The sequence below is a fragment of the Bos javanicus genome, chromosome 7, assembly GCF_032452875.1.
Source record: "Bos javanicus breed banteng chromosome 7, ARS-OSU_banteng_1.0, whole genome shotgun sequence".
NCBI lineage: Eukaryota > Metazoa > Chordata > Mammalia > Artiodactyla > Bovidae > Bos > Bos javanicus.
In genome coordinates, this window is record NC_083874.1 from 101,772,251 (window position 1) to 101,844,339 (window position 72,089).

Below are 72,089 nucleotides of genomic sequence, written 5' to 3' on the forward strand. Positions count from 1 at the left end.
GAAGCCCTGGTAAGAAACCAAGCCCCGCCAAAACAACATAGTTTCAGTTCATGTGAATAACATTTTAGAATATAAAAACCAATCTAATGACAGATCAGTGGTTGCCTGGGGTGGGAGAGAAGACGACAGAAGCACAAGGCAACATTTGCAGCTGATGGGCGTCTCCATCACCCTGATCATTGGGATGGCTTCACAAGTGTGAATATGGATGAATACTTCCCAAATGGAACTTTTTAAGTCAGTGCAGTTTCTTGTATTTTAATTATACTTGAATAAATCTGTAAAAATGTATAATAGCAGACACAAAGTATTTGTTGTATATCAAGTACTGTTTTTTGGCTCTTTATAAAACATATAAAAGACATATAAAAGCATTTAGTGCTATAGTAGGCACTTAAAGTAGGCACTCAATATGTTACTTGAAAATAAATCTGATTTATGTAAATTTTTTCTATGAAAATGTTTGGCATAGAGTAAAAATGTTATCTCTAATTTCATGTAGAATCATAGTTTTTTAGATACATTTTTTAGACTAAACAGAAAAACAACATAAATATAAGGATAAACATTTTCTAGCCTGTGACACCCAATGAGAAAACAGCATGAACAGAGCCACAGTCATCTGCCTCAGGCTCTAAAAATAGATATAACATACATATATGTATACATGTGTGTAAATATATGTACTCATACAGACATGTAATACACAGAGATGTAAAATTAAAATTCATCCAGGGATTAAGTAGATTCTTTGGAATCTATTCATTGGTATCTGGATGTCAGAGATTACAAAGTCAATTTATTAATAAATTGCCTAAAGCATAGTTGGCGTTCAATGAATACTTTTTAAAAATGAATCAATGTGCAGTCTTCTTTCTCAAATTACTTTCATATTCATGTAAAAGCCTTTTAGTGAAAATGACTTCCAGTATTTAAAAAGCAAGTTAGTTTTGGTCCTATAGCCCTAAAAGTTGCTACTATTTATGAAAAACAACAGTTTTAAATAGCTCCTAGTCCAAGATGCTAAAGAAAATAAATGCTCTTTCCAAAATTGTTTTGGCATTGAAGTTAGCATTATTTGTGTAACACTAATTGGAAATAACTAAAAATGAAGAGAGTCATGCAATGGTTTAATATCAGGAAATAAAAAGTAATACTATAATATCTTTGTATCTAGCTTTTCATAATTTGAATATCTGCATGTTGTCTTTACTTAGGATCTCTGGTTTATTAAAGGAGAGAGCTCATTGTAGAATTAATACTTAAAAAAACAACAACAGTAAAGCTAAGTTGTGGAAAAAGGTGAAGAGGGAAGAAATATGAGAAAAAGAAGGTGGGAAGTTGAAGATTTCTGCTATTCAGTGTGCAAGATGACTAAACATGCATGCCAAATATGTAATTTCCAAAATCACTGTTGAGCCTTGAGCCGGTGTTTCACGGATTCATCAATCATTCAAAATTGATTAAGCTTCTATAGTTAAGGAACTATGAGAGACACTGTGATGCATGATCCCTAAATCTACAAGAAAGCTAGCACATATAAGAAAGGTAGCCCAAGGGTGGAAACTGAACCTGGGGAAACACATTTATAAGGGATATGGAAGAAGTAAATCCAGGGAAAAAAAGAGAAAAGAGAGAGCAAGAGAGATAAGTGGAGAATCTGAGCAGCATGCCATCTAGGAAATTGAGCTTATATTATTATTGAGAGTTATATAATTGACAGGGCATTTAGGACACGTGAGATACTACTGGTGGCCACTTGCGTCCTGTTCTCCTCTCCTTTCAGGGGTGTAGAGCACATTTTCCAGCCCCCTGGTAGGCAGACATGGAAATCTGACTGGCTGTGGCCAGCAGTGCAGGCGTCTGTGCAGGGCACAGGAAGATTTCACCCTCTTTCTCTGCCTGGTGTCCGGGGGGTGAAACATCCATCACCGTGTGTCCTCGAATGACTGACTGAAGCAGAGCACTTTCCTTCCACATGTAAAGTAAGAGAGAAATTAACTTGTGTGGTGTGAAAGGACTGAGATTTGAGGCTGTTTGTTTTTAAAAGTATACGTTTAGTTGTCTTGACTAAAAAGGAACCAAGGGGTTAACATTGCTATGTGTCAGAGACATCAAAGCAGATTTTTGCCAGCCAGATGTGCAAGAACCTGAGGTGGCTTAAAAATAGGTATGATATCTTACGGGGCTTTCTCTGTGTAAACTGGAAAACCAACATAATCTTGTGACTCAGAGAGACCAGATAAAGCAGATACATAGCAGCATCCTTTGGTGGTATGCATTAATCTACCCTGTCCAATTTCATATCCTTAGTATATTTAATCATGGAACACAGTTTACATATGTAAAGGTTTCACATGGCAATTATTGGCATATTGAAGTAGACATCTTACCACTGTGGGCTACATAAAATTTTAACAATTTCCATGAAGTATTTGGAACACTAAAAGATCATTTTCTGCAGAGTTCTAGTAAGGTAGTCTTTAATCGCCTCTTCCTACCAAGATGTACTCTTAAGTATCACAAAGTCATTCCTCCAAGATTAACTCCAGCAGAAATAGAAGCATCAAGAGAGACATGAAACTGTCAGAAATTCCTGGAGGAATGCAGGGCTGTTTTGAACTGTTGTGTGAGGGGTTAACAGTCCCAGTCTAAGGCATTTTGCTCTGGACATCAGTATTCTCTACCTTGCCTTGAGGCTATCAGTTGTGCCAGAATCCACGTAAAGCAACTGTCCTCAGGCATAAAAGCTTGGCAGCACAGATTCTGATTAGGAGCATCAAAAAGCTTGCCATGACTGATAAACCTTGGGTAGTCACGTCTCTTCCCCGCCCCCTCATGGAAACCTCCAGGATGCGTGATGCATACTAGGATGGTTTCGGTACTCAACCCACTTCACCTTCAGGCTCCCCCCTCCATTCTGCGCCCACAAGCATCAGGTCTGAGACAGACTGAAGTCTGACCCTTGACTTTCCCCCATCTATGTTACTGGACAGAGCAACGCACACCTCAAGAGGAATACTAACTGACAGGCTAAAAGAGGAAGATAGCTGGAAGCATAGTTCTTTCCAAGGCAAACAGCAGAGTGGATGGCTGAGTCCATCAAAAAAGAAACAAGCTTTAAATGGATGGGGAAAGATTAAAAACAATCAGCATTTAAAATATAGCAAAACAGGTAAGGAAAGACGTTAACAACATGAAACAATAAGGAAGTGTAAAAGAAAAGAACCAAGTAGAAATATAATGTGTTAAAAAAAAAAGCAATAGCTGAAATACAGGACACAATGTTGCTGTTACCGCTGTTCAGTTGCTAACTCATGTCCAGCTCTTTGCTGCCCCACAGACTGTAGCGCGCCAGGCTTCCCTGTCCTTCACTATCTCCCAGGGTTTGCTTGGAGTTTTGTCCATTGAGCTTGTGATGCTATCTAACCATCTTATCCTCTGCCACCCTCTTCTCCTTTTGCCTTCAATCTTTCCCAGCATCAGGGTCTTTTCCAATGAGTTTGCTCTTCACATCAGGTGGTCAAAGTTTTGGAGCTTCAGCTTCAGCATCATCGATGGGTATTCAGGGTTGATTTCCTTTAGGATGGACTGGTTGGATCTCCTTGCTGTCCAAGGGACTCTCAAGAGTCTTCTCCAACACCACAGTTTGAAAGCATCAGTTCTTCAGTGCTCAGCCTTCTTTATGGTTCAACTCTCACATCCATACATGACTACTGGAAAAACCATAGCATTGACTATACAGACCACAGAGCACAATAGATGAGGTAAAATGTAGAATTAATACACCTGAGGAATTGATTAATAGATTGGAAATTTTGATTGAGGTACTCTCCTAGAAGGAATCAGGAAAAGATAATGACATAGAAAATAGAAAAGTTATGCAATATGAAGGTGATATATTGTTCATAAGAAATTGTTACTTTTCTAAGCTATCAATTTGCCTGTTAATTGAACCAAATTGGTCTTGTTTAACAGGCTGATCATAAAGATAATCCAATCTGCTTTGAGGACATGAATAACTAATATAAGAGCAAAACCACTTATTCAGCAAGACCAGGGAAAATGTATTTTTTCCTTGGATAGATGCCATATTTCTTATTATTTTAAAGTCCTAAGCATATAACATTCTGAATGAACATATTATGCTATCTGATAACTATGAAGAATTATGTACAGATTAATATCTTAATGGGAGAAAATTAGAATAAACATAATCATATCCATTTAATAGTGTTTATCATCATTGTATTGCAAAGTAACCTTGCTTAGACAGGTTAGATAGGTAGCAGTTCCTGTAAATAAGTGTAAGTAACAATTTATAATCAATCAACATTTTTGTTCTCTTCTCACTTTTTGGTCCTCCAGCTAAAAATCAGTATTTCAGGTAAGAATTGCCATCATTGTCATCATTACCACCGTCGTCTTTATCATCATCACCCTCATGGATGTGAGCGTTCCCAGCCCTCTCCTTATCCTCAAACAGATACAAACCAGCAAAGGCTTGTTTCAGATTATATGAGCCTTGGCATTTCCTTGCCACCCATCTCCTTATACCATGCCTTAAAACATAAATGTCCAGTTTTTTGCATGTTTGATTTTGCTAAATCATTGGCAAAATGTTCCATCCTTCCTTTCTTCCTTCTTTCCTTTCCTCAGCATTTATTGAGTGCTCACTATGCACCAGTACTGAATGATGTTGGTGATAAAAGAGAGGAAAAAAAAAAAAGCTATAGCCCCTGACTTTTGCAAGGCCTCAAGGATCGGTGAGCAGTTGTTAGACACTGGGTTGTCCTTTGCTGAATGTCCTGGGAGCTGGGGGATTTGAGAAAGCAGAAATTCTGGACCATGAAGATATTGACTATGTGTCACAGATATGTTCTCAGGGTGTGGGAACAAAGAACATTTCTAGTCCAGGATACGCAACCATGGAAAAGCAAGGGGGGAAAATGTGACTACAGAGATATACTATCTCACAGAAGGTAAGCTGGGTTTTAGGGAATAAAGAATGATCAGCAACTCCTCCAGGAATGTAGGAATGTTTCTCCCTCATTCTCTTACTGACTTCACAGACATACACAAACACACCCCAGGTCTGAGCTAAGGACCAACCTTCAGCACACACACTGTGATTTTAAAAACCAGCTCTTTCCAACTCTGACGATTTAGCACTGAGAAACAAAGGCCTTCATTTGCCTGATGACTGTGATACAGTTAAAAGCGTAGTGTCTCTGAGATGGCCAGGTTGCTAAGTACCACAGGAACCAAAGTGCAGATTTATAATTTCTGGCCGATGAGTCATGAGGATGGGTTTATGTTTCAAAAATAATCAATAAAGTGATAGAGCAGAAATCACAGTGCCTTATAAGGAAGTCACAGTCATGCTACCATTTGCTAATGGTACTTCATGTGATAACATGTTGATTAAAGTCACTGAATTGATTGCAGTATATGTACCACTTCCTTGAAAGACTAGAAGCTGTCAGATGTTATAGAAGAGGTGAATACAGGGAGAATCTCTGTAAGACAGCCAGGGGTCTTTTTCCAGTAAGTAGTTAGATGTTCAAAGAACAGAAAGGGTAGCTTGAAGAAACGGACTCTAAGGCTCTTGTCTTCAGGGTTTCCCTGGACAGAGGCCTAAATAGGCCAACAAGACGACCTTGATAACCTATCTAAACCTATGGTGGTATGTGCACTTCTTACTCCAGTCCTAAATAAGCAGGTTTCAAATCTCAAATTGGTTTTCTCTGCTAGGAAAAAATATTTCCCTTCAAAAGTGATTAAGTAGACTTTCTACTACAAATTCATCTCATGTGACTTTGGGTAGTGATTTTTTCCAGGAAGTGGGTAAGTTGATCTTGATAGTTGGAAAATCACCAACAGCACCATAGTCTGAGAGAAAAAGAAACTGCACAATACTTTTTGAATCCCAGTTTATCCTCCATAGCTATATACCTTGCAGTAACCTTTCAAAGCCTGTGTCACACACAACTGAAGGGGAGGCCAGTCTTGTAATAAGCCAATCTTTTTTTATAAATGGAAAAAGTAGTGTCACTGAGATTATGAACATTTAGGTCTATACTATTCTGTCTCTGGGAGTCTTCTATTCATGAATTCTGCTGAATACTTAGGCAGAATGATAACTTCAATACTAAAATCTCCTCAGAGTTAAAAGAAGTCTAAGAAATGATAATGCCTTGTTTGGCACACATTAACACATCTGTTCACTTCAGTTCAGTTCAGTCGCTCAGTCATGTCTGCTCTTTGTGATCCCATGGACTGCAGCACACCAGGCCTCCCTGTCCATCACCAACTCCCGGAGTTTACTCAAATTCATATTCATCGAGTTGGTGATGCCATCCAACCATCTCATCCTCTGTTGTCCCCTTCTCCTCCTTCCCTCAATCTTTCCCAGCATCAGAGTCTTTTCCAATGAGTCTACTCTTCCCATCAGGTGGCCAAAGTATTGGAGCTTCAGCTTCAACATCAGTTCTTCCAATGAACACCCAGGACTGATTTCCTTTAGTTGGGTCTCCTTGCAGTCCAAGGGACTCTCAAGAGTCTTCTCCAAAACCACAATTCGAAAGCATCAAATCTTCAGTGCTCAGCTCTCTTTATAGTCCAACTCTCACATCCATACACGACTACTGGAAAAAGCATAGCTTTGACTAGATGGACCTTTGTTGGTAAAGTAATATCTCTGTTTTTTAACATGCTTTCTAGGTTGGTCATAACTTTCCTTCCAAGGAGGAAGCGTGGTTTAATTTCATGGCTGCAGTCACCATCTGCACCATCTTAACAAATCTGTACTATTATTGAAATGAGTATATGAAAGTTCTGTGATTTGACTGTCCTTTTGACCATAGTTTGACCTAAGAACTCAGTACATGCAAATTGTATTGTCAGTTGGGACTGAATACTTTGGGTAGTGAATGTTAGTGAAAGTGAAAATCTCTCAGTTGTGTCAGACTCTTTGCAACCCCGTGGACTGTAGTCCGCCAGTTTCCTCTGTGCATGGGATTCCCCAGGCAAGAAATACTAGAGTGGGTAGCCATTCCCTTCTCCAGGGGACCTTCCCCTCGGGGATGAACCTGGGTCTCCCACATTGCAGGCAGATTCTTTACTGTCTGAGCCACCAGGGATCTTAAATGCATGTGAAGTGTTACTTGTTATTGTAGGAACTTCAAAATGGCAACGGCAAACTTATTGTAAAAGGTGTGTCTTAAAAATGTATTCTTTACCTCCAACATTTCAAAAACTCATCTAACACATGTGCCTATGAAAACAATATGGAAATACAGAAACATAAAGAAATAGTCACTTATATATTCACAAATTTGATTTGATGCACACCAGCTTAATGTCTTACGGAATTGCAACTCTGTGGGTGCCACTCTCAATTAAGGTGGACGCTTACGTAGACGCAACTCATCACCAGTGCTGCTCTGCCGATTTAATAGGAATTAACCTGTTAAAATGGGCTCAGATTGATTTGCTGTCTTATTTGGTTACCTGACTACACATCTGACAATTCTCTGACATTAGAAGTTTACTTGTAATGAAAGAAAGCCCCAAGATTAAAAAGTGGAGAGGCAAGGTGTGGGAACTCAGGTTGCTTTTATTAAGGTTTTTTGTTGTTGTTGGTTTTTTTTTTTTTTTTTTAGCTGTGCCTTGGGACTTGCGTGATCTTAGTTCCCTGGCCAGGGATCAAACCTGTGTCCCCTGCAGTGGAAACAGAGTCGTAGTCACTGGATCACCAGGGACGTCCCAGGGGTGATTTTCCTGTCATGAGTAGGGGTACTTTGTGTCTACCCAGTGTGATCTATGTGGAAATCTCCTCCGATTTTTATATTCCACACCTTGTCTTAGTATCGAGTAGTCTAATTCTCCCAGAGCACCAGCAGTCAAGGCTGTATGGGTGAAACAGTTTTCCCTGAAGAATTGGGGGTAATTAAAGAAAATTAATTACAACAGAGGAAAAAACCTTTGAATATCATATCCTACATATGTCTGTTTCCCTAGTGCAAAGGAAGGAAAAAGACAAATTCATCCCCTTCACAAGGGGTCACTTAAGGGCACACACCAGTCCTGTCTTGCTCTCCCACCTTCTTTTTCTTTACCTTCAGCATGCACCCCTCTCCTTTTTAGTAAAACTCTTATTGTCCACCCCTACAGGGATTTGTTTGACTCTGGTTTCCATCTCCCTCCTCTAGGAGAGTAATCCAGAAAATGAAGTCATCTTCAATGATATATTCTCAATGACATATTTGATCTGGAACAGTATCAAGAGGACTTCAGCAGAACGTCCTGGCTGAGCTCACTGGCAAAGCAGAAATGTCTGCAGAGGCATCACAGGGAAAAGTGAAGACTGGATTTGGATTTGAGACTCCAAGGCCTAATCGCTGCACGGTCATTAAACTGGAAAAAGGAGTAATTTGTAATCCAAAGATGTAGAAGTGATTTTTTTTCATTGGACAAACTGAGTTAATGACTAAATGAAAGGCTGAAGACTCCAGAGGAACATCTCTGAAAGGAAATTTGAGAATAAATCTAGAGTTAATGTAATACATTGTAAGATATCTGAAAGACTGAGGTATATCTAAAACAACAAGGAAGGCTCTGTTTTACAGTGAGTAAGACATGGGGGGATTCGTTTTTCCACTCAACTAATATTTATCAGGTGCTTAATATGTGCCAGGAACATTTAAAGCGCTAGGAAATAGAGCAGTAAATAAAACAAATAAAAATATCTATGGCTCAGATGGTAAAGAATCTGCCTGCAATACGGAGACCTGGGTTCGGTCTCCCGAAGATCCCCTGGAGGAGGGCATGCAACCCACTCCGGTATTCTTGCCTGGAGAATTCCATGGACAGAGGAGCCTGGTGGGTTACAGTCCATGGGGTCACAAAGAGTCAGACACAACTGAGAGACTAACACTTTCACTTTCACCTTCATGGAGCTTACATTTTAGAGGTGGAAGCAGAAGCTAAAGATAATAATTAAATGATGGGTTGAATGCCATAATGCAAGGCAAACCAAACAAAAAGGGGGAGATGGATTTGGTGGAGATGTCAGAGAATAGTGGCTTTAAATCTTGTGCTCAAGCAAATTGTATGTTTATAGATACGGGTGAAAACTTTTCTGTAAAAGAGTCAGAAATGACTATAAACAGAAGCATGAGGATCTACAGAAAACAATATGAATCTGTCACATAAGAGAAAAATGTGATCTTACCTCCCGTCTCTATTCTAAAGACATCCTTTCACTGTAAGATGAGCGCCGTTACGTTGTTACTGAAACAGCGGCTTCAACAAGGTGAGCTTAGGCGCCCCTTCCACAGACTTCCGTAGTACCTGCTGCTTCCTTATTGAAGGAGACCCTTACCCCCAGTGTTGTTCTTGGAGGAGAAGTTGAATGTAACAAAGACACAGATAATGAAGCCTCTGATAGAAAGAAAAGACTTCTAAGCTCCTGTAACTTTTAAGCTTCCACAAGGCTGGCTGTACTTTTTGTTTCCTGGACTTATCTTCTGAGATATGTGTCCATAAAATGTTCCCGCCCTTACTTATTTTGGTGGGTCTCTGTTTCTTTGCAACTAAGCTTTTTGCTTTCAGGAATTATAGCCCTGAGTCACTACCCTGTATTAGGTACTGTATATAGGTTATATGTGAAAAGAAGAGAAGCGAAAAGCAAAGGAGAAAAGGAAAGATATAAGCATCTGAATGCAGAGTTCCAAAGAATAGCAAGAAGAGATAAGAAAGCCTTCCTCAGTGATCAATGCAAAGAAATAGAGGAAAACAACAGAATGGGAAAGACTAGGGATCTCTTCAAGAAAATCAGAGATACCAAAGGAACATTTCATGCAAAGATGGGCTCGATAAAGGACAGAAATGGTATGGACCTAACAGAAGCAGAAGATATTAAGAAGAGATGTTAATAATACACAGAAGAACTGTACAGAAAATATCTTCATGACCCAGATAATCACGATGGTGTGATCACTGACCTAGAGCCAGACATCCTGGAATGTGGAGTCAAGTGGGCCTTAGAAAGCATCACTATGAATAAAGCTAGTGGAGGTGATGGAATTCCAGTTGAGCTATTCCAAATCCTGAAAGATGATGCTGTGAAAGTGCTGCACTCAATATGCCAGCAAATTTGGAAAACTCAGCAGTGGCCACAGGACTGGAAAAGGTCAGTTTTCATTCCAATCCCAAAGAAAGGCAATGCCAAAGAATGCTCAAACTACCACACAATTGCACTCATCTTCACAGGCTAGTACGGAGAAGGCAATGGCACCCCACTCTAGTACTCTTGCCTGGAAAATCCCATGGATGGAGGAGCCTGGTAGGTTGCAGTCCATGGGGTTGCTAAGAGTCGGACATGACTGAGCAACTTCACTTTCACTTTTCACTTTCATGCAATGGAGAAGGAAATGGTGACCCACTCCAGTGTTCTTGCCTAGAGAATCCCAGGGATGGGGGAGCCTGATGGGCTGCCGTCTATGGGGTCCCACAGAGTCGGACACGAGTGAAGAGACCTAGCAGCAGCAGCAGCAGCAGCACACGCTAGTAAAGTAATGCTCAAAATTCTCCAAGCCAGGCTTCAGCAATCTGTGAACCGTGAACTTCCTGATGTTCAAGCTGGTTTTAGAAAAGGCAGAGGAACCAGAGATCAAATTGCCAACATCTGCTGGATCATGGAAAAAGCAAGAGAGTTCCAGAAAAGCATCTATTTCTGCTTTATTGACTATGCCAAAGCCTTTGACGTCCACAATAAACTGTGGAAAATTCTGAAAGAGATGGGAATACCAGACCACCTGACCTGCCTCTTGAGAAATTTGTATTCAGGTCAGGAAGCAACAGTTAGAACTGGACATGGAACAACAGACTGGTTCCAAATAGGAAAAGGAGTTCGTCAAGGCTGTATATTGTCACCCTGTTTATTTAACTTATATGCAGAGTACATCATGAGAAACGCTGGACTGGAGGAAGCACAAGCTGGAGTCAAGATTTCCAGGAGAAATATCAATAACCTCAGATATGCAGATGACACCATCCTTATGGCAGAAAGTGAAGAGGAACTAAAAAGCCTCCTGATGAAAGTGAAAGTGGAGAGTGAAAAAGTTGGCTTAAAGCTCAACATTCAGAAAACGAAGATCATGGCATCTGGTCCCATCGCTTCATGGGAAATAGATGGGGAAACAGTGGAAATAGTGTCAGACTTTATTTTTCTGGGCTCCAAAATCACTGTAGATGGTGACTGCAGCCATTAAATTAAAAGATGCTTCCTCCTTGGAAGGAAAGTTATGACCAACCTAGATAGCATATTCAAAAGCAGAGACATTACTTTGCCAACAAAGGTCCGTCTAGTCAAGGCTATGGTTTTTCCTGTGGTCATGTATGGATGTGAGAGTTGGACTGTAAAGAAGGCTGAGCACCGAAGAATTGATGCTTTTGAACTGTGGTGTTGGAGAAGGCTCTTGAGAGTCCCTAGGACTGCAAAGGAGATCCAACCAGTCCATTCTGAAGGAGATCAGCCCTGGGATTTCTTTGGAAGGAATGATGCTAAAGCTGAAACTCCAGTACTTTGGCCACCTCATGCAAAGAGTTGACTCATTGGAAAAGACTCTGATGCTGGGAGGGATTGGGGGCTAGAAGAGAAGAGGACGACAGAGGATGAGATGGCTGGATGGCATCACTGACTCCATGGACGTGAGTCTGAGTGAACTCCTGGAGTTGGTGATAGACAGGGAGGCCTGACGTGCTGCGATTCATGAGGTCGCAAAGAGTCGGACACGACTGAGCGACTGATCTGATCTGATAGGTTATATGAATACTCAAAATACTCAAAAGCAACCTGGAAAAAATGGATATTATTATGCTTGTTTTCTAGCTGAGGGAACAAATACAGGTTAAATAATTTTAACAAGGTCACATGACTAGAAAGCCTGGACTATATGATTTCAAACTCCAGGCTATCTTGATTTTATCACATTGAATCTTGTAAAGTAATTCGTTGACAAGGTAGGATGTCAATTGACCCATAAATGTAAATATAGTTCACAGCTGTTGTAACAAATAGGAAAAAGGATTTTTCCATAGATTCTTTTTATTCTGGAAAAGATTGCCTATACAAAAGTGAATCTTTGTAATTAAAAAAGAAGGCTTTTGGCTATTTGGGAATAATGAGAAATTGCAGTAATATAGTGGGCTTTTTTTTTTAACTTTTTATTTTGCATTGGGATATAGGCAGTTAACAATGTTGTAATAGTGCCAGGTGAACAGTGAAAGGACTTAGCCTTACATATATCGGTCCTGCCCCAAACTCCTCTCCCATCCAGGCTACCACATAACACTGATCAGAGTTCCATGTGTTATATAGTAGGTCCTTGAATACTATAGTAGGTTAATGATTAGAAAGGTTAAAAAAAAAAGCCCCTTTATGTAATTTCTGAATAGAAAGTAACAGTGTAATGTCTGTTAACATTCCAAAGCATCAAGTTTTGATGGAGGAATTTAAAAACTGATATCTGAAATTTTATTTTTTGACTAAGCATTAATTTTGCATGTCAAAATTCAAAATATACAAAAATACATATATAGGAAAAAGTTGACTTCCTACCTCTGTTCCCCAGCCATCAGCTTTTCCTTCCTAGGGGCAACTAATGTTTTTCACTTCCTGGCTATGCTTCTAGAGATATGTTCTAAATATGCAGATGTGTTGCTTTTAAACTCCTTTAGGTTTTAAAAACATATTATTTTGAGATGATTATGTGTTCACATGCAGTTATAGGAGAGGATACGGAGGGATCAATATGCGCCTCACCCAGTTTTCCCCATCGCTAATTTACAGTAGAGTACTAGATAGTACTGTACTATAGCTCAGTAGCACATCCAGGGTCCAGAACATTGACTGTCCACCAGGGTGGCCTCTGGGCTCCATAACCCTGCCTCTCCCTTTGTTTCTCCAATTAAGGGCTGCAGTTGCTAATTTCTGAACTACCTCATTAACCACCTTCAGCATCTTGAATTCTTGCATCAGTGGTCTTTGTAAAAATCTGGTAGCCTCTATTTTCCCTTTGAGCTTCTGCCTGAAACAAGGTGGCGATGTGGCATTTCTTGCGCACCTGGCTTTGCAGTCTCTGCGTTATATCCACTGTGCTGTTTTCAAATCTACCTCTCCTGATCTCTCAAACTCACTGTTTGCTAGGCAATGCTATTTACACCAATGTATACTCCTTCCCATTGGAGAAGGAAATGGCAACCCACTCCAGTGTTCTTGCCTGGAGAATCCCAGGGATGGGGAAGCCTGGTGGGCTGCCGTCTCTGGGGTGGCACAGAGTCGGACACAACTGAAGCGACTTAGCAGCAGCAGCAGCAGCATACTCCTTCCCAGATAACCATCATTTTTTTTTCCCTGTTTCACCCTGTACCTAATTGAATCTTAGTTCCTGGACTAGGGATCGAACCTGGGGAGTCCTAACCACTGGACCAGCCAGGGAATTCTTGACAACCATCATTTTAAAGTAATTTTTTGGGAAGGTGCCTTGAGGCAAAGATATAACTTACAAAACGGGCATTCGAGATGGAGTGTCTGACCCCGCAGCTTCAGAAGGCCTTTCAGAACACAAGGTCCATCTTCATTTGCACCTAATTTTTTATTAGCATCTCATTTTTCTTTATAGATTGAATAGATCGTCATAGAACATAGAAAAGCTCTGAGCATTACTCCCACCTCAGATCCCCCCTTCAGCCACAGCCCTCGGCAAGCCACAATTGATCTGAATTAAGACAGTACCCAGCCACAGTCTTAGGTGCCACAGACACATCAATGAGTGCGTGCCTGCGTGCTCAGTTCTGTCTGACTGACTGTGACCCTATGGGCTGTAGCCTGCCAGACTCCTTTGTCCATGGAATTTTCCAGGCAAGAATACTGGAGAGGATCTTCCCAACTCAGGGATCCTGCGTCTCCAGCATTGGCAGGCGTATTCTTTACCACTGTGCCCCCTGGGAAGCCCACATCAACAGGGAGCCACACATAAAAAGCTATGATCAGCCTTTAACTGCCTGGTGAATTGGTTTACTGGGTGTGTGACACTCAAGAGCCGACTGAAGTTTCGATTGAGTGAAGAGCCAGGGCTAGGGTGGGAGAACGAAGTGCCGCCAGGAAGGGAGGCAATGTGGACACCACGCCCTCTAATGCGGGCTGGCCTTGAGCCTAATAAATTTAAGGGCAAATCAGAACTTCACCGCTCTGGCCAAAGAACATTGCCAACCTTTCAGAGCAAAGGGCAAGAACAAGGCATTCTTCTGCAAAGGTTACAAGATTTCAGACAGAACAAAATGAAAGTAAGTTTCTGAATATAAAATATACTATGTTTTGGAGGTGATTTTATGAGAATGATCATGGAAACAATACACAACTGTGTCAAATATTATAATCTGAAATAATTTTTGGTATTCTCCTAAAGTACTGATGAAAGAAATGTCCATTCATTTATTTGTTTATTCAACGCACGTTATGTCATGCCAGGTTCTGTATTTGAGAAATTATACATAATTTGTATCAGAAAGAAAGAAATTTATGTTTTCCTAAAATTGTTCTATGATCTTCCCATACGTATTTTAGGGCACATAAACTAGTATAAGGGCTTCCCAGGTGGCACTAGTGGTAAAGATCCCACCTCCCAATGCAGGAAATGAAAGACGTCAGGGTTTGATCCCTGGGTCCAGAAGATCCCCTGGAGAGCATGGCAACCCCCTCCAGTATTCTTGCCTGGACAATCTCATGGACAGAGGAGCCTGGCAAGTTACAGTCCTTAGGGTCGCACAGAGTCGGACCCAACTGAAGTGACTTAGCACCAGCCCAGGCAAGGTAGTATAAAATGTCTTCTAGCTGAGCAGCCAGCTAGAGCTGGAGGGCTCTAGCTGCAGACATTACTGTTGAAATAAGGGTTTTCAGATTTGTCTTTATCATTCCAGGGGCACATACAGATTTTGGAACAAGTTAGAATCAACATTTGTTTAAGTTTGTATTAATTTACACCAAGATTATGCTTTTTATGTTCAGATAAGACATTTTGTTGGGGGGGGTGGAAATAAGAAAACAAAAACGACAACAAGCTCTCTTGGATTGAGACCGAAACGCAATTTAGCACCACTTACAAACAATTCTCGGGTTCTACGGCTTGGGTTCAAACCCAGCTCTGCAACGAACTCGTGTGTGTGTGACCTTGAGAAAGTTACTTACATTTTCTACATCTTTAAAATGCAGCTCATAATTGGTCACTTCTCTTACAGAATTGTTGTGGACTCTCAATCAGAAAATGCATGCAAAAAGGCCTGGCACGTAGTGAGAGCCAAATGAATGTCAGCAACTACTCTTATCTCTTAGTCTATTAACCAGTTTGATAGAGAAGATGCACATGCCTCGGGAATAGGACAGAAGGATCACAGGAGAGCATTTATTACAAGCATGGAGCACATCAAGCCTGAAGATGTGAAGAGCGGCTCATCAAATGAGAATCTGAATTTGCCCCTCCTTCCCACATTCACCAGATAGTCAGCATTTTTCCCAGGCTGACCCTATAGTCTGTGGTTCCACGGGTTTCTCCTAGTTCTTCTCGAGCTCTGCTCAGTGCCGCGTCTTCAAGGCGGAGACTCAGGACGAACACCGCCTAAAGTGGGGCGACTTGCGCCTCGCCAGGCCTGCGAGGGGGGAGCTCTTGCATCCTCTTGCCGGGTCTGGACCGGGCAGGGGGTGTGAGGACGCCCCCTCAGCCGCCCCCGCCCCCTCTTAGACCCCCTCAGCAGCACCCCCGCCCCCCTGAGCCCCCCTCCCAGACCCCCTCGGCCGCCCCTCGACCCCTTTGAGCCCCCCTCCCCCTTAGACTCCCTCAGCTGCCCCCCTCGCCCCTCCCCTTCTCAGCCTCTCCTCAGCCCCCTCCCCACCTCAGCCGTCCCCTCCCCCTGAGCCCCCTCCCCCTTAGACCCCCTCAGCCGTCCCCCGCCCCCCTGAGCCCCCCGCCCCCTCTCAGACCCCCTCAGCCGCCTCCCACCGCTCCTCAGCCGCCCCCTCAACCTCCCCTCAGACCCCGCATCCCCTCAGCCGCGCCCCCCACCCCGCCACGAGCGCCTCAGCGCCTTTCTCGCCCGGGTCCGCCCTTCCTCAGGGCGTGTGAGCCGGGCGCGGGAGGCGGGCTCGGCGCTGACGGGGCTGCGCCTCTGCGGCCTGAGGGAGGAGGGCGGGAAGGCGGCGGCGGCGGCGGGGAGGAGGCGGGGACTGCGCCGGGCGGCAGCTGGCGCCGAGCGCGCCGGGAGCGCGGAGAGGGCACCGGCAGGCTCGAACCGGCCGCCTCAGCGCCGCAGCCCGCGCCTGTGCCGCCCGCCTCTCGGTCTCCGCGGCCCGGGGCACGACGGAGACCGCGGAGCTGGGGCCGCTGGTAGGTTGCGCGGGGCCGGCGCCTCCTCCTGCAGCCTTTTGTGCTGCGGCAAAGGGAGCGGTGGGGACGGGTGGGTGACGGGGCGGGTGACGGCGGGGGAGGCTGCCTCAGCCCTGCCCGTGCCCGGGGCCGGGCGCCGAGGAGCGCGGGGCCGGGTGGCCTCCGCGGTGGGCGCCGCCCTGTCCTCGGCGGTCGGGTCCCCTCCCCGCTCCCCGGCGCCCCGGGGCAGGGGCCTGGGGGCTGCAGTGCGGGGCGCGGGGCCCCGGCGGGGTGCCGGGAGCTCGCCGTTCCTGGGCCCCGGGGTGGGGTCGGCGCCGCGGCGAGGGCGCCGCGCGTGTGAGGAGGGCGCGGCGGCGGCGTGCGTCCGGGTGCGCGCGGCGTGCGCCCGCGGGGAGGTGCGAGGGGCGGTGGGCGCCGCCGCCGTGCGGGCCCGGGGAGAAGCGGCGCCCTTCCCGGGCCTGCCGCACCTCTGGCCGCTCGCCCGGGCCGCGCGCCGGGTGCGACTGCCCGGGCCAGATAGCGCCTCGGGGCGAGCCGGGGCGGCCTTATCTCGCCTGCCCGCCTCGCCCGTTCGGCGGTCTGAAGGGGCGCGGGGTGGCGAGGCCGCCCGGGAGCCGGGACGGCGGGGGGTGCACGCGGCAGACGGCGCTGGGCATCGCTGCCCTCGCCCCACCTGTCGCCTTTGGGCCCGGCGGGAAGCGGAGGGAAGGGCTTCCCGGGCGGGCGGCGGTCAGACCTCGAGGAGGCGGGCCCCATTGTGAAGCTGCCAAACTCTCTAGTGGTGGAATCTGCGCGTCTCTGCCAGAGAGGAGATGGGGAGCGCGGCGGGGACGAGGGCCGCCGGCCCGGCCCCTTGCAGGTGTTCCGCATCCTCAGGGTCTCGGTGCTGCTCCAGCCGCGCCGGTTGGCACCCGGGTAGTTTACCGATTGATTTCTGTCGAGCCGAGATGCTCGAGTTGTGTCTGTGGTCCGACTGGGGCGCTCAGGTAGAACTGGGGCTGGGAACTTTCTCATCATTCGAGGAAAGAGGAAGAATGCAGGCATTTTATCGTGTGCTTGCTACTCGTAGCCGAAAGAGCAGTTTCTTGCACAACGTGTCTGACGTTTCTAGACCCTTCATTTTGTGTTGTTTTTCTCAGATAGCCACACTGCAGTTTAGAGTTGTAAGTTGCCTTATTTATTTATTTTTTTAACCCTGTGGAGCAGATTGGACGCTAGGGAAATAGAAATGACCTCTTCCCCAAGTTTATTTTCCCAGTCGTTTCAAAATACAGTATTGGTTATTATGGTGAAGCTTTTTGGTACTTTCTTAATTCAAGATCGTAATTTATGCTTACGCAATTACACTTAATGAATATTTGACAGATTTCTCAGTGTTTTCATTATGTAACTGTGTATGCATTATAAACTCAATAAAATGACCAGGGCATAATACAAGGATTAACAAGCCCAAAGACCTCTTGCTTTGATGAGAATTGCTGTTTAGAATATGCTTCTGCCTGCGTTTTAGGTTATTTAAGTGTAAATGAGACTGTTAAGTAGTAACTGTTCCAAGATGTAAGCTAGAAGGTGTTTATTGACCTTATATAATGGTCAGTGATTTTGTTTACTTTCTGTGTATCATTTTGTATACTTTGAAGAGCTAGTGGGCACATTAACCCTTCAAAGTATTTAGTGTCGTGGGAGTAACACAACGTTACATACGGGAATTTTTTTTTTTTTTTCCTTCCTGATTTATATTCTCTGGGGGGAAATCGGCTTTTCCTCCAGAGAAAGCTCTGATTTCCTCACATTCCTATCAAAATAAGTTCTTGGTTTTAAGCTTTTATTTGGAACGTCAGGCAGTTCCACAGTGTACACCTGTCCCAATTCAGTTGTGTTTCCTGAAGGGGAAATTTCTTGTAAAGACTGCATGAAGACCTATGGTTCGGTTACTGTCAGTCATATTTGTAGTGAAACAGTTCTAAAAGTAGAAAGATGATTTCACATAATGATAAGACACTGGTAATCTAGTTTTAATTTCTACTAGTAGAAATAAAATGAAAATGAATGCTGCCTTTGAAGGAATTTGCTATTAAAAGAACTGATATTAGAAAGAGAAACACATATTTTTCTTTCTGAACCAATTATGGGTTGTCTAGTTTTGTGTGGTTAATGATTTGTTTGTAAGGTCAAGGATGGTTTCAGAAAAGTCACACCCTACTATAACAACCCTTCTTAAAAATGATTGATGATTTAGTTTTTATAAGTTGCAAATAGAAAAGAAAGATTATTTTAAAGTAACCTTTTAAGATGAGCATATAGGTATAGCTAAGCATTTTACTTTCGTTGTGAGTATTGTGCTTAGGCAGTTAAACCATTTTATTTCTGCTCAGTGTTTTGTTACTTGAGAGATGTTTTAGTCATCTTTTTTATTATTAATTTTTGAGACCATTGGTAGCAAAATATTTTCATTAGTTTGAATAGAATTTTTAAAAGTTGCTCTTTTTTTTGGCCAAGTCCTTGTTCATTATTGATCTCTCTTCACATAGCCACTCTGAGGGAACTGCCTGCTTCCATTTTCTTTTTTTTTCTTCCTGTTTTGGGAGCCAGAATTAGAACCAATGACTTCTGCTCTGCCAGTTTTCTTTGCCTAAAATTTATCTTGCTTTTCATAATGTAATCTTTAATGATTTGTGAGATTTATTTACCAAAATTCTTGAGGTCTATATGTTGGCCTTGATATTTACAACCTTATGACTTTTGGAAGTTACATTTTGTTAAAATTTTTCATATTGCTATTTTGTTAATAGATTTATGGTGAAGTCGGAGATTTGTGGCTTTTCTGTGTGTAGGAATTTTGTGTGGCCTTGAAAATTTCCATTTGGAGCTTTTATATTTTTGGGAAAATCACTACCTTCTTTAGATTTACAATGCCATTCAAGTTTATTGTTACATGTATTAGATTTATAAATTTCCATGTTTGTGTGTCCTCCCCTCTTGTCTCAGGCTTCACTTTTTATTCTTTCACCAGTACCTGTACAATGCTGGGACACAGTAAGACCCAAGAAATATTGTTGAATGAGTAAATGAATAGTTGAATGGCTGAGTGGATACACCCAAAGAAATACTCTTTGGAACTATAAGGAAAGCCACTGTGTGAGCAGAAGGGTCTTTCTTTTGTAATTCATTGTCGTTCCATTGTTATATATTACTTTTGAGTAGGATAACAATATAGTTACCAAACTGGGACACATTTGACAGATAAAGGACAGTGCTGGGAATAGTTATCCCAGGGTACTGGCTCTGAACTGAGACATATGGTCAACCCTACTTCTGAAGAACATGCTTCTTTTTTTCTTGTGATGGTATCTGTCACCTTGCCTGAGAAAATGTGACACACTTGCTAGTTAATATTTGCAAACTTTTCTGTTTGTAGACGCTTCATTTGCAGTCATATTATGGGTGTCTTTTGCTTAGTCACCCTTGACCTAGAGGCCTATGGGTAGCTCTTGGCCAGGCTTACTTTATCCTATTTTCATTGCTTACAGGATAATGTCACAGGACTTTCTGTTTGTAGCAACTGCTTATAGCTTCAAGGTTTATATACTCTAACCTTTGCTCTGTTTACTTCCGTTCATTTTTTTATGCAGTATTTATTCCATCTTGTAAGAATTTCCCATGAGTTCATTTCCCTCTGTCTGTTTTTGAGAGAGGATCCATTGATACCTTGCCAAAGCTTCATGTTCAAACCATTGGCCAAAATCAATTGCAAGTGTTGAGATTTATAGATTTTAAGGTATTCTAAAGTGTTATTTTGGAGGTCTGTATTTTGGGGACTTTTGGATTATAGTTTTTTAGTTGTTTCTAATGGGAGATGATAGTAAAATCCTTGTTAAACTTTTACTAGGTTCCTTTATAGGTAATCTCTTTTCTAATTAAAAAAATTTTTTTTATTGGAGTGTAGTTGCTTATAGGCAATCTCTTAAAGAAGCTATCTTCTTATACTAGTTTCTGACCTTGTTCTATTTTAGATTCTTTTCCTCTTTTTCATCATCTTCATCGTCCTCTTAGCACCTGTGCGGAAAGCATGCAGTTACACCCCAAACAGTAAGCAGAGTCTGAAATGAGTAAAAAATGGAACAGAGTTCCTGCACCTTGGTTTTGCCCTGTGTTGCTCCTTGGACTCTGTTTGTATTCTATTTTTAGCTTGGCACTGGCTTAATAGGGATAATCAGTTACTACACTTTGTTTACTATGAAATTACCAACCATTTCCTAGACTTCCACATCAGCTCTAGTGCAAGAGTTGGATAATTACTTTAAAGCTCCTCTGCTTTCAAATCCAGAATTAAGTTTTAGGTTGGTTTTCCTTTTGGTATTGAAAAAATATTGGAAAATATATTTTTCTGAAGCATTTGAAAGCTTGAAAAGAAGAACCTATCACCAGAAATATGGTGCACATTATATGAAAGTTTGAAATTTTAGACTGTTGTCTAAAACTATTTTTACTTAAAATTTAAACAGTTTTTGATTTTTCTAATGTACCGATTTATGGGCTTTCAGTGAAGATTTCTAAAAGTCTAACTGAAATCTGTCTCACTTTGTGATAGATATAGTCCTGAAAAATTAAGGGGAGATAACGTTTCTGTATGTGGCATCCAGCCACATAACTAGCAAACATTGACTGATACATTTTTTCCTGCCTCGGAATTTTTGATTTAAAAAAAATATAAGCTCTGAGGAGGAAGGGTTCATGATTTAGAATGGTTTTGTATAAGACTGTCCTCTATATGCTTTAGAATTCTAACATTTTTCATGTTGAAAATAACCCTAGAGTTAGTAATTAGTTACCTCCCTCTAACCATGTCACAAATGTGGCAATACAGGTTTTAAATAAAATAACTCTCCACATATTTAAAATAGGATTCCACTTACAGAAATTAATGCACATTTTTCAGGAACACGAGTATTGTGTAAAAAGCTACACACCTGGTCTTATCGCTAAACAGAGCCATTATGTATATAAAGCTATGTCAGTGGGCTTTGGAGCCACACAAATTGGGGTTTGAATTTTTGCTCTGACTCCTAAATACTATTACTTGATTAAATATTTTAAAAACGGGTAATATTTTCCTGATAGGAGTATATAGTTGTTAAAGTGATATAAATGGCATATGGTTTTGACTTGTAGAAAGTGCTAAAAAAAATTTTTTTTAAGTTCTAAAAATTTCTCTTCTCCATTAAAAATCCATTTACTTAAATAAGAAATCAATTGGAACCTTGTAACATTAGGATGGGGGAGATTCTTTGGGGTAATTGTATTAAATAAAAAAATTATCACTAGGTAACAATTTTTGTTACATTGTAATTCATTTTATGTTAAAACCAGAGACTTCATTTGTGAAGCAGACTTAATTATCTAGGTTTCTTGGTTATCCAGTTTGAAAATAGTTTATGGCAAAAAATAAATGAAAGAGAAAGTGTCTGTAAATTAAAGAAGTTCCAAAGGTTGGTAACCATATTGTTTTCTGAGAATGATAGTTCTGGTAAATACTTTTGCTGATTCAGTAATAATCCATTTCCTTTGGGTCAAACTCTTCCCTGATGATAAGGAAAATAATAAAGTAACAAATGTTTTTGGGCAACAAGTTGCACTGTTGCCACTTCTTCAGGCTTTGTGCACCTAAGTAGGTAAAATGAATCTCTTCAGCAGATTTGAGCCACCAGGGCTCCTAACAAGTTCAACACCGCAGAAAGCCCAACAACCAAAGACATTTTACAGGTGGAAGAAACTTTTGAGTTTTCTTGATCTCAAGAAATTAACCCAGTTAACTGGGGAGTTGGAGATAAAGACAGATTTTCGTACACATTTCCTCCCCAGATAAGAGGTGAAAGGCACAGAAACCATGTTAGAAACTTGTCAGCACGGTAATAACTCTCAAGAAGCGTTTTTCAGGTTGCTTTCTTTTAAGTGTTTTCCATGAGTCTTCCAATCATGTTCCTCGAGCAGTCTTAGGGAGGATTGTTGCTGTTTTATGGGAAAAGGAGTAGACACCAAAAATTAATTGCATAATAATATCACACATTCCTAAGGGCTCTGCTCCATGAAAAACATGTTCACCTACCTCTCATTTCATCCACATAATAACTTTATGAGGGAGGAAGGATGGGCTTGTCCTCATTTTAAAAATTGCTATTTATGCAAAGTCAAGGGGCAGAGTTCATAGTAAGGCAAGGCCTAGGAGCTTTTCTTTTGACCCAGTCTCAGCATTATTTTTTCCCATGGTATACTGTGCATCTGTTGAGCACATGAATAGGATTTGGAACTCACTTTTAAACCCCTAATTTTTCTTGGCCCTTTATTTAACCTACTTAGCAACTATTAGTCTCCAGATAGAATTTAAGCAACAGAACACAGGGGAACAAGCGTGATACACTGTTTGAGGTTTAGCTGAACAAACTTGAAGTTAATATTCTGTTCTATGTACCTTGTACCTGGTATTGGTACCTCCTGCTGGTTTCATCCTGTTTTGCAGTTAGAATTGTTATAATTGCTATATAAGTTGTGTTACTTGTTAAATTAAAGGTTTATTTTTATATTTCATGTTTAGTATCTGGAGTAGAGCAGAAAAATTATTATGCCTGTGTTCCCTTGGGACTCACTGGAAATTGTACAGTGACATCTTCTGGGATTTAGGCTGGTGAGTTATATTTTGCTTTTTCTGTTCGTTAACCAGTTGTATGAACATAATATTATACTGTGTTTTAAAGACTGTATAAACCAGATGAATATGAAATGTCAGTATATTGTTATAAATGTGTATACTCTATAGGTTTGAAATTTTCAATGGTGAGAACTGAAATTATTATTACGAAATGCTAATGTTATTATATTTGAGATGTCTGACATTTTGATCAAGTAGATTTTCCTTTTTTTATTCTTATAAAGGAGGTTTTGTAGAGTAACATTTTGAAATATAGTAGTTAAGAGGTAGTTGCTCTGATTTCAGGAAAGCTTTAAAAAATGTTAATCTCCAAAGATTGGTGAGATAGCTTGCAGAAAGTTTGGTTCAGTGTCACCGTGTGTAAAGAATGGCCAACAGTGACTGAAAGGAATGCCATTTTCAGGTGCTTGTTCCCAAGTTCACCACGCGTTTGACGTTCCTTTTATCGCACCCGGAATTTAAACTGTTAAAGACAGGCAGTGCTGTTGTCTTTCTTTCTTTTTTTTTTTTTTTTTATATTCCTTTATTTCTCATGTGTTCCCCATCCTGAACCCTCCTCCCTCCTCCCTCCTCCCTCCCCATACCATCCCTCTGGGTCGTCCCAGTGCACCAGCCCCAAGCATCCAGCATCGTGCATTGAACCTGGACTGGCATCTCGTTTCATACATGACATTTCACATGTTTCAATGCCATTCTCCCAAATCTTCCCACCCTCTCCCTCTCCCACAGAGTCCATAAGCCTGTTCTATACATCAGTGTCTCTTTTGCTGTCTCGTATACAGGGTTATCGTTACCATCTTTCTAAATTCCATATATATGCGTTAGTATACTGTATTGGTGTTTTTCCTTCTGGCTTACTTCACTCTGTATAATAGGCTCCAGTTTCATCCACCTCATTAGAACTGATTCAAATGTATTCTTTTTAATGGCTGAGTAATACTCCATTGTGTATATGTACCACTGCTTTCTTATCCATTCATCTGCTGATGGACATCTAGGTTGCTTCCATGTCCCGGCTATTATAAACAGTGCTGCGATGAACATTGGGATACACGTGTCTCTTTCCCTTCTGGTTTCCTCAGTGTGTATGCCCAGCAGTGGGATTGCTGGATCATAAGGCAGTTCTATTTCCAGTTTTTTAAGGAATCTCCACACTGTTCTCCATAGTGGCTGTACTAGTTTGCATTCCCACCAACAGTGTAAGAGGGTTCCCTTTTCTCCACACCCTCTCCAGCATTTATTATTTGTAGACTTTTGGATCGCAGCCATTCTGACTGGTGTGAAATGGTATCTCATAGTGGTTTTGATTTGCATTTCTCTGATAATGAGTTATTTTGAGCATCTTTTCATGTGTTTGTTAGCCATTTGTATGTCTTCTTTGGAGAAATGTCTATTTCTTCAGCTGTCTTTTTCCAGTGTGTCTGTATATCTGGACTGACATTGTTGTCCTTGTGGCTCCAAGTCCTTGAAGGGAACAAATTTTAATGATTTTAGCATTTTAAAAATTATATTAGTGTGAGTTCATGCTTTGGTATGTTATTCTACGTGGTCAGTATCTTTGTAGGTCTTTGCTTTGAATCACGTAGAGTGTTTATAAGCTTTTGAAAAAGCAGTTTCAAAATAAGTGATTTCCAGATTAGCAGTTAATAGCAGAATGATTCAAAAGAAGGATAGGGAAAAACAAACACCCTGTTTCATTTAATAGATACAACCTGTCAAATTTATGAAATGTATTTTAAGACATTGAAAAATGGAAGTATAACTAAAATTTTCAGGAGATTTTGAGGGAAAGAGAAAAATTTTGAGAACTATAAGTAGAAAGTACTTTTAGAGATTATTGAATAAGAAATGATGTGACTGGGTCATTAACTCATTCCCCTGAAGGAAAGCACAAACAAGGAGCAATGAATAGAAGCTACAGAAATGTGTGTGTGTGTGTGGTATGTCTGCCTCTCTCCATACAGTTTACATATATGTGTACATATGTATGTATGCATAGTTATAGATGTACTTATATAGATAAATGGGGCTTCCCTGGTGGCCCAGATGGTAAATAATCTGCCTACAATGTGGGAAATCCAAGTTCAGTTCCTGGGTCAGAAAGATCCCTTGGAGAAGGAACTGACAACCCACTCCAGTATGCTTGCCCAGAGAATCCCATGGACAGAGGAACCTGGTGGGCTAGAGTCCATGACTGAGCCACACCCCCCGCCAACCCCCGGCATATACGTAAATAAAAAGACATACTAACAGAGCTGCCAGAGGGGAAATGAACCAACCAGAGAGATAGTGAGTTACCTGTCATTGAAGATGTTCAAACATAGATTGAACAACTGAGTGCAGAAGACCCGGGTTTGATCCCTGGGTCAGGAAGATCCCCTGGAGAAGGAAATGGCAACCCACTCCAGTATCCTTGCCTGGAGAATCCCATGGACAGAGGAGCCTGGTCGGTTCATGGGGTTACAAAGAGTCAGGCATGACTGAGCGACTAACACTTCACTTCTCTTCACTAAAAAAGATTCCTTCAGATTCTGGGATTACACAGTATCAGAAAGAATTTTCTTTTTTGGCCGTGCTGTACAGCATGTGGGATTATAGTTCCCTGACCAGGGATTAAACCCTGACCCTTTGCATTGGAAGCAAGGAGTCTTAACCACTGGACTTCCAGAGAAGTCCCCAGAACTGTTTTAAAGAATTTAAAAATTTGGAGGTCCATCAAAACCTTGGTGGTGGTGGTGGTCCCAGTCATGTCTAACTTTTTGCGACCCCATGAACTGCAACACACCAGGCTTCCCTGTCCTTCACCATCTCCTAAAGCTTGTTTAAACTCATGTCCGTCGAGTTGGTGATACCATCCAATCATCTCATCTTCTGTTGACCCCTTCTCCTCCGCCTTTAATCTTTTCCAGCATCAGGGTCTTTTCCAGTGAGTCGGCTCTTTGCATCAGGTCACCAAAGTATTGGAGCTTCAGCTTCAGCATCAATCCTTCCAATGACTGTTCAAGGTTGATTTCCTTTAGGATTGATTGTTTGATTTCCTTTGCAGTCCAAGAGACTCTCGAGAGTCTTCTACAACACCACAGTTCAAAAGCATCAGTTCTTTGGTACTCAGCCCTCTTTATGGTCTAACTCTCACATCCATACATGACTGCTGGATAAACCATAGCTTTGACTGTAGGGACCTTTGCCGGCAAAGTAATGTCTCTGCTTTGGTGTGACAGGCTTTTTTTTAAACTCAAGTTTATTGAAGTCTGATGTTCGTACTCATCCCTTTAAGGGGTGTAGTTTGGTGATGTTGACAAGTGTATCCATTGTGCAGTGTCTGTGCATATGATATTTTCATCCCCCAGATTCTCTTGTGCCCCTTTGCAGTCTGCCCTCTCCTCCCAACCTCAGCTCTTGGCAGCCATCGACTGATTTCTGTCCCAATAGTTTTACCTTTTCCAGAATGTCATGTAAGTGGAATCACACAGTGCATAAGGTTTTCTGTTTCTTTTACTTGGTGTAATCCTGGTTTGCCCCTTTCCATTGCTGAGTGATATTCCATTTTATGCATGGGCCATAGTCTCTTTATTCATTACCCTGTTGATGGATGTTTGGGTTGCTTCCAGTTTTTTGTGTGTGTATGTGTATGTGTGGGGTTATGAATGAAACTTGTAAACATTCATGTTCAGGTCTTTGTATAAACATATATTTTCACTTTTCTTAGGTAAATACCTACAAGTAAGGTGGGTGGATTGTTTTGTAAGCATTTATTTAACTTTATAGGAAATTGTCAAACTATGTTCCAAAGCGGCTGTACCTGACAGAGGCATCTAAGAGTCTGAAATAACTATAGCAAAGTATGTACAGATGAAGAAACCCAGTTCTCATTCAGTGCAGATTTATTTATATTTTATATCCAGTTTTAACAAGTTTGGTTAGCAGATGTTTTTTTTAGCACGTATTGGATTAGAAACAGGAAATTAGAAGGCCTTAGGGATAGGTTGTTAGCAGTTGGAAGCAGCCAAAAATGATATTCACTAATGTGACTGTAATTACTGATTAGGAAAAAGAAAGCAGGAACTTAACAGGAGTGAAATTCTTCTCTCAGATAAGTTCTATCCGACAAGTTCCCAAACGTGTCTGCATATCAGAATCACTTGAGGGATCTTTTAAAAATTTCGGAGCCCAGGCTATATCCCAGATGATTTACATCACAGATCTGGGGTGGAGCACAGACATCAGTGTTTACTGATGTTCCTTGGGTGTGTCACTGTGTAGACTGTGTAGACACATTTGGGAACCATGAGCTAGCAGCACAGTGTGATAGCATTGAAGGAGCCACGGGCTCGGAGCTGGGACACCTGGGCCTGCACTCCTGGCTCTGGGCAGGTCCCTGCTTAACAGCTTACATGTCCTCTTCTCTGTAATCAGAAGTTCCACGTAGGTGAACTCCTAGATGATTCTGGCACTAAAACTAGGTGATTCTAGATACCACTGGACTGTTACTAGTCATCCTTAGGAAGGAATCTATTTCCCAAGGAATGATTCTATTCTGAGTGGTTCATTTCAAGTACCTCTTGAAAAGGATTTTCAGTTCAGTCGCTCAGTCGTGTCTGACTCTTTGTGACCCCATGGACTGCAGCATGCAAGGCCTTCCTGTTCATCACCAACTCCCAGAGCCTACTCAAACTCATGTGCATCGAGTCGGTGATGCCATCCAACCATCTCATCCTCTGTCGTCCCCTTCTCCTCCCGCCTTCAATCTTTCCCAGCATCAGGGTCTTTTCCAATGAGTCAGTTCATCGCATCAGGCGGCCAAAGTATTGGAGCTTCAGCTTTAGCATCAGTCCTTCCAATGAATATTCAGGACTGATTTCCTTTATTCACATGGTATTTTTGTTCTGTATATTTAAACAGTTATGTTACATCTGTTTTGTCTTAAATAGTGTTGCTAAAAAACAGTTCAGGCATATTGGAGCAGTTTCTTGATTATTGAGGATGACTTTTTTTTTGATAAGCCTGATTTTATTACACTCCTGGAATGCAGTACTTCTCAAAAAAGAATTATTCGTATAGTAGTTGTGAAACTTACCAGCTCTTTTCAGAGCTAGTCTAAGGAGCTGAGGCATCTCAGTTATATTTTCAAAATGTTGTTCCTGGTGCCAAATGTATAGGAAGTATGGTGTCTTGGAGGGCGTTCAGAACTGAGTAGTTGCCACGCAGTCACAGTCTGTGAATGGGCTGCTCTTGATGCACCAAGTTTTCCTACATGTGTGTCGTGGTTTGGACCTTTGTTTTAGTTTCAGCTATACTTCACAAACGGAGAAGGCAATGGCACCCCACTCCAGTCCTCTTGCCTAGAAAATCCCATGGGCAGAGGAGCCTGGTGGGCTGCAGTCCATGGGGTCGCTAAGAGTCAGACACGATTGAGCGACTTCACTTTCACTTTTCACTTTCATGCATTGGAGACGGAAATGGCAACCCACTCCAGTGTTCTTGCCTGGAGAATCCCAGGGACAGGGGAGCCTGGTGGGCTGCCATCTATGGGGTCGCACAGAGTTGGACACGACTGAAGCGACTTAGCAGCAGCAGCATACTTCACAAATGCATGCTGTACCCAGTGTTTTCAAAATGTACACTGTGCGCATTTTCCTAGTAAATAAAGTGTTTCCTTGTCTGACTGACTGACTGACTGAAAGTCTCTCAGTTGTGTCCAACTCTTTGTGACCCCATGGATAGTCCATGGAATTCTTGAGGCCAGAATACTGGAGTGGGTAGCCTTTCCTTTCTCTAGGGGAATCTGCCCAACCCAGGGATCCAACCCAGGTCTCCTTCATTACAGGTGGATTCTTTACCAGCTGAGCCACTAGAGAAGCCCAAGAATACTGGAGTGAGTAGCCTGTCTCTTCTCCAGGGGATCTGCTCGACCCAGGAATTGAGCCGGAGTCGCCTGCATTGCAGGCAGATTGTTTAGCAACTGAAATATCAGGGAAGCCCGGTTTCCTTGTCTAGCATTGTCTAGTTTTGAATCTCATATATTTCATTTTTTAAAATTAGTTTATATTTTTATTGAAGGATAATTGCTTTACAGAATTTTGTTGTTTTATGTGAAATCTCAACATGAAATCAGTCATATTTCAAAGAAACAGAGTGGGGCCTGTGAACATTGCCGGGTCTTCTGTATGCTGTATAAATATACTTCAGTGCCTCTGTTACTGATTGGATTGTGAGGGAATTTGCTATTGAAGACCTTAGGTGTCATTTTAAAATTTGTTGTTGTTCCCGGTACTTGTTTATGAAACTCGGTTTTAAAAGTCTTGTTCACCTACACGTTGACTTTTTTACGCATATTGCATTTTCTGTTCGACTCTATTCCACAGAATATTGCTGCTTATGGTATCATAACAGCACTTTCTGTTTTCTGTTTGCGGTTTTTATTTTTGCTTTAAACTACATGTGAAAGGCATTAATGGAAGCTGTTAAGGGTCTCTGTTGTTGGTCTCTGATTTGTAGTGCTCTGCGGTTCCAAAGTTAGCCTTGGGTCTGGTTTCTGGGTTCACATGTATTCTTACTGATGCAGTGGGCGTGGTGCCTGGTCCGCACCCCTGCAGTATTTACAGAGAGTGCTTTGTGATTGTTTATCTTGGCAGTATGTTTTTTGGATACAAAGTTTATCTTAGAATATAACAGAATGCTTTGTCATGAATATTGTTAATAACAACAAACCCATAAACAGAGCTTTCATTGCAGTTTATGAAGAATGTCCTGCTAACACAGATTATGTCTGATGTACTCAGGGTAGTCGAGTTTCCTGATGACTGCCTTTTAAGAAGAAATTTTGCAGTGAAAATTATTGGAAATTCCTATACGCTGACTCGGAGACCTTTCAGTCTTCGCTGTCCTTTGTGTCATTCTTGTTTTTTAGAATCGGGGTACTTCTCCCTCTTCAGATGGGACGGTACCTACACCACTTCTGCCCATTGAAAACATAATTAACCACGGATTGTGTGACGGCTCTCAGAATCTTGCTCCAGTATTTAAATCTCGTCAGGAAATTCTTGGCAGTTTAATAACATAAAAAGTTTTGTTTCTGGTCACATTGAAGGATGAAAGGTTATGCTGCTTAGTCAGCATTCTCCCCAGCTAAAAATGGAATGTTTACTTGCCAATCGACTAGCCTCTACATCGCTTTCTTAGTGCCACACAGTAGATCATCTTTAGAAGGGCAACATGTAAGTAAAAAGGATCTTTTTCTTTTTTTTTTTAATCTAAGCAATTTGCAGGGTCCTGGTTGTATCATTCATGCTCCTACATAAATGTCGAAGTCTGAAGATGTTCTTGTATATAAGACAGTATGCTGCAGAGACCATGAAACCACCTCAAAGAGCTGTTAGTTTTGAGAATACTCAGTTGTTTGGAGAAGTACTGATGTTTTACAACTAAAAAAAAAAGTTCAGTTTTCCAGCCCTTAGAATTGTCATCAGAGGTTCAGCAGGTAGCAGCTATTATGCATGTAATATTTAAAATGAGCACTTTCATGTTTCAGTATGGCAACACTCTCATTCAGAAGTTTTACATAGAGTATCGATCCTTGTTGTTCAGTCGCTCAGTTGTGTCCGACTCTTTGCGACTGCGTGGACTGCAGCATGCCAGGCCTCCCTGTCCATCACCAACTCCCAGAGCTTGTTCAAACTCATGTCCATTGAGTAAGTGATGCCATCCAACCATCTCATCGTCTGTCATCCCCTTCTCTTCCTGCCATCAATCTTTCCCAGCTCTTTTCCAATGAGTAAGCTCTTTGCATCAGATGGGCAAAGTATTGGAGGTTCAGCTTTGGCATCAGTCCTTCCAATGAATATTCAGGACTGATTTCCTTTAGAATGGACTGGTTGGATCTCCTTGCAGTCCAGGGGACTCTCAAGGTCTTCTCCAACAGCACAGTTCAAAAGCATCAATTCTTAAGTGCTCAGCCCTCTTTATGGTCCAACTCTCACATCCATACATGATTACTGGAAAAACCATAACTTTGGCTAAACGGACCTTTGTTGGCAGAGTAATGTCTCTGCTTTTTAATACGCTGTCTAGGTTGGTCGTAGCTTTTTTCCAAGGAGTAAGCATCTTTTAACTTCATGGCTGCAGTCACCATCTGCAGTGATTTTGGAGCCCCCAAAAATAAAATCAGTCACTGTTTCCACTGTTTCCCCATCTATTTGCCATAAAGTAATGGGACCAGATGCCATGATCATAGTTTTTTGAATGTTGAGTTTTAAGCCAGCTTTTTCACTCTCCTCTTTCAACTTCATCAAGAGACTCTTTAGTTCCTCTTTGCTTTCTGTCATGAGGGTGGTGTCATCTGCATATTTGATCCTTAGTTACTAGGTTAAATATTTTTCTAAGAGGATGTTGTTGTTGTTGTTTAGTCGCTAAGTCACGTCCAACTCTTTTGTGACCCCATGGACTGTAATCTGCCAGGCTCCTCTGTCCATGGCATTTCCCAGGCAAGAATACTGGAGTGGGTTGTCATTCCCTTTTCCAGGGGATCTTACCAATACAGGGATCAAACCCAGGTTGCCTGCATTGGAAGGTGTGTTCTTTACCACTGGGCTGCTAGGGAAGCCCAAGGGGATATTAGAAATGCATTTTTTTTTTTTTAAACTTTTTAGTTAAGTAGTGTTTTCTACAGGGGGTGTGTTGTTTAAAAAGTCTAGTAGGTTTTCTTACATATGGTAGGCTAAAGTATAGTAGGCTGCTTGGTTGAAATTTCCAGAGTTCTAAAGCCACATCTTCTATTTGACAGTCTAGGTTAAATCATTTTCTATCAGGTTAGATGTCTGAGGATCCTGTTGGATAGTTTTGCCCAAGCCAAGTGATATTTTTTATGGTGTTTTGGCTGATGGGAACTTAACCAGTCATAGTTACTCATCTAAAAGTATTGTCTATTTTTTGTCACATCAAATTTTGACCTTTATACTTTGCCTCACTCACTTTCTTCACTTTTCTAATTTCCTAGGTATTGATTTTTCAAGCTCGTGTATACTTTCTTTTTCTCTCAAATCTTTGTATCTTGCCATCCATTATCCTCACCCTCTATAGAGATTCTAAGAGATCCCTCTTGGTCTTCCTTGATGCAGCTGCTGCTGCTAAGTCTCTTCAGTCGTATCCGACTCTGTGCCACCCCATAGACGGCAGCCCACCAGGCTCCCCGTCCCTGGGATTCTCCAGGCAGGAACACTGGAGTGGGTTGCCATTTCCTTCTCCAAGGCATGAAAGTGAAAAGTGAAAGTGAAGTCACTTAGTCATGTCCAACTCTTTGAGACCCCAAGGACTGCAGCCCACCAGGCTCCTCCATCCATAGGACTGTCCGGGCAAGAGTACTGGAGTGGGGTGCTATCGCCTTCTCCACCATGATGCAGCAGGATTGACTTAATGAGGGAGCAAATCTGTGATGATTGCATTGCTGAGAGAAACCTGCACTCACTCTTCTTGACTGTGACTTTGTACATTGTCAGCTTGCTTAGCAGTGTTTACACTAAGGGGCTAATAGGGTGACTTCCAGCTTCTTAGTCTCTTTTTGAATTATCCTCCAGTTCAGAATGTGTGGGGTGTGAAATCATGGATGTTAGAGAGTTTACAAGGTGCCAGATAGGGATGTGGTAAGGTGACTGGTGGAGATGCATGGGCTGTCATGGACCGCCAGGCACGGAAGAAACCTAGAGCAGTGTGTTGCTCTGTGTGGACCGATGGCTCGGGTGTCACCACCTGCGTGCCTCTCCTCGGGTGGGGTGCCTGGGCTCCATCTCCGCCACAGCCCTGATTATTTAAGCCTCACTGAACCCTCCTCTCCTTCTCTTTCAGAATGACTTCTTGCCTGTAGCTGCCTGTCCGGTTAGGTATATTGGAGGCCTTGCATCTGTCTTCCTGTGCTCTTTCTGGACTGCAAAATTAGCGAGAAAGGAAGGATTAATTTGTCATTCGGCTTAGAGTAAACATTTGTTCAGCATACTATCTGATGAGGCTTCATATGGTTCTCTAAATTTTATTAGATGAGAAATCTTTAGACTTTTGCATACATGTCAAAGCAGGTGGCAGTCACCTCCTATTTCCATCCTCTCAATAGAGAAATAAATGATATGATGAAATATAAATTTATTTTTACATCAATAAAACAGAATAAAGCCAATTACTTTAAATCTAGAAGTGTTAAGAGGGACTAAGATAATTTGGTTAAATTAAAATTGGAAATAATCTAAGATTTAGAGTAAAAAGTAAGTAAGCAAAGTTACATGGATCCCCTGTGGTGTTTGCTTTATCCCAGGAATCATTCTTGATATTAGTTTTCAGTTGTACTTGAAATGTGTGGACCATAATGAGACTAGGATGGCATCTGGCAATTCTTCATAATCTTGATTTATTTATTTTCCAACGAAGGAAAAAGGAAACACAGCATGTAAATGAAGGGATAAGGTTGGGGTTTTTTTGTTTTTTGTTTTTTTAGCTTTCTAATAGCTTGGATTTTAAACCAAATTTTAGAAAATGATTCAATTAGGAAAAGGTTATTTGTTTTACAGAGGGATTTGTGAGAATTGCTTAATATAATAGCTTTTTTCAATAAATATTTAATCTTAAAATCACATTATTTTTTTACATTATTAGTTGATATCAATTTAATTAGTGATCTGAGACTTTTAAAACTTCTATCTACTTTTGATTGAAGATCAAGAAGAAATAAAGTTTATCAGAAGTGACATTGTCAATTTCCTTTTGTGTTTTATTTTTCAAAATTTGATTTAATTATGAGTTTCTAGGAAGCTGGTCATTGTTTGTGATACTTTTTGTTGCTGAGACTTTCCAAATTATGTAATATGATCATTATAATGAATAATATTAATATTTTTTGTGAACTGTTCTGCCGTTTACTAAACTGTTCCAAAGTTCAGTGTCTTAGGTGTTGCAGAATAAAATAGCTGTCAAATCTATGGTATATTTTATGATTAAAAAGTCAACTAACATCTGATTTTTATATATGTTTAATATTAAAAATGGCCTGATTTATTGGATTTAGGATTAACTTTTAAACTACAAAATGATTTCCTTTAAATAATTGGAGATATGGAAGAAGGAACATTGATAAGGTTTGTGGGAACCTTCCCTTAAGACTCCACCATACGTTGAAAAACTTTTTTAGGTATAAGCTGGATTCTTTGGAGAAATTGATCAACTTTTATCTTTTACTGTATGCCCTTAAACACAGTTGAGAAGTTAAAGGTTAACTTTCATGTCGGAAATATTTTGTGGGTTCTTGAGAAATTGTGCATGATTATTTTTATTTGCTTCATTTGGGATCCATATTTAATTTGCTGAATAATCACACCAAGGAATAAAGCTTGTGTGGTTAAATGGAGCACTGCATTTAGAGAAGCATTGTTGCTTTCTCTTTGCTTCTCCATGAGATGATATTAACCTGCCTTTGAGTTCTTAAAGGCAAAGAAGTAGCAGTCATTTCATGCCTGCTGTGGAACGTTTAACAGACATACATAAAAATCTGCCAGTTGTACATTGGCTGTTTTTCAGGCCCATGTGATTTCAAACTCCTGGAGCCTTCTAAAACGATCCGGCTTGGCCCGAGGTTCTGGGCATTATACCCTTCTAATCTGAGTCTATCTGCTTTCAGGAGTGTGTAGACGGGTGCCTAAAATGGAAGTCGATGTTAATGGCGAGTCCAGAAGTGCCCTGACCACCCTGCCCTTGCCAGTTGCAGAGGCCAGCTCCCCGGGCAAGGCAGAGGCGGAGAAGCCCCGCTGCTCCAGCACGCCGTGCTCGCCCATGCGCCGGACTGTGTCAGGCTACCAGATCCTCCACATGGACTCGAACTATTTGGTTGGCTTCACGACTGGTGAGGAGCTCCTGAAGTTAGCCCAGAAGTGCACAGGAGCTGAGGAGAGCAAGGGAGAAGCCGTGCCTTCCCTGCGCTCCAAACAGCTGGATGTGGGACTTGCTCGTTCCTCTCGTTTGTACAAAACCAGAAGTAGGTACTACCAGCCCTACGAGATTCCAGCTGTCAACGGCAGGAGGCGGAGGCGGATGCCCAGCTCAGGAGACAAGTGCACTAAATCTTTACCGTACGAACCTTATAAAGCCCTCCATGGGCCTCTGCCTCTTTGTCTTCTTAAAGGTAAGAGGGCTCACTCCAAATCTCTGGACTACCTCAATCTAGATAAAATGAACATCAAGGAGCCAGCTGACACAGAAGTGCTACAGTACCAGCTTCAACACCTAACCCTCAGAGGGGACCGTGTGTTTGCTAGGAATAATACATGAGGGACTTGTAAGAGAGTGTAAACCAGTTTAGGTCAGCCTATACTTGGCTAGAAAATTCCACTGTTGTACTCTGTACAGGACTCTTTACATTATAGATGGTTAAATCAGCTTAGTGTTCCTGGAACATACAAATTGTCTGGATCAAAATTTGAATACAGGAATGGAATCACAGGTACTTGAGGGGAGATCATTCTAGAGTATGCAACTGCAAGGAAAAGAGAAGGTTGACCATTAGTTTGTATAGCTTTTTAGCTAGGGGGGGAAAAAAGGCTTTGGTACAGTAATACCATATTTAAAATTCTGATACTCAAATTGGAAATGTTATCTGCTTGGTTGTTGCTGACTTGGTATGATTCATTAGAAATTTATATCTTAAGTACTCAAGTACTTCTTTAATCTCTGTATTTTACTATAAAATGTATGTAATGATTTGTTTTATGAAATTTAGAACTTGAACATTGCTAAATTGGACCACTTTTTATTTTTAAATATTGAGTTTAAATATTTTATAACTGGTTTTGCACTGAAAAAATTAACATTTCAGATTGACAAGAGAATAATCTTTCTTCACTTGCCTCAGTAATATTATTGAGCAATGAATTTTTTATTTCCGCATGGAAAGTTATTGATCTCTATGGCTGTAAAATATTTCTTTATAGCATTATTAAAGTGTGTCTTAATAAAATTAAATTTGGGATACAAAGTATTTATTTTACAATGGGTGGGGGGAAGCTTTACCGGAAAGAGTCCAATATGAAGTTTCCATAAGTTGAAAAAGTTTTTTTAGTGCTTATTTTCTAATTTAAAATTCATCTGGAACTTTAAAATGGAAAGGATTCTTTAAATTGTGGATTATAGGCAAATACTGTTTGCATCTGAATGTTCTGTAAGTGAATGGAACTCTATAGAGAAACTCATGATTTCTACTATCAAATGCTTAAACTAAGTATGAAGTGATACCATTCAGCATGTCATCAGATCATTCCAGTTTTAGTTCTGTGCAGCACAGGCACTCGTTGAAATTCTAGTTTCTAGGATTAGTGCAGGAGCCTAAAGTGCTTCTACAGTTTTAATGGGTTAATCCTGGATTACTTAACAATTTATGTCAATTGCACTGGTTTAATTTGTTGCTAAAGAAATAATGCCCTGGCTTTAGTAACAAATACAGCTCAACTATTCTTGAATATATTTTGAAAAAAACATGTATGTAACTTACTTTTGTAAAAGTTTCTATTGATATTTCTTTTTTTCTTTTTTGACTCTTGAAGGTGCAATTTATTACTGAATTGGCATTTCTGGCAGCATAGACCTGCTTATTTTAAATTTTATTTTAGGGGCTGTCAGTTTCTAAGATGTTAGCAATCTTGCTTATAAAATAAGAACACTTTTTAATTAAATGAGTGGGTCATTCCTGGTGCAGTTGTCTTTAAACAGAATGAATGACAAGACTCTATATAGGGCAGAATAAGTATTAGAAAACCCTAGGAACTCTTAATCAACATTTAGTAAACTTCCACTAAGGCAGATTATGTGAAAGAACCTTGGGGAAGTTGGCCCATATCTTACAGAGTTGTTCAGATTTCTTGGTGGGCTGGAAATTTTCAGCTGTTGTACATTTTAAAGTAAATTGCACCTTTGTAACATATTGTATCGACGGATGATCACTAAGATTAACTATATCTATACAGTTATTAGTTTGACAAGAAATAGAATCCTGTCAGATGCCAAAGAGTTGGGATTTTTACGTTTAATGATTAAACACCATTATTTATTGATGATTTACCCTGTGGAACTGTATTATTTCTAACTATGAAATAAAAGGGTGATGTAAACACACATTGTGGTGGTGTGCTTTAACGAAGTCCACTTTGATCAACAAGCCAGTTTACTTTTCAAGGATTCGCTGAAGCACTTATTTTTAGATTCCATTTTTGTTAAAGAAAATATAATAATTTTGCCTTTGGTGCTCATTCACATTTCAAGGTAAAGGATGTATTCATGGCAATGATGTATGTTCGGTCACACTGCTGTGTGACTGAGGTCTGTCTCTGTCCATGCACCTACATAATTATTTAAGCTAAATAAAAATATATAGCAGTTTGTTTTGTTTTGTTTCTCCTTAAAAACAGGTGTGAAGCTCTGTGACAAAAATGAAAGGGGTTAAAGTTTGAGATGTGATATATTTACTATTATCTGATTAAGTACATATATATAAGTTAAAGTTGGTGTCCTGGAAAGAGTTTCAAAACTTAGGGTCAGTGGTTTTCAAACTGTGTTTGCAGAGCGCCCTCACTGGCTCAGTCTTGCTTTCCCTGTCCTTGAGCGCGTGTACTCCTGTAGTAGGTAATGCTATCCTATCAAGAAAAAGGTTTGGCTAGATCTTTTTCAGCTGGAAAAAAACCCACAAAAATCCCATTTTCCTTTAGCCTTTTAACATGATTTCTGTTTTTAAATTGTTCTTTCCCTCCTTTTTCGCTGTTCTGTACTAAACAGAGCATACTTTTGGCCATCATATACCTGCTGACATTATCTTAAAATACACTGCAGTGTCACATAACTGTGTTTTTTTAATAATTTTTTTTTTAGCAAAAATACCACTCTTAGAGGCTCTGCTGATGCACTGAAGCAGTAATAAGCTTCAGCCTTGCCTCAGTCCCAGGTGAGCTCCTTTTGCTCCCTGACTTCCATCTGGCTGCCCTGTACCTCTGGTTCCAGGGCTTCCAGAGTCAGCAGTCGAGGAAAAGAAGACCGTGGGGATGGACTGAAATGTAAGCCTGTTCAGAGCCCCACATCTTCCTGACTCGGGCTCAGCCAGGCTATGGTTGAGACCCACTGAGGCCTGTCGTTGCCCCCTCTGCCCTTCGATGCCCACACTTGGCTCACTGCGTCTTTTCCCTCCCTGAGATGTCTGTTTAAATGATTTCAGTACTGGGGGTGTTGGGAACTTTTGGAAGATTCTAAGTTAACTTTAAAAGGCAAGTTGACCTTTCACTAAAGAAAGAATATTACTTGAGATCTTGAGAAAAGCAACCTGTTTTTACTTATTTTCTCATTCTAACAGAATTCTGTCTTGAGAAGGCTTTTCTTCCATTATAAGCATCAAGTTTTTTTAAGGGAACTTTGAAATGACTCTGGCCTAAGTGGTCTGTTACAGGAAGGAGGAGGTGACTGTCAGGCATAAATGCTCTAGAAGGGGTGGGGCGGAGAGACAGCAAAGGCGTGTGCTACTGTAATGGAGAGAGGGCAGCAAGTAATAAGTGAATTTGCCTTTTTAAACAATGTGATTTGATTAGGGGAGTGGACATTGATGAGGAAGATTGCCTTGGAAATATAATAAATATGATTATAAAGCTACGAGTGGAGGTTGTCAGCCGTTACAGACGCACCTTCTGTTTTGTAGTGTGCTTTTAGAATTATGAAATGGATCTTCTGATACTTTAGAGAAACATTCAGGAATTTTCTAGCTGAGGAAGAACACTCCTAGAAACAAACCAGAAGAAGAAGGGGTTTGGTTTCTTATTTTGAGTTTGCTGGACCCCCTCAGTCACTTTAGGAGTGGGGCTGGATGTTGGATTTGTATTCTCGCCATCATAAAAGGACTTTGTGCCAGGTTTTGTTAAATGGTTTCAGAGGAAGAGTCTGAAACCAAGTCTGCCAAATGTCACCCCGATTTGGGGTTGTCTGGGATGTTACCGATTTATGGGAGAGCACAGGATGAGAAAAGGGAACTCTTTAAACAGAAGATCGAAGCATCTACTGGAAGAAAAGAGTCGCTGCACAGACAGTGGCATCTTTAAGTGGCTTTGATGCTTTTGCTTTTTTGGAAAAGTTTAAAAGTTGCTACAGATACTCTTGGGAAAGGGTTCTTACTGTGTGCTAGTTCAAAGAGGAAGAGAACATTGGGTCTGTGATTGACCTTAAGTCTAATTCACTCGGAAGAATATTCTTCACCAAACTTTTACATAAAAGGATTATACATGGAAATGTATATTTAGAAGAACCTCGAATTATCTGTCCGTGGTCTGATGCTTCAGTTAGGGAAAGGAACTTAGGCAGTAAGAAATACTTGAACTTCGTGGAATTCAGACCTTGGCTCAGGATTTAGAGTCGAGATGGTGAATACTGAGCACGCATACCACCATGTTTCTCATCTGTGCATGCGGCAGACGTCACTAACCCTTGAGTTTCAGTATACATTCTCTCTCAGTCCAGATGTGGCCTCCGTACTTTTCTTAGCACTTTAGGCAGCTGCTAGTGAATTTCAACATTGTTGTGGAGATAAAACCTGTTTGTACACCACACGCTCTGCGATGGGTTATAGTGCGAATTTAAAAATAATCTGAATGTTTCTGAGGAGACCATTTGGAGCCCAGTCTTCTAACAAGAGCAGAATTCACCCACAAGGTCCCTACTGAGAACATGCAGGCATTCTGGGGACAAAAGGGATTCCAGTGGATTTTTCCCTCCAAAGACATGCCTGTTACTGGGAGAGGAAGGGCAGGGTAGCATAAGATGTATGCCAAGTGAATGTTTTGTAGAATAAATATTACTTTAAGAGAAGAGCCTAAATCTTGCAAGACTGAAATCTGAGAACTGTCTTATTCATTTTTCTGTTAGTAACTTGGCCTATATACCTAATGTGCTCATTTAACATTGCTCATCTGTGTAGAAAGTGGAAAAAAAAGTGCCTTTATGGGGAAGTATGGGGACATGACAAATAAGGGGAAGAAGGCACAATCTGAGAATGATCAGGGCATGCCAATACTGTTCAGTTGTTACCTCCACCTTTCTTGTTGGTGGCCTGCTAAGATGGGCTGGCCCACTTTCTGGAAGAAAGCGTTAACGTGGAGGGGTAGTGAAACAACTGAAATATTGGAGTTGGGGTTGGGGAGGTGAGAGCCATAAGGAAATAAATAAATGGATACTTTAGTGATTGGCTTTCTCTTGCATTGCCCTTTATCCTGGTGTGGGGTGGAGTGGGGCTGACTGAGAGGTTTATTTTGGGTCTGAAGGATATTTTTAAATGTGTCTTCTTGACATAGTTTAAGAAATGAAGCTAGTATATGGTGTTCCGCTCAAGAAGTTTCCTAACACAGATTGTCTTTTGAAATGACCACCAACCCTGAGTTTGTTGGTAGATATCTGTGTTTTATTCTAGCATTTATAAAGTTTGAGTTTTGTTATTACGTATCACATATATTTTTAGTGGCATGCTCATCTAATGAGAAACTAATGCATTTGTAGGAGAAAATGTTTAAGGGATTGGGTATTTATAGGAATGAATACTGTTTTCTGGTAGGCCACATAATGTAATCTTGCTAAATGTGACAGATTAACTTTTTTTTATTTTTAAGAGAAAAAGGGCACATTACCTTTGGTGTAACATTGCCTAACTACTTTTTTTTCCCCCCCACCAGAAATTCATTTCTTAAAATGCTTGCTGGATCAATACCTCAAAGTAAATAGGTGGAGATTGCGTTTTTGTCTTTCAGATTTTCTTTAAACTTTTCTTTTTTTTTTTTTTTTGAGGAACCTTTTGAATAGAATAGACATACCAGAGAACAGGCAATTGAAAACATGACTTTCCCCACTGGCTCCCAGATTACTCTGTTTAGAGATTATAGAAAATGCTGCAAATGATAATAATTCCTAATTTGTGAACAGAAAAATTGTAAGAGCTATCTCATTTGTGCTAGGCTACACCTGTAATGTAATGTAATGTTATGTAATGTAATGTGAGAAGCTTCCTTTGTATATTGATAGTCAGATATAGTCATAAGGCTACAACCTGAATGTTCAAAGAACTATGATGGATTTTATATAAGGTGTATAAAGGCAAACAAGTTGAGAACCATTGAGACCAATCTATTATATCTGTAGGAATTAATGCTCTTTCAGATTCATGATTCAACTTTCATTTCTTCATCTACCAAATATTATTGTGATATGTGCCTAGCACAGCACAGGAATAAGTCGTGGGAATACAAAGCGAGTAAATACAGAAGCCATAGTCAAAAACAAATAGTTGCAGTTGAAACTAAATGTTTTTAATTAAATACAGATTTAAGGTTTTTTTTTTTTTTTTTTGAGCACGCAGATGAGAAGGGTCCTAATTCCACCTTATATATGGGGAAGGCTTCACCAGGGAAGTCATGCTTGGGTGTGGAGGGTGGAAAGGAGTTTGCCAGGTGAGTAGGAGAGGTGCGGCCTTCCTAGGCAGACGAGAATGCCTGTGTGGACAAAAGTCATAGATCTTTTAAAAAATCTCAAGCGAAGGAAATGATGCTGAATCACTGCTGTAAGTTTAACCCATGTTTTCTGGTGAATAATTTAGCAGTGGAATTTCAAATCATGGTATTTCAACTGGCAAACAAAATTTTACACTTAGCACTTGAATTTGACACACTTTTTATTGTAAAGTAGCTTCCCCAGGCTGGTGGACCCTCTCATCTTTTGTGAGACTCTGTTGGTCCAGAGGCTTCCTAGCTAGCCACATATGGGTCTGGACGAGGGATAAGCATTTTGGCCCTGTAGCTGGTTTCAGGCCCTGTTTGGGAACACAGCTGGAAACTGACTGGAAGTCCAAGACTGACCTTCCGCGCAGCCAGCCTGCTGAGAAGGGCGGGAGGGAAGCCAGCTTGCTTTCTCTGTCCTGCTGAGGACAGAATGAATGCCCTGCTCTGCAAGCTCCAAAACTTACCCTTAATACATTCTCTTCTAAGGGAATTCTGTAGTCCAGTGGTTAGGACTCCATGCAGGGTTCAACCCCTGGTTGGGGAGCTAAGTTCTCAGAACTGCTGTGGCCATAAATTTAAAAAAGGTTTATTAAGTTCTTTTTTGTGATTAAAGGATATTGTTTTGGGAAACAATATCTGAAGCTCTGAGGTTTCGGGCAACTCCATCAGTGGAAACTTAGCCACTGTAACCACTCCTGGAATTCTCTTCTGCAGGCCTCTTCCTAGGACTTAAAAGTGCTGTTTGCTGGACAAGAAGCAGGTGGAAATGTCTGGGAGCTGTTGTTATTTTTTTTTACTCTAAAGAATTTTTAACATTTTATTTCTCAGTTCCCTTCTCTTTGCTTCAAGAAGTCAGCTGTAAACAAGATACTGAAACAGGTAAAATTCTTGGCCCTTCACATCAGGTCCTATAATTGTGAACATCTTGATTTTGTGGTTTTAAAGATCCTACCCTGGTTCCACCACTTATTTGCAGGATTTGGTTGATCGTGAACCTTAATTTGATTTTTTTAGATAAAATGGGAAAAATAATTTTACTTTATAGTTCTTGTAAGGATTATATATATGTAATATAAAATGCTTGTCACATAATAGTTGTTGAATAAAGTGCAGCCATGGGCAGGAATAAAACAGTCTTTGAAACCCTGATTTGCTTTATTTTTATTCACTTCACAACTGCTTTAGAAAGCAGTATGTTATATTAAAATTTAAAATTTAAGTATTTTGGATAAACTACTACAAAATCTCCAATGTGTATGTCAGTGTAAGTTATGAACATATGTTGCCCCTCACATCCAATTAGTTAACTGGTGTCTTCTGAACTTTTAACATCCCAAGTGGTGCAAACGTGGTCCACTTGAGTGAGGGAAGGAAATATTAGGCTGGACCTGCCTTTAAAATATTTTAAAGTTTTATCCCCCAAACCTCTTTATTTGTTGTATACATTATGTATATAGTTTGCCAATATAATAGTAAATGCATGAAATATGAAATGGCACCCTGCTCCAGTACTCTTGCCTGGAAAATCCCATGGACAGAGGAGCCTGGTAGGCTGCAGTCCGTGGGGTCGCTAAGAGTCGGACACGACTGAGCGACTTCATTTTCACTTTTCACTTTCATGCATTGGAGAAGGAAATGGCAACCCACTCCAGTGTTCTTGCCTGGAGAATCCCAGGGATGGGGTAGCCTGGTGGGCTGCCATCTATGGGGTCACACAGAGTCGGACACGACTGAAGTGACTTAGCATAGCATAGCATACATTATACTGGAGATAACAATTCAGTTTTTTTTTAAACTTGTTTTTAAACTCATGACCATGAGTTTGAAAAGCACCGAACTAAACAGCCACATCCATTATATCCTGAAAATTCTTGTTGAGGCCAAGACATTTTCTTAGAATTTTATCTGTAATGCTTGAACACAGTCTTGAGATTTAGCAAAGTTGAAAAGTAAGGATCATTTAGAAATAATTGTGGACAGTGTTATTTTGATTCTTATTCTTTTTTTTTTTTTTGCTAGTAATTTTCTCTCCAGTGCAGTAAGTTCCTCAATTTATTCAATTTGCTTTCTGCTTTCTAATTTGAGGTCTTGATACAGTTTGGGGAAGAAAAGGTAGTAGAAGAGAACCCACCTACCTAGATAGGTTTCTGAACTTTCTATCTGTGAACTTTTCCTTGTGCACACAAGATGTTTTGGCGTAGGGACTTCTGAACTATGCAGTGAACTATTTGCTGAGTATCTGCCTCGAATGAGGTTGTGTTCTTGGTAATGGTTGTTAGTCGTGTCTTTTAAGAATATGATACTGCTCTACCCTGCAGAGCTTTCTCCTTTGCATCCCCCAGTTCTTTCAGGCAGCCGTCTGATAATTTGAAGATCTTTTTTTTTTTTTACAAAAGATTGGCAGAATTCCTAATCTCATTGGTGTGTGACACCCTTACAGAATATGTCTCCCCAGCGGTCATCTCTGGCAGTGACAGCTAAATTATTCATATGATTACGGTCCTATCCTGAAATAAAAAGAAGAGAGAGTAAAACCGGAGTCTGTTCTGATACACTTTGTTTTCAGGAATTTCGGCAACAAAAGGGCTAAGTAACAGTGACAGCCAGTGTCTCGAAGGTGGCTGCTTCCTCCCATCCTTCTCGCTCTCCAGCTCCTTGTCCTCTCCTCCCTGACGCTGCTCCAACTTCTAAGAGACGGAGGTACACGCACCCTCTCTAGGCTCAGCTGCTACAGCTCGGGGCAGAGTTATGTGTGGTCCCAGGTGGTCTCTCTAGGTCACCCACACTGTCCTGTCCATCTTTACAACCATCTTGCTCTCCCCACACTCTACAATGTAATGTACCCTGGAAATAACTGCAGCCATTCCTCTCATCCACGGTTTCACTTTCTGCAGCTTCACTGAGAGGTCAACTGAGGTACGAAACTATTCAGTGGAAAATTCTGGAAGTAGATCATGCATTTAAAGTGGCACCCCAAGAGGTCACCTGAGATACGAAAATATTAAACGGACAATTCCGAAAGTAGTTCTTGTGTTTAAAGTGGCACAGCTGTCCTGAGTAGCGTGACGAACTCTCTCGTGGTCTTGCCAGCGCCCCGCGGGTGAGCCACACAGCCGCCATCTTGGCTACCCGCGCTAAAGGGCGGGAGGCGTTGCTGTCCTTATGTTCATGTAATTTGTTGTACTTCGTAATGGCCCCAACATGCAAGAGTAGTGATGCTGGCGATTCAGTCACACCAGACAGAAGCTGTAAAGTGCTGCCTTCAAGTGAAACGGTTAAAGTTCTTGACTTTAAAAAAAAGATCATACACTGAGGTGACTTAAGATCTACAGATCTATGGGAAGAGCAAATCTTCTACCGGTGAAATTATAAGGAAAAAGAAGCTTGCTGGCTTTGCTGTCACACTGCAAATGGCAAAAGTTATAGTCGTGATGGCGTGATAAGTGCTTTTAGTTAAAATGGAAAGGCATGGAATTTGCACAGTAAGCTGTTTTGAGAGAGACTTCATTCACATAGCTTTTGTTAGGGTATATTGTTATAATTTGGAGAAGGCAATGGCACCCCACTCCAGTACTCTTGCCTGGAAAATCCCGTGGACGGAGGAGCCTGGTGGGCTGCAGTCCATGGGGTCGCCAAGAGTCGGACACGACTGAACGACTTCACTTTCACTTTTCACTTTCATGCATTGGAGAAGGCAATGGCAACCCACTCCAGTGTTCTTGCCTGGAGAATCCCAGGGACGGGGGAGCCTGGTGGGCTGCCGTCTATGGGGTCGCACAGAGTCCGTCGGACACGACTGAAGAGACTTAGCAGCAGCAGCATTGTTATAATTGTTATTTTTTATTAGTAGTTAATAGTTATTATTGTTCATCTCTTTCTGTGTCTAGTCTGTAAATTAAACTTTCTCGTAGGCAATCATGTGTAGGAAAAAACAGTACATACGGGGTCTGATATTGTCCAAGGTTTCAGGCATTCATGGGCGGGGGGGAGGGTGTCTTGAAATACATTCTTGGATAAGAGGGATTACTGTATTGCTGCAGTTAATTTTGCTGCAGTTAGCTACAGACAGCCCAGTTAACCTTCTGTAAGGCATACATGTTAGTTCTACTTAATAAGAAAGGGGATCCATTTTCGTTGTTTCTTTACTCTCCTTATGAGGAAGAAAATATTTGCATGTACCATACCTGCATGTTTGTATCTCTCCATTAGACTTGTGTGGCTGTCATTTCAATGCCCCTTCCTGTTTCTAGTGTGTATTTCTGTTCTTTAGGGTTGTTTTTGCTTTTCCTATGACACGCTGAGAACCCAGAGGGGAAATTTTCAATTTTTTTTCTGCTGGAGTTTTCCTGAGTTGCAAACAATGCCCTTATTTGTCATCTAGCCCCTGTGCAAACTGACAAGGACTGTTGAGAATTCAGCTTATCTTCATTTTTCCTATAGAAACATGTTAGCCATCTTTTGATATCTTGTCCAAAAATCTATTATGACTAGTGCAGCTTACTTTTTCATAGTTTGTAAAGTAAAAGCAAATTTGTCTTTTTTTATGCACAGCTGTAGAATTCTTCATTCTGTGACGAAGCTTCAAAATGATATTGTTGTGCTCAGTCATGTCTGACTCTTTGCTACCCAATGGACTGTAGCCCGCCGGGCTCCTATGTCCATGGAATTTTCCAGGCAAGGATGCTGAAGCGGGTTGCCATTTCCTTCTCCAGGGCATCTTCCCGACCCAGGGATCAAGCCTGCGTCTTCTGTGGCTCTAGCAGCTGGATTCTTTACCACTGTACCACCTGGGAAGCCCCCAAAATGATATCAGTTCTTACCTTTGAGACTTTGTGATATATGTGAAAAATGGCCAAACTGGCAAAAAAATTTAACAAATCAAATTTTACTTGGTTGCAAATGGAAAGGCAAAATAGCCTGTTTAGCTTAAGTCTGCATTCACTATTCCTCTGTAGCTGCTAATTTTAATAAAAACAGCTGAGGCAATGGAAAATTGGCTGTGGAAGAGGGCTCTGCTGAGTGTGTGATTGGACCTTTTAGAAATTACAGAAATTCTCAAAACATTTTGTACCTAAAGGCTTTTCAAAGCAGTATTCCATTCATACAAATTTAGATACACAATCAGAGTTTATAAAAACCTTCTGTGCAGTTGATTGCTCCACAAAAATTTGTACTAACAAGCCTCTTTATGTGGGCTGGTTAATGAATAACTCCCCATTCACAGTCTGCATTCAGTGTACCTGGGAAATTTTGTTGCCCTTTCTCAATGTCTGCCTCATACTTGCCATGCTTCATACTCATTCTATCAGTGTTTTGTTTTGAAATCAGTTACTGTTATAGGGTTAGTACATTTATTTACTCTGGCCATTTCCTAGATTAGGTTTATGCAAGTTCTGACTGAGAATCTACTGTGTACACACAGTGTTGTGACTCTGAAGCAGATCAGGTACTAGGTAGCTCTTAAAGATAACAGTTCATGTTCAGAAGATGAGTTTTCTTTTAGTTAAATAGTCCATTCTCTTTGTTTTGTGTACATATAACCAAAAGTATCACAGACTTGGGTTGTCATTGTAGTTGTATCATCGGTGCAACAACTTGATAATAGTTATATGCTGTTATTGATGTGCTGTTCTTGTGCTGATCTTGAATAGCACTATTCAAGAATCTTTGAAATTATTTTTCTGAAAAGAGAGAATCTTTGCAGGTAAATAATTTCACTTAACATTTGAAATAATGTGAATAAAAGGCCTCAGAATAAAAGGCCTCAGAATGTTCAAGTGAGCCTGTGTGAGGGTTTCTGAATAATTGGTCTGCTGCTACTGCTGCTAAGTCGCTTCAGTCGTGTCCGACTCTGTGCGACCCCATAGACGGCAGCCCACCAGGCTCCCCGTCCCTGGGATTCTCCAGGCAAGAACACTGGAGTGGGTTGCCATTTCCTTCTCCAGTGCATGAAGGTGAAAAGTGAAAGTGAAGTCGCTCAGTCGTGTCTGACTTCCAGCGACCTCATGGACTGCAGCCTACCAGGCTCCTCCGTCCATGGGATTTTCCAGGCAAGAGTACTGGAGTGGGGTGCCATTGCCTTCTCCAATAATTGGTCTAGATTTGTTCAAACCCATATGACACTGGTAGTGTCAGAAAGGAAAGGAGCAAGGCAAACAATATGGAAACAGAAAACAAATCTAAGTTGCTTCAGTTACACTTACCCCCTCCCACCCTTTTTTAAAATTATCGCCTGGTTTAGATTTAAAAATAACTTTTCAATTGCAGAGTTCCAAGTTTATTCCAATGTCCTCAGTGCTATGGGCTATATGTGGATGCACAGTGTGTGTTAACAGTACTTTTGTAACCATCCTGGGATTTTTTTAAATGACTTGTTATTTCAGCAGTCACACACACACACAAAAGTGACTGCTGAAATAGGCAAGAATTAGAGCAAGGTGATAGAATCTAGAGCGTCTTATAAAAGCCTGACCTTACCGCTATAATTTATTTAACTCCCACACAAGCTTTTCTTCTCAAGACTTTGGTTGAGCTGTAGTTGGCTTTTGTTGATTAGGGTAATTCTGCTAGAATGACTTTAAAATCTCTTTGCACGCACTGTTTAGCTTGGCACTTGTAATCGCTTAGAGAGGGACCAGAGTGTCCTACCCAGAATTCCACGGTGGGGCAGTGGGAGGAAACATCCAGGGAAAGAGCAAGGTGAACCTAGGGAAGCAGTTATCTTGGTTCTGCATGCGGTTTAGCTGTACAGTGCTGCTGAGGTCCGTCATTGCATTGAAAGCTGCCTGACTGTAAGAAGCCAGGTCAGTTTGAAACCAAACAGCAGAATATGCAATGGAAAGAACATGGGGCTTGAACTAAGATAAAACTTGGATTTGAATTCTGAGCTGAACCCTGGTTCTGACACTTGCAGCTGTATGACCTTGAGGTACTGTCTTCGAGACTCAGTTTTAAAAAGTTTATTGTGGAGGATATGAACCAGGTTAACATGTAACCGCTTAGCACAGTGTATGGTGCAATACTCTTTTTTTTTTCCCAGCTTACTTAGGATAAACAGACAGACATCTATTTGCCTTTGGCATGTAATTAAGGATGTGTGCGTCATTCATTTTTATTGACTTTTATTAATTTTCTTGTATTTATTTTTTATAAATAAAAAAATGCCATGATGTGTCACAGACCATGAAAACTAGGTTTAAAAACAGTTTGGGGGCATTTTCTTCTGTTATGAAGCAAAAATTATTCTCTCACGATATCTTTCATATATGTTATTGTACAATAGAAGTGATATGGCTGATGTCAAATCTGAATCCATTTCCTAGGAAGTATATCAAGAAGTTGTGCATTTAATCCTAGCTGATTGCTGAAATGACTTTCCTCTTTCTAATTTGTGTGCTTTATTTTAATAGTGAAGTCAATTTATAAAAACAATACATGATCAAATGTTTTTATTAAGATGAAACAGTTTCTAGCTCACTGATTTAAATTTCTTTAACAAAAAAACAGAAAACCCCTGCCCTTCCATGACTAAACCACAAAGCATCTTTTATGAAAATTGCAAAATTAATGGAATTACATAATTTTTAGATAAACTTTAAAAAGGCATATCTAAATTGCTACCTATAGTATAGACCTGTAGGTTAGTTATAATAGGTTGGACTTCTTAAGTATATTCTTAATGTTTTCCGATATGTAGTGATACTTAAATGCATGTCCTCTTGGAATCAGTTATCATAGTGTAGATAAACAGATTTAAGTTGAAATTTTATTTAGAGGCTCAGTTTGAGGTAGAAATAAATGTAAGCTCTCTTGATTTCAAACAACATTTTAAATAAGGTACAATAAAGCTTTGGTCCTTGGCCCTTTTTTTGGTTATTAAATCTGCTTCCTTTATAATTTAGTATAATTCTTTTTAGTCTTTTCTCTGTTAGTCCTAAATCATTAATTAGTGTTTTATAGGATCCTAAGGTCCGTCTAGTCAAGGCTATGGTTTTTCCAGTGGTCATGTATGGATGTGAGAGTTGGACTGTGAAGAAGGCTGAGCGCCGAAGAATTGATGCTTTTGAACTGTGGTGTTGGAGAAGACTCTTGAGAGTCCCTTGCACTGCAAGGAGATCCAACCAGTCCATTCTGAAGGAGATCAGCCCTGGGATTTCTTTGGAAGGAATGATGCTAAAGCTGAAACTCCAGTACTTTGGCCACCTCATGCGAAGAGTTGACTCATTGGAAAAGACTCTGATGCTGGGAGGGATTGGGGGCAAGAGGAGAAGGGGACGACAGAGGATGAGATGGCTGGATGGCATCACTGACTCGATGGACATGAGTCTGAGTGAACTCCGGGAGTTGGTGATGGACAGGGAGGCCTGGTGTGCTGCGATTCATGGGGTCGCAAAGAGTCAGACACGACTGAGTGACTGATCTGACCTAATCTGAAGGGATTGCAGTATTTCATAATTATATACCTATGAATTCACTTTTGGAAATATTAAAGCTGTTGCAAATTTAAAATTGGAGATCATGGTAACTAGCTTTCCTAAGTTACTTTTTATTGCCCCTTTTGGGATCAAGGATCTGTTTTCTGTGTGATTTCCTAAACTACTTAATAATTTGATGTTATGGCAGTTTTATGAGTTTGTACCCTAAAATTGCTTATACTGAGAGGAGCAGGTTTCTCTAGGAAATATTTACTTAATATATTTTTCTTGTTCCCTTGATGGTACAAGGCAGGAACTTTCTAGACCAAAACAGAATCCTTCTAATAAATATAACCTCATTTACACACTTTAAAAAATGTCTTGTTTAGTTTATCACAAGGGAAAAAATTTTTCCTTTAACATACAAATGAGAGAGCCAAGTTAAATATAGCAGGTAATCTTAATGCAGTGAATATGCTGAAAGCCCATAAGTATGATCGTTTTCCAATTTGAGTTCCCTAAATGGGGGCAGTAAGTGTAGAAGCATGTGGTCAGCTGAAATGAATGAGAAATAACAGCAGTGACCTTTGCATCAGGGGAAAGACATCATTCTGCTTCTGGCTTTTCACAGCTTATGTGTTTGTGTTTTTAATGTGTGACTGAACCTGAAAGTTCATCCCTAATCTTGATCCACAGGGAAATGGCAGAAATCCTAACCAGCCAAATGATACAAATTTAAATTTCCTGTGAAGGAAAGGTCAGTAGCATTCTGTTCAGCTGGGGACAATCTCAGCACAGCAATCTTTCTGATTAAAATTCCCGTTGAGAGCTAGTGATTTGTCTGATTGAAAAAACTAAATAGGTCCTTAATCACCTAGATGAGATGACATCACAAACTGTTCAGCAGATGAAGAATAACCCCTCTCAAACATCAACTTCATTTTGAAACTGAAAAACAAAAACATTGAGGCTGCATTTAACAGCAACTATTTATAGTTCTGTGATGTAAGGCCTCCCAGTTTCCTATAATTCCCATTGTTCTCTAAAAATAAAGACCCTTTTAACCGAGGAGGACTGACAAGTGATCTTGTGATGGATTTGAGTTATTGTTCAATGTGTAAGACTAGGCCGAGTACCACAGCAGCACTGCTGGAGACCTCGGGCCTGCGTGGCGGCTGCTGACTTGCCCACTGTAGATACCTGTTTGCACACTGGTACTGTCGGAAAAATGACTCTCTTGGGGTTAGTCTCTGCTTTTCCAGTGGAAAATACAGCCCTTTTAAAAAGATGGGTGCACACCTGTGTATCTAGTTGGTAACAAGTGACCGACCTAATAAATTAGGTCAGCATAGAAAAGATTCAGTTCCCCCATCCTTAGAGTTTCTGTTTTTTAAACGTAGGAGTTTTGTATCTGCACCACTTACCTCTAACTAGCATGTCTCAAGGTAGCCATTACCCTGAATTTAAAATAATCTGAGACGCACCATTTTACCTAGAGGTCAACAAAAGATATTACATCCTTCTTAATGTCTCCACTATAGATTTTCTTGACAGTCCTTACCTATAGTTTGCTTCTTTCTTTTCTTTTCCATCCTTTTTTATTGAAGTAGAGTTGATTTACAATATTGTGTTAGTTTCAGGTATATAACTTATTTATTTTTTTGGCAGAATATATTCCATGATAGGTATTGGGTATAATTCCCTGTGCTATACAGTAAATCCTTGCTTATCTATTTTATGTATCAGTATAAAAACCAGAAACAATCTGGCAGACACAGAAAGCAAAACATGGTTACCAAAGGGACGAGGGAGTAGGAGAGGGACAGATCAGAAATATGGGAGTAGTGGACACTCACTACTTTATTTCTTTAAGTTAAGAATTCTTAAATTTCTGTGTGCACTGCAGCATCTGTTGTCTTCCTTCCTTGCAAAACAGAAGAAAGTAATAAAAAAATAAGTTAAGAAAAGACATACAGGCAGACTAGATGCATTTCCAGGCTCACTTTGAAATCACAAAAGGCAGTTCACATGTTCCCTAGCTCTGAGGTAGGTGCTCTGGAGGAGAGCCAGGGACTGTGTCTCCTTTCAGAAAAACCCTGGGAGTCCTCATTTGAGGCTTCTCATTCTGTCAGGGGTGAAGGAGAATTCAGGGACTTCTCACAATTGGAATACCCTGACATTTCATCTTTTTAATCTCTTTTTCAACGTGCAGTCTGTCAGATGCTCTGAGAAGGTACCCAATTACGGTCTGAATTGCTATCCAGTCTCTTAAAAGTGCTCAAGAAAAGGGCTGTCTTTTCAGGAACAAGATAGCATATGTGTGTCCGGAGCTTTTAGCTTTTCATATAAAATTATAATAAATTGTGCATGAAGGTGAGACACGGAGGATGATGTAGCCTTATTAAATTGAATTTAGTGGATGGTTAATTCTGATGACTCTGAAGTATTGCTCATTCTAAAGCAGGCACACTGGTGCCAGCAAAGTCCTTGATGCAGTTTGGCACGGAACTGTGACATTTAGCTATTAGAGACTGGAGTGAAATATCTTGAGTAGAGCTGAAGTGATGAGGGCTAAGTACTTGAATGGTTTCATTACTAATGAATTTGGGTAGTTCTCCGTGGCCTAATTATGAATGATTATAAAAATTATAAATTTATAATTTGTAAAATTATAAATCAGGAACTTAGATGTCCTAAGTGGTAAATATACATGTTCAAATAGATTTAAAAGGCTTACAGTTCTGATTATTAGGTTTAGGATATATCTTTAAATATCCAAGTTGCACATTTCCGTTCTTAGAGCACAACCATATATTGTGTGTGAAAGTGAGTTTAAAATCAGAAAGATAACTGCAATGCATGACAAAGGGAGACACTGTTAACTAATGCTTGCATGCAGGCGTGCATGCTCAGTCGTGTCTGACTCTTTGCAGCCCCATGTACTGTATGTAGCCTGCCGGGCTCCTCTGCCCATAGGATTTTCCAGGCGAGAATACTGGAGTGGGTTGCCATTTTCCTTCTCCAGGGGATCTTCCTGTCCCAGGGATCAAACCCACATCTCTTGTGTCTCCTTTATTGGCAGGCAGATTCTTTATCACTTCACCACCTGGTTTAAAAAACAAAACAATTTCAAATACTTATTTTTGAAGTGGACACATATTGTAGGAAGCAATGAACAAATGAAGACAAATTCATAGACTGAAAGCTTGATAATTTCTCTGTGGACAAATAAAATGGTAATAAAAATGGAAAAAAATAAAGCCTTTTAGGTATGTTTGCCAAGCCCAGTGGGAAATTTCACAGTACTAAGTACTGATAAGGCTGGTGAACCCTGAGAAGGTACATAAGGCTTTTTCTCACCATTCATATAGAATTAGCTGCAGATGGTTGTATCTTGAATGATAATCACAGCCCCAATCATAACCCAAGTTCCATAATATCCATTTTCAAGGCCTTGATATTGTGAAATCATTTTGATTTAGTGCTATGTTTTTTTTTTTTTTTTAATTAGTGAATCTTCATATTTTAGAGAGAGAGATGAAAAAAATCAAAAGTGCTTATTCTGCTTGGTGGTCATGAGCGCTTTGCGCCATGATTTGCTTTGCTGACACTAGGGAGGGTTGTGTGTGGGTAACAGACCATCTTACAGAGTCTTTGCCTCAAACGCTACTCAGACTCCACGGGGGTCACACAAGGACAGCAAGAATCTGCAAGGGTGGATTATTTTCAAGGAGGCTCCAGATGGCGTCTTACTTATTTATTTAGAGTTGATTTAGAGATACATCCAGTTTTGATGCATCAGACATAGATATAAATAGGCAAAACATAATGAGCTGGACCTGTCTTTAGTGGTTTGTGAGTTATCCTATGTTCTATCATGCTTTATAATTTTCCACAATTTATTCTGGAAGAATCTAGAAAAATCACATCTCCCATACATAGCATAACAAATAACCAGCATTATTAATTGAATATATGATTAGCCTGACTTTACCACACATATAGGGGAACTAAATATTTAAATGTTTAATAGTCAGTTAAAAATACTTACCAAGGCCAATTTTTTTTTAATTTAATTTTATTTTTAAATTTTACAATATTGTATTGGTTTTGCCAAATATCAAAATGAATCCACCACAGGTATACATGTGTTCCCCATCCTGAACCCCCCTTCCACCTCCCTCCCCATACCATAAAAGCACTGACTCAGTCTCCCAAGGCAATAGAAATAAAAGTGAAAATAAACAAATCCTAATCAAACTTACAAGCTTTTGCATAGCAAAGGAAAGCATAAGTAAAACAAAAAGATGACCTACAGACTGGGAGAAAACATTGACAAATGATATGACAGACAAGGGATTAATTTCCAAAAAATAAAGTGCATATAACTCAGTAACAACAGCACCACCAACAAAAAACCCAATGAAAAAATGGGCAGAAGAGCTGAATAGACATTTCTCCGATAATGACATATGGATGGCCAATAGACACATGAAAAGATGCTCATCATCACTAATTATTAGAGAAATGCAAAACTACAGTGACATATCACCTCACACCAGGCAATGGCCATCATTAAAAAGTCTACAAATAACATGCTGGAGAGGATGTGAAGGAAAAGGAACCCTCCTACACCATTGGTAGGAATGTAAATTGGTGCAGCCACTATGGAAAATAGTATGGACATTTCTTAGAAAACTAAAAATAGAGTTTCTATATGATCCAACAACCCTACTTCTGGGCATATATCTGGAAAAAACTCTAATTCAAAAACATACATGCACCCTGATGTTCATAGCAACATTACTTATAATAGCCATGGTACGGAAATACCAGATGAATGGATCTAGAAGATGTGGTATATGTACACCCAATGGAATACTGCTCAGTCATAAAAAGAATGAATTAATGCCATTTGCAGTAACATGGGTGGGCCTAGAGATTTCCATACCAAGTGAAGTAAGTCAGAAAGAAAAAAGTACCATATGATAATACGTTATATGGAATCTAAACGTATGATACAAATGAACTTGTTTACAAAACAGAAACAGACTCACAGGCATAGTAAACAGATTTATGGTTACCAGAGAGGGTAGGGGAGGGATAAATGAAGAGTTCAGGATTTGCAGATACAAACTACTATATATAAAAACAACAAAGTCCTACTATATAGCACAAGGAACTATATTCAGTATCCTATACTAAGCCATAATGGAAAAGAATATGAACAGCTATGAAAGAAAGTGTTAGTCATTCAGTCGTGTCCAACTCCTTGTGACCCCATGGACTAGCCCACCAGGCTCCTCTGTCCATGGAATTTTCTAGGCAAGAACACGGGAGTGGGTTACCATTTCCTTCTCCAGGGAGTCTTCCTGACCAGGGATTGAATCTGGGTCTCCTGCATTGCAGGCAGATTCTTTACCATCTGAGCCAACAGGGAAGTTCATGAAAAGCTATATGTATATGTATGTGTCAGTTCAGTTCAGTCGTTCAGTCCTGTCTGACTCTTTGCAACCCCATGAATCGCAGCACGCCAGGCCTCCCTGTCCATTACCAACTCCTGGAGTTGATTCAGACTCATATCCATCGAGTCAGTGATGCCATCCAGCCATCTCATCCTCTGTCATCCCCTTCTCCTCCTGCCCCCAATCCCTCCCAGCATCAGAGTCTTTTCCAATGAGTCAACTCTTCGCATGAGGTGGCCAAAGTACTGCAGTTTCAGCTTTAGCATCATTCCTTCCAAAGAAATCTCAGGGCTGATCTCCTTCAGAATGGACTGGTTGGATCTCCTTGCAGTCCAAGGGACTCTCAAGAGTCTTCTCCAACACCACAGTTCAAAAGCATCAATTCTTTGGTGCTCAGCTTCACAGTCCAACTCTCACATCCATACATGACCACAGGAAAATCCATAGCCTTGACTAGATGGACCTTTGTTGGCAAAGTAATGTCTCTGCTTTTGAATATGCTATCTAGGTTGGTCATAACTTTCCTTCCAAGGAGTAAGCGTCTTTTAATTTCATGGCTGCAGTCACCATCTGTAGTGATTTTGGAGCCCCCCAAAATAAAGTCTGACACTGTTTCCACTGTTTCCCCATCTACTTCCCATGAAGTGATGGGACTGGATGCCATGATCTTCGTTTTCTGAATGTTGAGCTTTAAGCCAACTTTTTCACTCTCCTCTTTCACCTTCATCAAGAGGGTTTTTAGTTCTTCTTCACTTTCTGCCATAAGGATGGTGTCATCTGCATATCTGAGGTTATTGATATTTCTCCCGGCAATCTTGATTCCAGCTTGTGCTTCTTCCAGCCCAGCATTTCTCATGATGTACTCTGCATATAAGCTAAATAAACAGGGTGACAATATACAGCCTTGACGAACTCCTTTTCCTATTTGGAACCAGTCTGTTGTTCCATGTCCAGTTCTAACTGTTGCTTCCTGACCTGCATACAAATTTCTCAAGAGGCAGATCAGGTGGTCTGGTATTCCCATCTCTTTCAGAATTTTCCACAGTTTATTGTGATCCACACAGTCAAAGGCTTTGGCATAGTCAATAAAGCAGAAATAGATGTTTTTCTGGAACTCTCTTGCTTTTTCGATGATCCAGCAGATGTTGGCAATTTGATCTCTGGTTCCTCTGCCTTTCTTAAAACCAGCTCGAACAACTAGAAGTTCATGGTTCATGTATTGCTGAAGCCTGGCTTGGAGAATTGACCTAAATTCTAATACCTACTTTGAGGTATGACCTAAATCAAATCCCTTATGATTATACTGTGGAAGTGAGAAATAGATTTAAGGGACTAGATCTGATAGAGTACCTGATGAACTATGGACGGAGGTTCGTGACATTGTACAGGAGACAGGGATCAAGACCATCCCCATGGAAAAGAAATGCAAAAAAGCAAAATGGCTGTCTGGGGAGGCCTTATAAATAGCTGTGAAAAGAAGAGAAATGAAAAGCAAAGGAGAAAAGGAAAGATATAAGCATCTGAATGCAGAGTTCCAAAGAATAGCAAGAAGAGATAAGAAAGCCTTCCTCAGTGATCAATACAAAGAAATAGAGGAAAACAACAGAATGGGAAAGACTAGAGATCTCTTTAAGAAAATTAGAGATACCAAGGGAACATTTCACGCAAAGATGGGCTCGATAAAGGACAGAAATGGTATGGACCTAACAGAAGCAGAAGATATTAAGAAGAGGTGGCAAGAATACACAGAAGAATTGTACAGAAAATATCTTCACGACCCAGATAATCATGATGGTGTGATCACTGACGTAGAGCCAGACATCCTGGAATGTGGAGTCAAGTGGGCCTTAGAAAGCATCACTATGAACAAAGCTAGTGGAGGTGATGGAATTCCAGTTGAGCTCTTTCAAATCCTGAAAGATGATGCTGTGAAAGTGCTGCACTCAATATGCCAGCAAATTTGGAAAACTCAGCAGTGGCCACAGGACTGGAAAAGGTCAGTTTTCATTCCAATCCCAAAGAAAGGCAACGCCAAAGAATGCTCAAACTACTGCACAATTGTACTCATCTCACACGCTAGTAAAGTAATGCTCAAAATATGTATGTGTGTGTGTGTGTGTATATATATATATGTATATATCTGAATCAGTTGGCTATAAACCAGAAACTAATACAATGTTGTAAATCAACTATATTTCAATTAAAAAATTAAAAAAGCACTCATTCTTTATATCAGGGATGCCTTCCCTTGCAAACCTACGTAAAACTGCAAAACTACTTTCAACTGTCCCAGTACACTTTCTTTGCTTTGTTTTTTTCTCTCAGGTTTTTTTTTTTCTTTTGTATATATTTAACATATTAAATTGAGAAGGCGATGGCACCCCACTCCAGTACTCTTGCCTGGAAAATCCCATGGATGGAGGAGCCTGGTAGGCTGCAGTCCATGGGGTCGCTAGGAGTCGGACATGACTGAGGGACTTCACTTTCACTTTTCACTTTCATGCATTGGAGAAGGAAATGGCAACCCACTCCAGTGTTCTTGCCTGGAGAATCCCAGGGACGGGGGAGCCTGGTGGGCTGCTGTCTTTGGGGTCGCACAGAGTCGGACACGACTGAAGTGACTTAGCAGCAGCAGCAGCAACATATTAAATATCTAACATGTTTATTTTCTGTTTCTATCAGAATGTAAACTCCATGAGGGTAGGTATTTGTCTGCTTTGCTTGGTGCTGTGTCTTCATTGCCTACAACAATGCCTGGAACACCAGATAAATATTTGTTGAATGAATAAATAAATTAATTTAAAAAGATACAATATTCATTCCTTCATTCACCAGATATTAAGACACTGTGCGATTCTGCCTCATATAAATACCTGTCTTGGTTTCTGAGTATATCCATTTAGTTAACAGTTTATTAAATGTGCAGTTCTAAACACCCTCTTGTGATTTTCAGTGTCTGTGTTCATTAGGTCCCTACCAATATATGAGAATTAACGCATAGTAAAAAGATTGCTACAGGTACAGTTTAAGTACTAAGAACATCTGTTTGAATCACTCTAGGTGAATTATGTGCTGTAGGATAATGGGACGGGACCAAAGGAAAGGAAGAATCTTTAAATTCTACAAATCATGATGTAGCTAGCAAAATGAGACCTCACTTTCTGCCACTTGACAATTTTGAGAGGCTGTTAAAGAGCTGGGAGCACAGGCCTGAGCTTAAAAGCTGGATCCATCTCTTACTAACTGTGCCACTTGGAGCAGGCTCTTTAGCCTTTTCGTATCCCATAGTGTGCATCTGAGCACTGGGCCGTGGTGAGGGTGAAATGAGATAACACAAGCAGAGCACTTAGAATAGTGTCTGGCACACAGTACGTGCTCATTGTTGGTGCTGGTGTGGGATCTACCTAGCTCGAAGCAGATTTCTATACTTAGCGTATTTTTGCATCTTGTTTGTACTGGGAAATAACGTCTTAATATTTTTCTCATGCTGGAAGCAAGTGGCAAACTGAGTAGAAAAATATACTCAATGCACTAGCACTCTTTTTTGGATGCTTGACATTTGTTTGGTGTTTAAGTACTGCGACATTCACACCCTCCAATATTTTTGCCTCATTTGGGGAAGGAAAAACGTGGGTTATTAAACGTTCTGTGTCTTGGCCCAGTGTTGCTTTCACTCTCAGGGGGAGCCAGGGATTGTGTATGCCATGTTCCAGAAATGAAAACTCAAGAATAGAAGTTTGTGAATCGAAGAAAGTTCAGGAGGACAGTTGTCAAGGGCTTTGTCCTCTGGGGATGATAAGTAGGATAAGCAGCCAGAGGCCCCGAGGGCTCCAAGCGGTGATGGAATCTCCACTCTACTGTTGCTTTCTGGTAGCGCGGTCTTGCATCAGTTTCCCCTGACGTTTTTAGAGAAGCAGAACAATGTGATGAGTGAGTGCTGTGTAGACAGAGACCGCAGTTGGAATCGCACTGCTAATTAATTACCTGAGGGTTTAGGGCCGTGGTGCTGTGTCCCTCTCGTCTTAAGTTTTCTCATGGCCATAAGAGAATCTCACAGTGCTGATAAGATGTAATTTAAATCCCTTTGTACTGTACTTGGCACATGAAAAACGCTCAGTGCACGGTCAGCTGCTGTCGCTGTAAGCCCGGCACACACCGCACTTGGTACGTGAAGAACGCACAGTGAATTGTTTCCACTCTAAAGACAGGTGATCCCAGCCTCTGCCTTCAAAGATGTAGGCACTAAATGAGACAGAGGACGCAGCTGTCACATAGTATGTCTTCAAAATGTTCTTACCTGTTTCCTCTTAGGCTTTCCTGGAAACGGGTGTAATTCTCCTCCTCCCCTGGAGAGGAACCCCACCTCCTGCTCCCTTTTCTCCTCCCCAGCAGCTCCTTCCGGCTCAGTCTCCGTGAGTGATGCTGGCATAGCGCGTCTGCCCACGTGTCTTGCTTCGTGTTCCGAAAACACGAAACTCCGAGGAGGCTGGCACAGGGGGCCACTCAGCGAATGCTGATCTTTCTGAGCCTTTCCCCTGGAAACATATCCACCTACACCAGTCTCTTCTTCCCAAAGATGATCACATCTCCTCAAGTGCTTAAAAGAAAAGAACCCTGATGACAACGGAGGGCCCGAGAGCCAGTGTCGCCTAGAGATACTGTGCTTCACTGTCCAGGGTGGCTTCTGTGGTGGTTTTAGAATTTTGAATCAGTCCATCATATTTTTGAAAGTCAGACATTTCAAATTAAAGCATGCACACATTTCTGGCTGCTCTGGCAAAGTGGGAACAGCCTGGCAACCCCGAGCGCAGGTCCTCCTGGAGGTAGCAGTCTGGGATAGACCAGCCGCTGCCCTTTTCCTTATGGCGGACCCCGTCCCCCATCACGCGCGCGGTCTTGCTTCATCCCTCTGTACCAGTGCGGCTGCTGCTCACACAGGAGTCCTCTTGTCTCCTTGTACAGACATGGAACCTGAAGCCAGGCAAGGCTTAGCGCTGCTTACAGGTTGAAAAAGGAATTAGTGCCTGAGTGAATAGGAGAATTCTACTTTTGGGATTCTTGGACCTCTGTTCCTTTTTAATCATCTTGGTTAAAATTCAAGGGAAATCATTATTCAGCTGAAGACAGATTTTTCTTTTTTTTTATGACTAATCTCCAAATGCCCTGACCTATTGTCTGCCTTGGTTAGAACGTGATCAGGTCCCCATGAATTCACAGATTCTGTCTGGCTCTTCAGAACCATTTCCTCTGTTGTGTCTTGCAGCTCCCAGCCATTCCCCCTGCACTTGTTCCCCAGTTTTAAGGCCTTGCTTGTAAACACTGTTCAGTGAGCGTTAGGTGACTTGACTTGATACCACTCACCCGGAGATGGCAGGGTCAGAAGCTCCTTGGGGCCAGGCACTTAGCTGTGTGTGACTGGCTGGGGTGAGCTGGAGACAGTCAACCCTGAAGAAAGCGCAGCCAGTCCTGGTTGTCAGTTGCTGGGAGGGAATCCTGATGCTGCCGTATCTTCCTGATGCTTTTATTTTTGAGGAGAAACCCCAGATCTTTACATGAAATCTATTGGCTTTAAAATAGGCCATTCATTCACACTTCTAAATAAAACTGTTTCCCACCCACCCCCTTCCCCTAAGGAAAAGAAAGCCGCAACACTCTGTGACCCCTGCTGAGAAGTCCAAGGTAGAAAAGGAACTGCTGACTAACGCACCTCCTGCTACCGGAGGGGTGACTAGAAATGCACAGAAAGAGCACAGGCTTTTGATTTATACAGACTTGGGTTTGGGTCTCAATTCTTCTGTTCCTCCTATGTTCAGTTCAGTTCAGTCACTCAGTCATGTCCGACTCTTTGTGACCCCATGAATCACAGCACGCCAGGCCTCCCTGTCCATCACCAACTCCCGGAGTTCACTGAGACTCACGTCCATCTAATCAGTGATGCCATCCAGCCATCTCATCCTCTGTCATCCCCTTCTCCTCCTTCCCCCAATCCCTCCCAGCATCAGAGTCTTTTCCAATGAGTCAACTCTTCGCATGAGGTGGCCAAAGTACTGGAGTTTCAGCTTTAGCATCATTCCTTCCAAAGAACACCCAGGGTTGATCCCCTTTAGAATGGACTGGTTGGATCTCCTTGCAGTCCAAGGGAGAAGAGTCTTCAACACCACAGTTCAAAAGCATCAATTCTTTGGCGCTCAGCTTTCTTCACAGTCCAACTCTCACATCCATACATGACCACAGGAAAATCCATAGCCTTGACTAGATGAACCTTTGTTGGGAAAGTAATGTCTCTGCTTTTGAATATGCTGTCTAGGTTGGTCATAACTTTCCTTCCAAGGAGTAAGCGTCTTTTAATTTCATGGCTGCAGTCACCATCTGTAGTGATTTTGGAGCCCAGAAAAATAAAGTCTGACACTGTTTCCACTGTTTCTCCATCTATTTCCCATGAAGTGATGGGACCGGATGCCATGATCTTCATTTTCTGAATGCTGAGCTTTAAGCCAACTTTTTCACTCTCCTCTTTCACTTTCATCAAGAGGCTTTTTAGTTCCTCTTCACTTTGTGCCATAAGGGTGGTGTCATCTGCATATCTGAGGTTATTGATATTTCTCCTGGCAATCTTGATTCCAGCTTGTGCTTCCTCCAGCCCAGCGTTTCTCATGATGTACTCTGCATATAAGTTAAATAAGCAGGGTGACAATATACAGCCTTGACGAACTCCTTTTCCTATTTGGAACCAGTCTGTTGTTCCATGTCCAGTTCTAACTGTTGCTTCTTGACCTGCATATAGGTTTCTCAAGAGGCAGATCAGGTGGTCTGGTATTCCCATGTCTTTCAGAATTTTCCACAGTTTATTGTGATCCACACAGTCAAAGGCTTTGGCATAGTCAAGAAAGCAGAAATAGATGTTTTTCTGGAACTCTCTTGCTTTTTCCATGATCCAGTGGATGTTGGCAATTTGATCTCTGGTTCCTCTGCCTTTTCTAAAACCAGCTTGAACATCTGGAAGTTCATGGTTCATGTATTGCTGAAGCCTGGCTTGGTGAATTTTGAGCATTACTTTACTAGCGTGTGAGATGAGTGCAATTGTGTGGTCGTTTGAGCATTCTTTGGCGTTGCCTTTCTTTGGGATTGGGATGAAAACTGACCTTTTCCAGTCCTGTGGCCACTGCTGAGTTTTCCAAATTTGCTGGCATACTGAGTGCAGCACTTTCACAGCATCATCTTTCATGATTTGAAATAGCTCAACTGGAATTCCATCACCTCCACTAGCTTTGTTCATAGTGATGCTTTCTAAGGCCCACTTGACTCCACATTCCAGGATGTCTGGCTCTAGGTGAGTGATCACACCATTGTGATTATCTTGGTCATGAAGATCTTTTTTGTACAGTTCTCCTGTGTATCCTTGCCACCTCTTCTTAATATCTTCTGCTTCCTCCTATGTGGTATCACCCAAATCACTTCATCTCCGGGTTTCAAAAACCCTGCATCTGAAACACGCCTTTAATCATGCCTTAGGGTGCTGATGTGAGCACCAACGTGGTTTCACACAAAACAACACATACAAGTCAGAACCATCCGGAAATGTTGGCAAATTCAGATGTCCCACTTGATTTTTAGACATATTTCAATACTCATGGCAAAAGACTTATAGGTTGGTTTTTTTTTTCTTCCTGATTGGATTTTTATGAATTGTCAGAGAATCCTAAATGCCTCTTTGAGTAATGAAAGCTTTTAAATGTAGGAATGACAGCAGAGATGCCCACCTCCTCTGCTGATCTCACCACTGGCAGCTGTGTGTAAGCCTGGGGCAGGGAGTGTAATGAACTAATTATAAACAGAGTTATGGGATTAAAGCCTCTACCTGTTGACTCTGTTATCGTCCAGTTAGAAACTCTTTGATTGTAACAGTTCTTTGGCTAATGAAGGAAATCAGCAAAGCTACAGAGAAAAGAATGGAGTCGGAGGTCACCAGACCAAGTTACTCCACACTGAGATCGCTGTAGAGCTTATCCCCATCCATTTCCCTGTTTTCACTTCTCCCGGCCTCCCTCTCTTTGTCTCCTGATGATGGAGAGGGTTTTTCTTCTCTTTGCCCTTAGATTTACCCTTCCCCAAGGAGAGGTGGTACTATATACATCTTTTTTCTTAAATTAATGCAAAGAAAGTTTTAAGTTCCCTAGGTACTTCTAAATTTAGGGGAAGTGTTCCCATGGCAAAGATAAACTATATTTGATAAAAAATCATTATTTTCCTATAATTTCTCTCATAGCTTAGAAGTGGTCTCAGAGTTTTGTGAGGTACCCGTTGCTAGGGAAACTTGCTTTTTAGTGAGCAGCAATTTTCCAAAGCAGATGCATTTCCCCTGTTACTAATGAGTGTGTAAATGGTGCCTCTATTGCTTTTCGCCTCCATATTTTGAAAACAACTTGCACTATTTGCTTAGGACAGCAGACATCTGCTTTATAAAACTGAAGCAAACAGGCTCCTAGAATGTCTTATTTATATGCAGCTTGTGCTGCATATTTCAAAAGCACATTTGCTGTTTTGCACTTTCTTATTAGAAGACATTTTACACCTGTTAATACCAGAAATAATTACTTAGATGAAAAAAAAAATGCCCTCTCTGAAAGGTTTAACTATGTTTAGTCACATTGTGTGTTTCATTCCCACCGATCTAACGGTATGGAGGGGGATCTTCTGCTCCGAGCTGGGAAGTGGGCTGGAAGTTGTGCTGCATAATAGCAAACCGAATATTGTTATGCAAAGTTGAGTGGGAGCAAGGCTATTTCAGAGGCAATAACGTTTCCTTCCAGTTCACTGATCCACTAATTTCTATTCACTTTAAACTGCTCTTGTATTTTTCAGAGGAAAAAAAAGCTATTTTCGACCATTTGCACAGTTCTAATCTTTGGCTTTGAACAGAATCTGCCCGGATAACAAGGAGGAACGGTCACTCTGCTGCTTTTATGGGCAGCTGTAATGGTCCAAACATATGCAAATAGGAGTATAGATATTTCCATAAAAGGTGGGGCCACACGCCCTCTGATTTGCTCTCTGATTTTAGATGGAGGAGAAAGATAGATTTAAGGAATTAGAAAGGGAAAAGGCCAGAAAAGGAGGGCAGCAGCTTGCATGACGTAAAGGATTATCTGAGCAAAAGACAATATACTTGCATTCTGTTTTTTAGTAGCTCCCTCCCTCCCTGAAAGTATCCTTGAAAAGTTTCTAAATTTGGTGGCTTTTTATAGTACCCCTGAAATGAAAGAATATTATTTTGCTTATTAGTTTAAATTCATAAGAATGCCTCTTCTGATATGCTTATATAAGATTATATATGACTTTTTGTTAAATCATTAGCTCATTTTTTTCTTAGAAGTTTTGTTCCTCTTGACAGTCTTCCTTAAAGGGATTAAAACTGTATTAGCATTGGGCATATTGTGTAAATAGCTTCAGATTTCCATTAATTCAACTTGAAGTTTTTTTGTAAGTAAATAATAATATTCTCTTCATATAATTTATAACTGAATTGGCTTTCTGGTTGTGGCATGTGTAAGGGAGAATGGAAAGGAATTTATTTTTCTAATATATCTTTACAAGAATCATCAAGAGGATTCTAATGTACACAGAATGAGAGCCAAATTTTCTATGTTACTTTTTTTTTTAGTCCCTTTTTAATGAAAATGCAAAACCCCAAGGATGCCTTATTTAGAGACCATCTGAAATGTGCCTTCCAAAATGTGATTTGATTCACATCAGAGAAAGCTCTTAACAGGCCAGCTTTTGACGGCTAGCATCTTCTTTGAACCAACTGTATAGCAATTGTGGAAGCAGAGCATTTCTATGCCAGATACTGCGTTGTCCTTTGGGTCAGTGCCACATAGTTCACAGAGCACCCACGGAGGGGTCAGCGATAGCGAAGCCGACAATAGCTGCATGACCTCAGGCAAAGCCCTTCACTCAAGAGAGGGGCTGTTTCCTCCTCGGTCAGATGGAGATAGCGATGTCTTCCTTACTTATCTCAAGGAATTTCAAAAGGGCTGTAGTAAGATGACAAAATTCGTAGAATCCTCACCTTTCCTATTTAGAATTACTTACTAGAATATCATGTGTTTAGCCTACTTATGTATTTATCTTCCCCACTACAACATTGTACATTCTTCTAATGCCATTTTCCTTTGTATCCCAATTATTGTAGGATCACATGTTAATGGAATGAGCTATTGGCTTTAAAATTAAAGCACCGCCTAAATAAAAGGTGCTGGATGTGATTTTGCATCCCTATTGACAACAGGAGTCAGTTTAAAGATGAAAATCCCCCTGCGAGGTAGTCATTTAACTCCAAAGGGCAATGTGTCCTGAATTGATGGAATCAGCCTTTTTCTCCGAGTTCAGTGTTAAGACCAAAGCATCATCTACTAAGCCCTGGCCTCCTCATGAACAAATTCTATGAAACAACTGGTCTTTTTAGTTTCTATTTTCCATTTCACATTGAATGAAGTGCATTGCATGGTGGAATTATGTGTTAAAAGGAATGCAGGTAATCCAAATAAAAAATTACTATTAAGCTGTAGACCTTATAAATAAGGTTCCCAAGTACGTCCATAAAAGTACTGCATTTAAAGGACACTTTGCACAAACATGGATTCCAACAAGTTGCTTTGAATTGCAACAGTAATAGAGAGTTCCTTTGTGGATTTGATGATGTTATTGCCGCATTTGCCATTCCTGTATTGAGAATATGAATTACCTGCTTCTAGGGAGTGAGAATTTTTTCCCCCCTGAGTTAGATATCAGAATATAGTTTCTATTCTTGACAGTCTTTTCTTACTTTTTTCCTTTAAAACCAAACTCTAGACTTTATGTGCATTTACCAGTTTTTCCATTGATGTCATCTTTCTGTTCCAGGATACAATACAGAGAACCATATTGCCTTTCATACTCCTCTCCCTAGGCTCTCCTGGTCTTGGACTATTTCTCAGTCTTTGCGTTTTTCCCCTCAAGACCTTGACAGTCTTGAGTAATACTGGATAGATAGCCTATTGCTACTGTTACTGCTAAGTCACTTCAGTTGTGTCCAACTCTGTGTGACCCCATAGATGGCAGCCCACCAGGCTCCCCGTCCCTGGGATTCTCCAGGCAAGAACACTGGAGTGGGTTGCCATTTCCTTCTCCAATGCATGAAAGTGAAAAGTGAAAGTGAAGTTGCTCAGTTGTGTCCGACACTCAGCGACCCCATGGACTGCAGCCTACCAGGCTCCTCCATCCATGGGATTTTCCAGGCAGGAGTACTGGAGTGGGGTGCCATTGCCTTCTCCAAGATAGCCTATAGACTATCTCAAGTCTGGATTTATCTGGTTTTCTTTTTTTTCATGGTTATACAATGGTTATGGATTTCCGGAAAGAATGTCTTAGAGGCAAAGTGCCCTTTGTGTCATATCATATCGGGGGAACACGATATTCACATGCTGCTGGTGGTGTTAAACTTCAGCACATGGTCAAGGTGATGTCTGCCACACTCAGCCACTATAAAGAAAGGAGTCTCGAAGTCCAGCCAACACTCAAGGGAACAAGGTGGGAATTAAATTTCACTTCTTGAAGTGGGTGTGTATCTGCATATACTCCTTGGAATTTTGTAAGGAAGGGTTGTCTCTTCTATCTATCTAATTTATATTAGTATGAATTCATGTATATTTATTGTATACAATGGGTTATAATCCAATACTACTTTATTTTATTGCTTAAAACATTCTCCCTTTGGCAACTGGGAACTCTTTCAGGTGGCTTTTGGTGTGCTTTTGACATAACCTCAACCTTCTGTTGTTGTATGTGTTTTTTTGTTTGCCTTTTTTTTAAGCACCATTCTAGTAGCTATGTCGGAGAAGGCAATGGCACCCCACTCCAGTACTCTTGCCTGGAAAATCCCATGGATGGAGGAGCCTGGTGGGCTGCAGTCCATGGGTCGCTAAGGGTTGGACACGACTGAATGACTTCCCTTTCATTTTTCACTTTCATGCATTGGAGAAGGAAATGGCAACCCACTCCAGTGTTCTTGCCTGGAGAATCCCAGGGACGGGGAGCCCGGTGGGCTGCCGTCTGTGGGGTCGAACAGAGTCGGTTGGACACGACTGAAGAGACTTAGCAGCAGTAGCTATGTAGTGGGATCTTGTTTTAATTTGCATTTCTTTGATGACATATAATATGGACCATCTTTTCATAGGCTGATTTCTGTTTTATTTCCTTTGATGAGGTATCTGTTTAGGTCTTTGGCCCAGTTTTTAATTGAATTGTTTCTTATTGTTGAGTTTTAAGAGTTCTTACCTATTTTGGATAACAGTCCTTTGTCAGGTGTGTGCTTTGCCAATATTTCCTCCCAGTCTGTGGCTTGACTTCTCATTCTCTTGGCATTGTCTTTTGCAGAGCATAAGTTTTTGATTTTAACAAAGCCCATCATATCAATTACTTCTTTAATGAATTATTCCTTTGGTATTATATCTAAAAATTTATTGCTATACCCAAGGTCATCTAGGCTTTCTCTTATGTTATTTTCTAGGAGTTTTATAGTTTTGAATTTTACAAAATGTCTGTAATAAATTTTGAATTAACTTTTTTGAAGAGTAGATAGCCACTCTTAAGAAAGCTGTATTTTCACTTATGTTAAAAAGTCTGTTGTAACCAGTATGAACATGTAATATCATAAAATGCCATTCTTCAATATCATGGGCCATAGCAATCATAGCCTCATTTTGTTATTTTTTAGTTCATTATTTTTTTTAATTGGGATAGGTATTTAATGATATTATGGGCTGACTTCATCCTCCTCCAAGTTCATATGTTGAAATCCTAACCCCTAGCACCTAGAATGTGACTGTGATAGCACCTTTAAAGAAGTAATTAAGGTTCAGTTCAGTTCAGTCGCTCAGTTGTGTCCGACTCTGTGACCCCATGAATCACAGCACACCGGACCTCCCTGTCCATCACCAACTCCTGGAGTTCACTCAAACTCATGTCTGTCAAGTCGGTGATTCCATCCAGCCATCTCATCTTCTGTCATCCCCTTCTCTTCCTGCCCCCAATCCTTCCCAGCATCAGGGTCTTTTCCAATGAGTCAACTCTTCGCATGAGGTGGCCAAAGTACTGTAGTTTCAGCTTTTACATCATTCCTTCCAAAGAAATCCCAAGACTCATCTCCTTTAGAATGGACTGGCTGGATCTCCTTGCAGTCCAAGGGACTCTCAAGAGTCTTCTCCAACACCACAGTTCAAAAGCATCAATTCTTTGGCACTCAGCCTTCTTCACAGTCCAACTCTCACATCCATACATGACCACTGGAAAAACCATAGCTTTGACTAGATGGACCTTTGTTAGGTGGCAGCATTAGAGTGGCCTTTGGTTGCTATAGTGAAATACCATGAACTGGCAGTCTTAAACAATCGACATTTATTTCTCTTATTTCTGGGAAGTCCAAAATCAAGATACCAATAGGTACTGCAGAATAAGTCACCCCAAAACTCAGAGACATAAAATGAAAATAATCTTTTATTATTAGATCAAGGATTCAGGAGTGGGTAGGCAAGGTCTTTTCTGAGGTTGCAGTCAGATGTTGGCTGGGCTGCAGTCATCCAAAAGCTTGACCAAAGATGGAGTATTTCATTCACGTGGCTGGTGAATTGGTGCTGGTTGTGGATAGGAAGGCTTTGTTCTGCTCCGTGTGAGCCTCTCCTCAGGGCTGCGGAGTGTCCTCATATGTGGCAGCTGACTTCCACAGAACAAAACATTCCTGGTGGGAGCTTTCTTCCGGGCTTGCAGATAGCCATCTTCTCAGTACAAACTCGCATGGTCATAAGAGGAAGAAAAGTCTCTGCTCTCTGCTTCTTTGAGGACACTAATCCCATCATGAGCCAGACTCTGGCTCAGGGCAACTCAGCTTTTATTGTGCAGGCGTCTCTTAATTCTTTTTTTTTTTTTTTTTACTTAAACAAGAGGTTCTACCTAGAAATAATTTTAAAACCATTATTTGACAACATGACTATTTACATTATGTAACATAATGTTACATAATGGACGCATATTCATCCATTATGTGTTTTCTTTATTTAGCCAATCTCCCATACCTGAATGTTTAAGCTGTTTTTAATGTTTCACTAATAAACAACTCAGATGATCTTTTCTATTCAGAATTTTGTGCACTTATAATTTTTTGTGCAATATAACTGATTCATCCCTCAAAATTTTTTCCACATAGAACTGATTCCACTCCTAGAAGTGAAATAGTTGGGATAAATGGTGTATTAATTATAATGCCACAGAATAAATCACCCCAAAACTTAGAGACATAAAATGAAAAAAATCTTTTCTTATTAGATCAAGGATTCAGGAGTGGCTAGGCATGGTCTTTTCTGAGGTTGCAGGCAGATGTTGGCTGGGCTGCAGTCATCTAAAAGCTTGACGAAAGATGGAGTATCTCATGCACATGGCTGGTAAATTGGTGCTGGTTGTGGGTAGGAAGGCTTTGTTCTGCTCCACGTGAGCCTCTCCACAGGGCTGCAGAGTGTCCTCATACGTGGCAGCTGACTTCCTCAGAACAAAACATTCCAGAAAGCGAGACAGAAGTTGCATTGCCTTTCATGACCTCATAGAGGGAATAACACACTGTTTAGTTCTGCCATTTTACATTGCTCTCTGTGATAAGCCGAAAAATGACCCCTCAAAGTTGTCCTAAAACAATAGAACCTGTGAATATGTTATCTGTTAATACCAACAGGAATTTGCAGATATTTTTAAATTAGGTAGATTATCTTGGGTTATCCGGGGGGGTCCAGTGTAATTGCAAGGGTCCTTATAAGTAAAACAAGTGAAAGTGAAATGTGTTAGTTGCTCAGTCGTGTCCGACTGCTTGCAACCCCGTGGACTGTAGCCCGCCAGGCTCCTCTGTCCATGGGATTCTCCAGGCAAGAATACTGGAATAGGTAGCCATTTCCTTCTCCAGGGGATCTTCCCAACTCAGGGGTCAAACCCGGGTCTCCTGCATTGTAGGCAGATTCTTTACTGTCTTAGCCACCAGGGAAGTAAAACAAGAGGTCAGAATTATAGTCAGAGAAGATGTGACTACAGAAGCGGATGTTGGACTGATGTGATTGCTATCTGGAAAGAAGCCACAAGCCAAGACATGCAGGCAGCCTCTAGATAGTGAAAAGGGCAAGGACACAGATTTTTCCTTAGAGCCTCCAAAGAAATGCACCCCTGTCAACACCATGATATTAGCCCACTGGGGTCCATTTTGACCTTCTGGCCTCCAGAACTCTAAGATAATAACTTTGTATTGTTTTCAACTTCTCGTAATTTATCACAGCAGTCATGGGGTGCTAATGCAGGCTCATACCCAGACTTCCTGGTGGCAGGGAACTGCACCAAGGGTTGGATACAGGCAGCGCAGGCCACGGGAGCCATTTTCTATGCTGCAAAGGGTATACCTACTTGTAGGGCTTTGAAGCCTATATTGTCAAACTGCCCCCTAGAACGACTGCATGGATATTTACACTTAAAAATTTGGGTAAATACAGTGAAATCAAGGGAGGTGTGTCTTCTTGGGGAGGAGAATATAAAGGGGAAATGGGCTCTTTCATTGTCTAGGTATCTTTCCTTATGAAACAGTGGGAAATCAGGCAGCACAGGGAGGCCTCTAGCCAAGGACCTGTCTCTGTGCTTCTTAAGGGCATTTTTTCCTACCACACTTTATTCTGACCCTCTTTAAGAAAGTCAATTCCTGGATGCAATTCTATACATGTATTTTCACCTAAAAGAATTTAAGAACCATGTCAGACTTTAAAGCCAAGAGAATCCTAAATATAGCTGAATGTTTTATTTCCTTTAAGCATCCTGAGATTTGTCTCTCAACCAGGTGAACATTTTCATACTGGTCCAAAAAGAGGCGCTTGAAATAAAGACACATATTTAAGAGGAAAAAAAGCAATTTCCATGGCAGCTAAGGCGAGCTTATTCTCTGCAGAAGGCAGAGTCTCTGCTGGGGAAAATTTTCAAATGCATGTCTCTGGCTCCCTTGACCATATCTGATATCTGAATGTGTTTTCATGATGCTGAGCATACAATCTTGGGCCATAGTGAGTGAGAAAATATTTATTTTTCCTAGAAAGTATGTACTGCCTAACAAGGAAATGCTAAGCAGGAGTCTTTCTCATTTTGGGAGTTTTGTTTTCTTTTCCCCTAGAAGATATAGAATGCTTTAAAAATTAATTAAACCAAAAAAATGATAGGCAAGTAAGCAGATGCTCTTTCCAGCAAGGAAGTCCACATCCCTCATGTACTTTCCCAGGCTTTCCCCCCTGAACTCACAGAATTTGTCAAAGGGGATTTAGAGACCACTTAGTTCCCTTTTTCTTATAAATGAGGGATCGGAGCCCTAGAGGCTTGATTTGCCATGAGGACTCAGGATATATACGTACTAGAGCCAGTACTAGACTGAAAAAGAATATATTTTATCCCTCAAGTGGTTTTGGAGTTTTTCT

General features: G+C 40.9%; 1 protein-coding gene across 7 annotated transcripts; it reads left to right on the forward strand.

The window, feature by feature from the left end:
* The first annotated feature begins 14,333 nt into the window (after positions 1 to 14,333).
* On the forward strand, positions 14,334 to 37,290 carry MACIR (macrophage immunometabolism regulator). 7 transcript variants are annotated; one of them, XM_061424520.1, is made up of 4 exons: positions 17,538 to 17,608; positions 20,459 to 20,534; positions 23,038 to 23,127; positions 34,808 to 37,290. In XM_061424520.1, the coding sequence occupies exon 4, from the start codon at positions 34,831 to 34,833 to the stop codon at positions 35,452 to 35,454; it is 624 nt and encodes a 207-aa protein (XP_061280504.1). In that variant the 5' UTR covers positions 17,538 to 17,608; positions 20,459 to 20,534; positions 23,038 to 23,127; positions 34,808 to 34,830; the 3' UTR covers positions 35,455 to 37,290. The 7 variants fall into 7 exon arrangements, 6 of the variants coding, with proteins under 6 accessions (XP_061280506.1, XP_061280501.1, XP_061280507.1 ...); XM_061424522.1 differs by lacking the exons at positions 17,538 to 17,608; positions 20,459 to 20,534 and adding an exon at positions 14,334 to 14,352; XM_061424517.1 differs by lacking the exons at positions 17,538 to 17,608; positions 20,459 to 20,534 and adding an exon at positions 16,357 to 16,445.
* Positions 37,291 to 72,089: the final 34,799 nt, after the last annotated feature.

What these genes read in the sequence shown, in the direction of transcription:
- MACIR (XM_061424522.1), top strand. Translation starts at nt 34,831, where the DNA reads ATGGAAGTCGATGTTAATGGCGAGTCCAGAAGTGCCCTGACCACCCTG.